The sequence below is a fragment of the Phalacrocorax carbo genome, chromosome 23 (genome assembly GCF_963921805.1).
Source record: "Phalacrocorax carbo chromosome 23, bPhaCar2.1, whole genome shotgun sequence".
NCBI classification, from domain to species: domain Eukaryota; kingdom Metazoa; phylum Chordata; class Aves; order Suliformes; family Phalacrocoracidae; genus Phalacrocorax; species Phalacrocorax carbo.
In genome coordinates this window covers 8,095,248-8,167,336 of record NC_087535.1, presented here as the reverse complement: position 1 = coordinate 8,167,336, position 72,089 = coordinate 8,095,248, and the positions used below count along the sequence as shown (strand labels likewise).

Genomic DNA, 72,089 nt, shown 5'->3' with positions numbered 1-72,089 from the left:
TGTAAAAAGGAATTCAAGAAAACAACCTCTAAAAGAAAACCAAGGGGCAAAATACCCCTTCCTCCTTGATTACACCACTGCCACTGCTTAAAAGACTGTAGAGAACTAACCTTAAAAGTACATTTCCAGCAGTCATTTGTCACCTGTATTAATTATTTGGTTCAAATTATTTAAAATCCCTTGTAAAGGAAGTCATATAAATTAATAGGAGAACAGACTTAACATCTGGGGGAAAAAAAAGAAATACAGCTTGCTATTATTTGTGACATTCATTAAAATAACCTAATGCTGACAAATTTGAAAAGTGATCTTTTGCCTCTCAGTGTTTTGATGACAAAGTACTGCTTTAATACATTTTTTCATTTACTAAATGCTTTAGAGAGCAACATTAAAGTACAATAGAAAATTAAAGATTTATATTTGTGACAACTGTTGCTTTAACCCATGGTTCTTTGAGGAAATAATCTGAATTCTGCTGTTTCAAACTGATGTTCTGTAGTAGCATGATTTGGAAACGATAAGCAGGGTAAGAACCTGCCTCCTTTGTACTAGGTCCCTTTTGACAAGCATCCCAAAGACTGCAGTTTCAGAGCACGAATGAGAGAGACTGAAGCATGTGAGGGACATACCCCATTGCTCCTTAGCGTGTGGAAACAGGAATTTGCCCTTCTCATCTAATCTTTTGCACACAGCATTGCTATTCTGATACGTATAATCAATGCTAAGAGGTTTTGTTTGGAATAAAATCTATTTTTAAAGGAGCACAACTGCTTTCTGCTCTGCATAGCTCCCTGTCAGTAGACTGTTCCTTTCCTGACGCTCTTGGTAGCATAAGGCAGTAACAAACAGGAAAATATAGAACAGAATTGGACAAATTGTTTAACTTCTGACTCACAGGCTCTGGAATTATCTGTATCTTTGCATTCACTGCAAACTCTTGAGTGGTGGACAACGAACAGGAGGAGGACCTTGCACATCTCATACTGATCCACGTTATTTTGAAAAAAACTGGACTGTATTAACCTCTGGCATGAACGGTAATACTTTTATAGAGAATAATACAGTAACAAAACAGTTGAGCTTTTTTCTCTGTTGTGAGCCAAGCTGATTGCGCTCAAGAACATTCACTGTACTACTCTTCCGTGGCCTAACACTTCTTTGTACCGGTTTTTACTTTTACTTTTACCTTTCACAGTACCCTCTGGGAACAGAATACCTATTACACTTCCATTTGCTTGTTTTAATCACCTACCAGACAATTTAGACAGGAGCTTGTATTTCTTGCACTGCAATAATTACAGAAATAATTGCTCCCCACTTTTACCTTCTCTGTGTTCACTGACTTAACCATCTCTGTCTTATAGCTCTGATCATCCTTGTCATTGATCCTGTACAGCTTTCTTAGTTCTGAAATACTATTTTTAAGATGGGCCACCCATTATTATGGCATACAATGTTCAAGACAATGACATACAAGGAACTATAAATATCTAAAACCTGAAGTTTAGAAAAGGACCAATGTTACTCAGTAGCTCAGCTTCCTTGAGGGACACTGGCTGGTCAATGAGTCCTTTGATAGAATCAAAGAATGGTTGCGGTTGGAAGGGACCTTTGGGGGTCACCTTGTCCAACCCCCTGCTCAAGCAGGGCCATCTACAGCAGGCTGCCCAGGACTGCGTCCAGATGGCTTTTGAATATCTCCAAGGATAGAGACTCTGCAACATCCTTGGGCAACCTGTGCCAGTGCTCAGTCGTCCTCACAGTGAAAAAGTGTTTCCTGATGTTCAGACATCTAACTTACTGACAACTGTGTTTCAGTCTGTGTCCATCACCTATGGTCCCATCACTGGGCACCACTGAAGAGCCTAGCTGGGTCTTCTTTACTGCCTCCTTTTGGATATCTGTACACATTGATGAGATGCCCCTTGAGCCGTCCCTTCTCTACACGGTCCCAGTTGTCTCTGCCTCTCCTCACAGGAGAGATGCTCCAGTCCCTTAATCACCTCAGTGGTCCCTTGCTGGTCTCTCTCCATCTCTCTCTCAGAGGGAAACCTGAGAGTGCTCTCCACTAGCACAGCCCAATCCTGCAACAACCCACTTCTGGTTTAGCTGGACTGCATCAGGAGTAAAAGCACAGCTGCGTGACTTTTGCAATAAGTAACAGATGAAGCATCAGCTCCTGCAGGTTGCTTCCCAACAACACTGCAGGACTGCATAAGCATCCGTGTCAGTTTATCCTGTGGACACTACATACTTTTGCCATGTATCATTGCCTTGCTCTCATTCTGATATGGAAAAAAAAATACCAGTGGCATTTGTTATATTTTTATATCATTTTAACAGTGCCACCTGTGAATCCCAGATGATTCTATACTGAAAAAGCCACAGACTCCCAAAAGGAAACAGGAATGTGCTCCGGCGAGAGCCTATATGTCTTATGCCAAATGGAATGCTGAAAGATAATTTCATATTAATGGATGTTTATTACAGTAGAACAGTGTCCTATTAGCAAATATATTTCCTAGTTGCCATAAGAATTTGTTACTACAGCCCCGAGGATCAACACTGATCCCCTATACCCCTTGAGTTTTGACAATAAAACTAGGAAAGAAAAAAGTTTACTACATATTGTATAATTATTGTATACATTTTTCTTTAATAGAGAACCTGTCAGACCATGTTTTAGAAAGTTGCAACACAGATTCTTAAGGGTGGAGAAAATGTTACATCTTGTTATATTGATTTGATCATAGCCAACATCAGTTCTAATAACAGAGCTCAAAGAATCTTTTTTCTCTACTTGTACATGCCTGATAATCTAGTCCCTTGATATGGAAGTGAGAGATATTAGTTAATTATGTAATGCTAGCTTGATTCTAGAAAGCGACCCCATCCATGTGAGAATGTCCACTTAGAAGGTAATTTTTCACCATAACTTTCTGAAGTATCGGAGCCCTAAGTAAATTAAACATTACATAGTATTATAATTCCTCTGACAGACAAAACAAGCAAGCAAGCAAAAACCCTGAAATCTAACAGGAAGGTTCTAACTACCTCCAGCTCTACTCTGAAAGCACTCCTTGTCCCCACCCCCTCAAGATTTAGAGTTTGGATTAGTCAGTTTAAACATGCAGCTAGAAGAATACTGATTTTCTTAATGGGAATAAAATAAGACCGTAAGCCTAAGAAGTAGGGAAAAAAAGAATCTTCATATAAGGGTACAGAGATGGATGCTAAACGCATGTTTATGTATCATGTCAATTTCTGAAGAACATAAATACTGCTTTACCACATACTAGTCCTATTGCTTAACCTAAGTTATTTGCTTTCCATCTCCAGAGGTTGAGCTGTATATTCTAGAACATGAGTTACTCTATTGTATGGTTTCAGCAGGCCGATTCCCTGCTGGAAATCAGTGGATGACTCAAAGCAAAGACAAAAGCCAGCCTTGTGTGAAAGTCTCGAGAATACTCTGTAACACCCTGCTGCCCAAGGCACTCACACACATTACAGCATCAATTTAAGTTAACTTGAAAGAGTGCAAAGGATATTTTCCTCTTTATTTTGCCCTATAGGAGCAAGGGGCACTATGTATGTTTAAATAATGCATTTATTCTTTCAAAAAGAAGTTCAACATCCACGCAGATATATTAAAGTGACCTTAGCCAGGCAGACAGAATTGCATGCTCCTCCCCTTGGATGCTGCTTTTGCAAACAGACGTAAAGAATAACTTATGTACAATCAGCCCTAGGAAACTCCTTTGTTGCTGGGGTATCTGCCTCTTTCTGGGAGAGACGGGCTTCTTTGTGTACTCCTCTCCCCTGAAAATAACACACACTGCGATTAGACAAGCTCACAGAGGATGAAAATATTTCACTGCTTTGTTTACTTTCATTTGTGACAAATACACTTCAGAACACACGTCAATACATTTTTGCCTCAGCAAGGTGGTATCTCCTGCTGGCTATCACAGTAAATCCACTTACAAGAGCAATGAGTTTACTCTTTTTATTTCAAAGACCTTTACGTATGTAACATTATATTCAAAACTATTCAGGAAAAAGTGATTGAAAGGGAATGACTTTTTGTTTCTTCTTCCGAGTGTCAGACAGAAAGACAACATGATAATTTTCTTCTCTCAGTGCTAACTAGGATGAACATTTGTGAGATATGTATCCTAAAATATTTATATATGTGAAAATGCGTTTGTCACCTGGGAATTAGCTATGCCTATCTGTCACACTGACCAACCAGACAGTGACCAGATTTTAAGTCACTGAAAACCTTGCACTGTGCTCTATGTAAATTAAAGTGCTACTAAAGCTTGCAAAAGCAGGAACTAACCTGTCCAATAGGACACTGAGTGACAGTGCAAGAAACTTCAATTCTTACTCCCAACCTGTTTTCAAATACACATATGTGCATGCATAATGAGTAGATGTAACCTCATTGCTAAGCCTTGCAATAAACGTTGCTACATTTTATATGAGATATACCAAGAAACTTCCCTTACAAAGTAAGTACAATAAGTAAACTTCCTGTTGGTTTCTATTTTCAAATCCAATATGTTTATAGGAGCTATTTAAATTCCCCCATCATCTTCTCAGTAGTAACTCCATACAGTTTTTGTAGCTGTTGCATAAAAAACAAACAAAACCAAACCACTTGTCTCTTCCTGTAGTTCATGACATTATGCTAAACTGGCACTGATGAAAAACAGGGCCACAGGTGCTCGATACCTTTGGTGCATGAGAGTTGGCTCCGACCTTTTTTAGGAAGCACTGCAACTAAGGACCGCTTCATACAGATAGTCCAGTCAGTGTTAGGGTTACAGAAAGCAACAGGGCTTCGGGAGTTTGGGGTGTGCTACTGGGAGTATGTACTGGTAAACTACTCTGTGTCCTTTCTTAACTGCACCTATAAGCGTGTATTTATTCAGAATTTCTTATACGGGATGATGACAAAGGAGCAATGTCACTGGCAGAATAAAGCTTGAGCACCATAATGAAGACACTGCTCTTTTCATTGCAAGGTTTGTTGAAAGTCTATCAGAGAGATACGTTTAACTTGTACATAGCTCAGAACATGAAGATCAGCATGCTGGTTAATCCAAAATTACTGATTACATTTAAAGAAACTGGGAGGTTTTTCCGGAAGTCAACTTGACTGCGGCATACCAGATCAGCTTTGGCAGACAGCAAATACAAGGCTAAATTGCTTTTTCCAATCAACTGATCTGAACATAGGCCACTGCTCCAGCAAGCGCACAGTTTCTTAAAAAGTGTGTGTGTTTAAACTAGCAGCCACAAACAACCAGGCCGCTCAGGTAGGGTAGTACGTAAAGGCATAGTAAAAAGACACTTAATTTGTCCTAAATTACAATGAGCTTACGGTCTATTAATTCACACAACCAACACAGAATACCACAATAGCATTAGCACAGCCTCTGGAAAAACTTGTCTCGTATGCACCACGGTGACCTGCTTTGATAGTTGTTTTTGGCAAGTTGTATCTAATCCATAGTCTGACATTACTAAATTGACTCATAGCTTATAAGCAAAGAATGGGGTTTGGTTACAGTTCTGCGTAAGCATGCTTTCATTTTTAAAGGTTGGCAAAGACTTACTTAATATCAACATGTTTAACCAAGACACTTGCCAGATTCTTCTAGGATCCATACTTGCATTATGATAAGGGAAGTTCCCAGATTTTATTTCTAGCCCTTACACTGAAACTAGCCCGTGGCACAATCTGTCACAGCATAGAAATCAATACAAACTCATGCTCCTGTCTATCAATTCCATTTGGCAGTACAGCGTGGACCATCCAGGGACAAAGTAATGGAAATGCACTCGAGAGTCTGGAACAAGAGCACCTGCAGGATTGCTGTCAGAGGTGCACCACTGACAAGAAACATACAGAGCCAGAGAAGCAATCTGCTAACTGGTACACACCTACTGTATACCCCTTTAATCCAGACAGACCTTATGCATATTGCAGATAACTCCTCTTTCATTAAATAGCCTTCTCATTTGACCACAGTGCCACAAAAGCCTGCTCTTGCCATGCTCCTTATTGTCTAGACTTAGAGCTAGTGCTCAACCAGTTTCTCCCAAGCCCAGAAGTCTTCTTACCATATCTTTGTCATAATTCACCTGCCGCCTCCTCTAAGTATTGATAGAGCTCTTACAGCTGTTTTCTACAATTTAACCTTCCAGGCATGCATTCCAGCAGGAAGGCTAACTGTCTCCCACAAAGCTAGTTTTCTAGGCCAAAACCACCATGGCTTTGGGATAACAGCAGCACTGTTTTAAGAATACACTTCAACTAAACCCAAGTTCCAGAGTCCTTCCCCTCCAGAGGAGCATGAGAGCTATGGGCCACAGTTTATACCCAGGTATTCTAGTTGTTAATAAGGTCAGAATTAAATCCAAGAAGTTGTGATACTAAAAAAGCTTGCCCTTGCCACCAATGCCCTTTCAAGGTCTCTCTACCTGGAACTAATGCCTCTCTGAAGGCTGTCTAGATGCAAATCTGCCACCCACAGCTACCTTCCATTCTGAACATGCATTAAATGAGTTTTCCAGCTCCCTTTTCAAGAGCAGAGCTAGTCATCTTCAGGTATGCCTGTTCCTTCCAGGTGCAGCCGAAAGGGGCAACGAGAGCCACTCAGTACTCATTGGCAAGGTTTTTTAAGCATATGGCTTGAACATTACCTCATTCGGTAGGTCAAGTGAAAATACCGGCATGGCATTCCTCAGCCTTAGGGCCTTCAAAAACCTGCTAATAGATGTAACAGACCTTAGAACACACAGACACAGAACAGAGGTGTAAAAATACTCATAAAAGAAACACTGCTGAAAGCCGGGTCAGAGAAGCACAAAAGGAAGGACAGTTACTTCTCTGTTTTAAGGAGCCTTTTTCTTTAAGTGCTGGTCTATTGCCAAGTCTATGTCAGCATGGGAGAATTCTATGCGCCTTATAAGGTTTGTTCTGAAATGGAAGGTTCTTTTAATGACTTCACAGGTTTTTTTCATTCTATAATCACATAAAAACGTTTTCATATAATTGTCTTCATTAACCGAAATAATCAGTGCACGAGAAATGTCTTTGGCCCAACTTTGCTGTGAAAATCTTCACATGGAATTATAACTAAGTGTCTTTTTGTTTTATTTTAATTTCCAGTATATATCCTAGCCTGTTTTAGAAGACAGAATGCCTTGCTTAGCACCTCATGTTGTTCTGTTGCCTTGTCCTTGAATAAAATGAGTCCCAATTATTAGACTGCTGTTTTGATGCTGGTTTTACACCCTTTCTGGAGAAACTCAGAGAGGGTTAAAACAAGCCTGGTAAGGGAACCAGACCCTGATAGGGTAGGCAGAATCCCACCCCCTGCCCCCCCGCCCCCGCCCCTTCTATAATTCCAAATGGTGAAAAGAAACTCAGAAAGCCTTTCGCTTGTTTGGCAACTAACAGAAAAATATTTCTGTTTGCACTTAGCAACACTCTGAACCAGAATTTTTAGTACAAAATCAGTTTATGGAGCCTATCCTGTTATTCCAAGCTCTTTGCAACACTTTCACTCAGGCTTCTTGCCTTTTAGAGATCTTCAGGACTGAGAAATTTTTCAGGAGACTCAACTCAAGGAAAGACCTCCACAGCTTCCCTTCAGGATACTGCTCTTTCACAGTATCTTGCTTGTTTTTTCAAAAAATAAATTCAGAGGAAAGAAAGATAGCAATACAAATACCTCCACAATTAACATGGGAACATGGAAATACCCCACTTATTTAAAATGACTGTAGTACGTTGGGGTTTTTTGCTTTGTAATAGAAAACAGAGCTGTACTATCTGCGCACCAAAATGAGAAAATTACTATTTTCAATCTCTAATATTACATGATACAGGAAGGATTTGTAAATTATGAGCTTAATTCATACTGTTATTAAAAAGCATAAAGGAAATTATTAATGTAGAAATGGGTAAAGTTTATACCTTCTCAGAAACATGGTTGCCCTCTAAACTGCCATCTGAATTCACAGCCTCTCATCTAGTGTGGCTTAGAATTGAAGTAAGGAAGTTCTGATGTTGCTTCAGTTCAATAGAAAGACATTAGTTATGGATCCTGATCCTGATTATATTCTGTAACTGTCTGAAAACTTCTTGCCTTATTAAAAAACAAAGAATGGTAAAAGGAAATAGCTGGTAAAAGACTTTCAAGATAGCTGCCTAGAATTTTTCATGGTCATTAGTTCAGTTCATAGACTTCAAAAATATAAACAAGATTCATTAAATAAAGAAGAATGAAATTTTCTACATTCATAAAACTGTAGATCAGCATTTGTAAGCCCTCATGAAGGCATATATCCCTCATCCAAATTAGATATGGTAGCTTAAAAGCTGAAAAGGGGGGGGGGGACGACGACAGATATCTATTGTTGATTTATCAATTATGGCATTTTCTATTAGACTAAGATGATGCACATAGGCTTTGAAATACATAATCCCAGTAGTTATGAAAAAAGGGCCATGCTAACAACAAAGTCAGTTTCATGTTCTGGTATTCCACTTGACTCTCTGTCTCCTCAGTTTAAGGGATGTGGCCTGAGGCCACAGTCATGACAGTGAGCTATATATAACACTGGCAATAAAACAAGTATAGCATTCTCGTAGGAACTGGGGGAAAAAACAAATCCCATATGCATACATGCATTAAATTGGAATGGTAAGTCTACCTCATGAGCCTCATGCTGTACCTTTTCTACGATCTTTAGCAGATAACTGAAACCTTAAGCAAAAGTTCACATATGGTTTATCAAAACATGCATAAAAACAATTGTCTGCTTACCTACAAGAAACATTTCTGATTGCCCTTCAGTCACGAGAATGATCCTCTATGGGCCACGTGAATCTCAGGCTGAGTCTTGGTTGATTACAAGAAGCTGCACATGTGCATAATGAGACCTGCTGTTCAACAGCAGCTTCCCACTGGAGAACAAAGTGCTGTGCTCACAGGCATTTTGTACTTTGGCAAGCTCAGTCATCAGTGAAATGACATTTAATTTTTTTTTTTTTTTGTATCTAGAAGAGTAATTGGGTGAGCAGGACCCATCAGACTGGAAGCTTCCCATCTCTATAACACAGAAATATACTTAGCAGCCATCCAGAGAGGAAACTGGAGATAACTTGGCACCGTGCTGCAGTAGCAACACATCACTGCTTTTGAATTGCAGAACCGAGTTCAAAGAGACAAACTGCTTTCCCCTACTACTGGAGGGCAGAGAGCACAAACTTAGAAGACAATTACACAGTATTTGTCATTTAAAAAAAACCAAAGAATGACTGCAGTGGAAGCACTGGGAGGTCCAATGCTAAAAAGATTAGAAGCTGAATATCTTTTGAGCAAAATGGTTATCCTTTGACTAAGTCACCTAACGTACTGCAGAAATCTCCAACATAGCACAGAACAGGTGTGGTCATATCGGTGTGTTATTCAGCAGGAGTTTGTCACAGCTGAGCTGCTCTTAAATCCTGTGCTCTGATTAAGATACTGTGTGGGTACATATTGTCACAGGTGTAGAAAGCTCAGGCACCCATAACTCAAGCCTGCACTTGTACAGACAATTCTTGTAGTTTGGCTAAACTGGAGCAAAAGGAGTGGAAAGACAGAATAATTGTTTACAAATAAAAATTTATACAAGGGGAAACTGTAAACAGTTAAACAACTGAAGAGGTATTGAAGAGAAATCAGTGAGGCAACTGAACATGGACGAACTTTCAAAGGAAGTGATGGACATGTATAGTTGACAAAACATTCAACACCATTACATACAGATCATTTCAATATTGGTATTTGATTTGAAAGGTTGACCAGGCAGGTCTAAATTCTCTATGTACTAATTCCCATCTAATTTCTACCTCTCCTCTTTCTAATTTGTATTGGGATGACATTTCAAATATCAGCGCTCTGCATGAATTCCAGAAGCAACTTGTGCCAGGCCAGTGGGAAGGGAGACATACGGCGTCTGAATGAAAGCAAGGGAGCTTGATCAAAATTTCAGCCTCATGTTTTTTTCTGAATGCTTGCTGTTTTGCTTTCAGATCTGGTAAGTTGCAGATTGACATATCTTTGGATTTTTAATGTTGTGATTCTTTTCTCCTAGGATCTATGCCCTACTGGTTCTGGGAAACTTGTGACCTCTGCATTTTTAATTAGAACTCGTAACTTTTTCCATAGCAACATATTTTGATGTCACAAATACGGAATCTGTCAAATCAAACAACGTCTGGTCAGATGAAGTCCAAACACATATAAATGTTGAGCAGCAATGGGGTGTATGATACGACACAGTTAAGAAAAAAATGAAAATAGCAAAAGAGGGATGGAAGTCTTGGCTTTGGACAATTCATAAGTTTCATCTTAGTAATTAATGAGTCAATACAAACATAGAAGAACTACATTGCATGCTGAACTGCTTTAGACAGAATTCTTAAAACTAATTTTCCTGCTGTTGAGAACAGATAAAATTCATCTGTCTGACTGGTGTGCCGGTACCCACATGGTACAAAGGAAATGAACTATTCTCAGGAAACATTCTGGATGTGGAAAAAGCCTTACTCACAAGGATGAAATGTATAAGCAGGCAGTAAAAGAAAAAGAAATCCACTGCAACAAAACCTGGGCTCCAATATTAACAGACCCAGGAATAATGCAATTCAATAGGATGGATTAAGAAAAATAATTTAGTATAATACAGCAGTTATACATGTATTTTTTTAAAAAAACATTTATTTATGATACATACCTTACATGTGCCAAAAAATATTTCCTTCATAAGAAAAACTAGGTATTTTTGTCATTCAGATACACTGTTTATGTGTTGTTATAATTAATTCACTGATTCTTGATTACAGACGTTTTTGGTATTACTGTTCTTGACATCTATGTGAGCTCTTTTAATATATTTCAGTGACAGTAGAAACTTCTGCAGCATAGTGCTTCCTGTCACCTTTTCCTTGTAACTACCAAGAAAGGTAATTTCCTCTCCAATACATAAAAGTCTTGGACAAAATAATATTATTTTCTGATTAACCATGTGTAATTCATTGTCAGGCCAGCAGCCAAGAGATATGAATGTGCTCATTAAGTTTTTTAGAACAAATGTTGAACTGCATGAACATCTTCAAGAAGAAAAGGCAAACGCCAATGTGGGAATAGCTGCTTTGTTTTTTTTCTCCCTCTGGTTAGCGTTAGATACACGATTACCATCCCTTTGTCTATTCCATCTGTTTCCACTTGCCACAAAAAACAGTGGAATATTAAGTGAAACTTGGTGTGTTTTAACCTTGCACTGCAAATAAGGCCTTCCTGGGGTTCCTGGATCCTCCACCATCACAGGCACCATTGCCTGAGTGTGTGTTGGGGGAGAGGGGCACGAGGCCACAAAGAGATCTCCTAGCAGAGATCCAGTATTTCCCCTCATCTGTCTCTGGTATAAAAGAAAACTGACTAAGTTCAACATTCCAGAAAATGTACTTTGGTAGCCTGCAAGACTGTACACAGTATGAAAATCGATGACATTACTTACACAATTTAGATTTTCTACTTTAAAATTAAATGCTCTGTTCATATAAACTCTCCTACAATTGTCAGAAGAGGTAATTTTTCAAGTTAAATGCTCCATCTCACCAATTTAAGAGAACAAAAAAAACCCCAACCTGCTGTGAAAGTTTTGATTTCCAAAAAACTGCATTTTAAAATTTATTTAAAAACAAGTTGGAACAATTTAATAAATCTACTGCTACACAGAACATTCATTTAAGCAATCTGACAGCTAGTTTGCTGATATTATATATGAGATACAGAAGGAGCATCACTATATTTATCTATGTCTCAAAAAGGACTATATGTTGATAAAACCAAAGAGCAAACCTAGAATGATTTGGAGTTAGAGAAATGAAATTTCCAGGATTTTGCCTTCCAAGTATAGATTGTTCAAGCTTATGCCTGCAGCAAACAGGTGTGCCTTCTGCCAAAGTGGCTTGGTGAGAGAAGTTGAGACCGATGTTACTTTCATTCATTTTTTTATGTTCACAGTTTTCCCAGCTATTTCCATAGATCCTGGCTGCCTCATGGGTCCTAAGGATGCCATAACCTTAAACAGTCTTATAAATCTAGAGGGGGAAATGATCTGTCTCTTGTCTTAAGCGGAGAGCCTAGGAGAATGTCTATGGGACTTCACCAGCAAAGTTTCTGAAACAAGAGCCAAGATTCAGGGGTCCCTGACCTTTCCCAGCCCTCCTCCACCAGTATCAGTCTGCAGCCTGCTCTGTAAAAGTTCTGCTCACCCAGGGAGCAAAATTAGAAATCTTCTCCAGGGACACGCTCTCTTTCTTCCACAAAGCCACACATCAGTCCAATGAGGCATGGAACCCAGAAAGAAAAAAGTGAATTAAAAAAATATATGTCACTCACTAAGGGTTTCCCACAGCAGAGCGTAAATGCCCAGACATGCAGAGAGTCTAACACTGCCCCGTCAGCAGGGCCCTAGCCTTCATGCTTAGACCTTCGGTGTTCGGAGTGATCCCTGGTGATCCACGCATCTGTGAAGCACATGTGTGTAAACCTGTTTAAACTGAGTAACATCAGCACTTGACAAGTGTTCTGATCCTCTCATTCCCACCATTCATACCAATGTCCATGGCATTTCATTAATGGTGTATTTTCGTCAAAAATTTTTGGATTTATGACTATTATGTAAGGCTTTTTGAAGGCTAATGATAACCGTATTGTTTCTTGGAAAAAAACTCCTGGTTAGTATCGTGAGTCACCACAGACCAAGGTAAAACTGATAAATATGGAGAATTTTTCAATAAACTAAAAATCAGATATTAACAATAACCAACTGCAGTACCCTATTTTTTTTGTTCATTTCACTAGTTGTTGGGTTATGATTAACCTTTTTTCAGTGAAACCTACAAAACAGTTTGCCTATCCAATTTTTGTGACCGCTTCTAATTTCTCTCACAGGTTCTGCACAGGGAGGATGTGAGGTTTAGAGATTTTGCACCACCTAGTGAGCCACTGATGCCTGCATCAGCAAGAGGGGAAGCAGCTGCTAGCAGGGAGCTCCAGGTGTGTTTTGAATGGGTAAAATGCACTCTTGGCACAAAATTCACGGAAGGTTTGGAACGGCTGTCCTAGAAACACAGGTAGGCTAACGTTCCTTCAGCAGCACAGCTCCAGCCTCCGCAACGCGAGCATCTCCTCCGCTTGTTTTAAAACTACTTCCTGCTGGTGCTGCTAGACCTACCCAGTGCTTGTATTGGAAGAGGCCTTAACAAGCCACTATCCCATGAGCTCCTGGGGGCAGCTGCGTTATGTGCATGGAGGTCTGAAATTATAATAGACTTCACTGCATGAATGTGTGAAGAAACATGACAAAATCCATAGTCTGCATGCTCTGCTCAGTGGGCTCTCACCCCAGGAGGGAAAAGCCTGGTCTCAAAATGCCTGATAAGAGTACAGCACAAGCCATAACACAAGCCTGCTCTGGGCTGGGACTGCATACAAGTCACAATATTTTTCCTTAAATAATCACAGAATATCTCAGATTGGAAGGGACCCATACAGATCATCAAGTCCAACTCCCTGCTCCACGCACAACTATATAAAACTAAATCATATGACTAACAGCATCACCCAGAAATACAATTATATATATGTAGTATATATTTAATGTATAATATGATATGTGATATGTGTTGAGATATGTTATATATTATATATTACATATATGTAATCACAATAAATATAACAGGATGTATATACTATCTCACTCTTCAAAATCCTCACTACAGTCAGGATCTGCTATTTTCCTGTAGCCTTTTACTCTTCTTTGTGCTTACACTGAGAGCCATAGGTATCTCAGGTAGCCAACTGCTCTCTGCTTACAGCTTTAAGTGCTGGTACAGTTTGTCCAGAACTGAACAGTATAAAAGCCGCATGTAAATACACAACACGAAAGCAGGGTTTCCTTTCTCCACTCAACCCCCTGCGGAGGCAAAAAGGCAAAAAACTCGAATGGAAAGAAAATGTCCACTTCCAACTGTTTTGTTCAATGTAAAAGCCACAAAATTTATAACTGGACTTCCTTTTTCAAAAAATTCCATACTACACTGTGGCAAGTAAATGTAAGAAATATTTAACTTCCCTCCAACACAAAGTGCTTTCATGCAAGTAGTGAATCAGACCAAACATCTGTTTAGCTAAATATGTTGCTTCCTACAATAATGTCTAAAGGGTAATCATGGAAGAATATAAGATTATGACATACATGTATTAAAGCCTCCAGAATATTCTCTCACCCTCCAGAAACTTGCATCTTAGGGGTTTCTTAAACCAGAAGGCAGCATTGGTCCTCCCTGGGTTTCCTCTTCAGGGATGTGTTTGTTTTCCCTTGAACCCGTACAAATTTCCCATGTTCAGAACATTCTGTGGCAGTGGGAAGAACAGCAAGAGAAGAAATCTTCTCTTTACTCTGAGAGTGGCTTTTGTTGCCCCCTACTTCTCATGTTGTAGAAAGCACACTAGCATTACCTTTGCTATGTTTCTCATGACTTAACAGAATTCTATCAAATCTCTCCCTTTTCACCCGTTATTTTACTCTTTTCCAGACTAAAGTGTTCAATTTACTAGGCTGCTTCTGCATGAAACTTAATTGCATACTCTTCATTGTCCTTCACACCCTTCTATAAACCTTTTCCAGTTCAACTACCTTCCTTCCGGAGCAGTGGAATGAAAACTGCATATGTGTGCATGGGGAATTTTTACAGTGACAGAATTTATTCTGCAAGTCACCTTGCTTTTTTTTACCATTCCAGACTAACTAAAAGCAAAAACCTCCGATGACTACTACAGGTATTTTTCCTGACTGTTAATAGTCCGCTCAGAGCCAAGTACTATAAATGCAAAATTAGGTTTTCAAGCGTTTGGGTTTTTTTTAAAATCCTCGTCCATCACTTCACATTACCTGCATAGACCTTTATCCTTCATTTCATTTGACACATAATGTAAAAACATTCTCCTGTAATTCCTCGGAGAGACTGAAGGCTAGAGCCCACCACAAAATGTAGTCTACTCATTATTTCCCCATTCCCAATCACTTATGAATGCTGATGATCCTGGGATCAAGAGCCCTGCAGGATTTCCTGGACATTGACTATTTCATCATGTCTTGTTGGCTACCTTCTAAACCATTCATTGCAATGCATAAGGACTCTACTCTCATAGACTGTGACAGCCTCGCAGTTTCATGACTGAAATGCAGTTTCTGAAATATCATTATGATTTTGATATAATTTCAGCCTAGAAAAAATTATAATGTTCTTATTAAAAATATTTATTTTATTTAGTTCATTTCCCATTACCAGGCTTTAGCATAAACAGGATTTTGCACATCAGTTGTTCAGCAGTAACTACATGACTTTTCCTCCAAACAAGCAAGGTAACAAGGTAGCTTATTCCCTTCTCTCTAGTTCTGTCTTCAATGCTAAAGGCTTCTATTGAAGGATAGCCTCAGCATGCTGCAAATGCAGAATTCAAGTACACTGAAGAGAAATATAACTAGGGAATGTTCACCCAACCAAATTTGTTGTAGTTTCAATTTATACAGATATGTTACAGAACTAACCTAACTAAACACATCAGCAAGAGGCAGGCATGTACCACTGTATGTAGTTATAGTTTATACAGCAAAATTAAATATTTATAGCTATGCAGTTACAGTTTACCTGTCACCAGAATAGGTTTGGTTCATGGAGACATCACACTAAGGACAAGTGAAATTTTTATTGAAAGTTCCCTAAAACAAGAAGAAGAAAACAAGCTTTAGCAGTAGATTGCTTTTGTCACTAACTAAAACAAATAGTAAATTTCTTGTTTCTAGTCAGAGAGACTGAGGGATAATTTCTACTGAAGATAAATGGTTTTACAGCTGATTCATAAATCTGCACATTGCACAAAGTCTCTGAACTACGCTTTGTCAGTAAGTGGAAGCTAATGGTGTCTCCTCAGAGGAAGACACTTGTATTCCTCCACAGTCTACAGCTGTAGTTCATATACTGTGGCAGAAAGAAAGGGGAAGGGAAAGGGCAAGGGGAAGGGCAAGGGGAACAGAGGAGAAAAACAGGAGAGGAAAATGAAGAGGAATTGTGGAGCTCCTTTGCTTTCTCTGCTCTTACATTGTGTGAGGAAAACAGATTACATAAAGATTACGAACTTCAAGTCTATGCTATGAATTTACACATATTTTTGAGAGGAAGTTAAATCATGAAACAACTAAATTAATAAAAAATAATGATATCAAAATTTACCAGCGTTGCAAATAATTTCCAGGGATGTTCCTCTCTCAGCTGATGTAAATAATCACAGTTCTGCTGAATTCTATGTCTTCACGTCATATCTTTCCAGACAATTTAAAATCAATGATTGAAACACTTAGGTTTTGCATGGTTGATCTCAACTGTGGAATTCAGAACCTAAGATTAAATGTACCACAATACGCAGGGAACAAGGCACTCCAGAGCAAGGATCACGCCACGTGGAGGGAAGTTTAACTGGGTCAGTCTAACCAGCAAAGACTGCCTGAAGTGACAATGAGGCTAGAGCATATCTGAAATATTACTGCTCACTGGGAATTGGGTATTTTCTTCAAGTCTGTAAGGAACCATGTAGGATATACAGCCTGGAACCACTCTCTCAATAGCAGGCACCCGCAACTTCATTTCAAAATTTCTCTGTAGCCCCTATTCATTGGAATTGTGGCAATGAATGCAACTGCACTACAGCATACTGCACTCATTCCCTACACTGCCTCAGTTTTTATTGCACCTATCCTGGAAGCAAGAGGAACAAGGTGAATTTCTTCTTTCTGTAAAAATGTTACAACCCGCATCACCCATTTTCTGAGAGAGTGTTCTCACTGCCAACCTGTCGTGTTAGGGCTGGGCATTAGTGCAGAGCAGAGCAAAGCAAAGCCCACCCCATTGTTTCTACGGACCTCCAACCTACAGGCCAGCATCAACCGTATTCTGAGAACATTTGCTGGATGCAATCCCTCTGGGATCGCGGAAGGTGATCACCACATTTCTAGAATCTGATCCAGTCTACCTATGGAGAAGCTCAGGGAAGGCAACCACTTCATTTCAGAGCCTCACAGCTCTATGTACTAAACAGCTACGTCTTTCCAAGATTGCTGCATCTCTAGGGACTTAATTAACTTTAAGAGTAAGATGACAGTTGATAGTACTGCAGTAGATATGCAGAGGTTTCTCCACATTCTTATTTTAAAATTAGGTGACCAAGTGTAGCCCTCTGACTATTCTGAACTTTAAATCTGGTTCTTTATGTGTATATTTATATATTTATATGTACACACACACACATATATATATGTGTATGTGTGTATATCTTTTGAATATGAAAGCCCACAAACAAATGTAACCTGCTATCTGGGCTGGATGGGACGTGGTATTTTTGGCAGCATTGTATTTTTATAGAACTTCTTTATGTCCAAGATTCCTTAGCATTTATTTTGTAGTTATGTGTCCGTGCCCTCTGGGAGTTTTGGTTTGAGAACTTTCTGCCGTGGTTTTGTTCGGTATTTGAATTAATATGCAGTTTCTTTTTTGTGACATGGAGTAATGCCCCACCCCAAGGCTGAAGCTTGGTTTTCTTTACCCCTCTTCAGAGAACTTAGTAATCCCCTGAGCCTACAGGTCAACCGTCCTGGCATAGTTAAAGCCTAAAATTTGAAAACAATCATATGAGCAATAAAGGTGAAACATGCCACTGTCTGAGAGTAAATGTTACTTTGACGGATCAGCGGGCAACATTTCAGGAGCTACACGGAATTTCTTCTCATCTCCTAGTGGCAGTCAGAAAACCTTGTTTTTCTTCTCAAGGGAATGACTATACGGAATTATTTGCTAATGCTAGATGGTTAAAATATACCAGTCTATCAAAAGTTGAACCTGGTGATCTACTACACTGCAGTTTAATTTTGTAAAAGGAAAGCCACTGTTCCTCAGGATATCAACTCCTCAGGAATGCCCCTCCCCTACTTCGTTTTTTCTTGCCTGTAAGGACAAGTGCAGACTTTAAACAGAAGCAATCACCCTTTGTTTTTGTAAGTGGAAGACACCACAGAATTCCCTTCATTAAACAGAATTTTCAAATAAGAAGCATAACTTCACAGTATCCAAGAAAAGGAACAAAAATCCACAGCTGCTGTGTCTGGAGAGCTGCAGACCACAGAGCCACTTCACTTACAATAAAAAGACGAAAGAGACTCAAGCAACCTGTGATACATAAGCAGATATTTACATTTCAGTCTAATAATTTTTGAAGAGCCACAGGTATACTCTAGACAACAGACTTTACCAGAAACAGCATCCAAAGAAAACCAGAGAATGCTGTACCTCAGGTTTACTATCCTTAACTTCCTTAATTGCTCTGACTGATCTGAAATTACTCCATGTTTTACACTGCTTACTGTTCTTACTCTTAAGAATTTCAAGAGACAGTCGAATATTGTGAAATGTGATTGCAATTGTGAAATAAAATAAAAGCAATACCTTCAAAGCATCGTCTTAAACATCTATGTAACAGGTGCTGATACTTTGCTTTAAGATTAAAATGGATGCATTCGGCACCTGTTATTGAGTCACCATTACAGAGATAAAACGTATGTTTGTGTTTAGAATATATGCAATAAATGCATCTGGGTGACTGTCCTGGGATTAATTTGATGAAGTCTAACATTTGTGTACCATAACCTTATTGTTATCTGGCCCTCACAGGGTTTGTTGGCAATTCTGTAACTACCTCCCCCATTCAACTAAAGGAAGGGAAATAAGACATTGGAAAAGGTCAGACTCCCGAAGTAATCTTCAGCATGTGGTTAACATCTACACCACAAAAATTAATGGAATAACTGTAACTGCAGGCACACAAGATAAAGGACAGAAACTCTTTTTCCTCTGTAGTGCAACCACCTTCTCACACAGAATTTGTCACTGATTCTTTTCCCAACTGCATGAGATTTATTTCCTATTCTCTTCCAAGATGCCAGCAACCCAGCTTCTAGCTAAAGTTTGCTAAGACAGCTATCTTTGACTTCCCTGGATGAAGCTGTGCATCACATTCTAAGCACTTGCTCTTTCCACCATGATAAATCATAGCATCATAGAATCATAGAAAGGTTTGGGTTGGAAACCCAAATGTTTTGAACATCTGTACAGGTTATTGTAGCTTAATGGAGTTTGCCTTCTAGCGAACTGGAAGCTCACCTGCCTGCCATGAAGTCCACAGTCAGTCATGCCATCTATTTCTCTGAGGTAGAATTGGACCCTGAAGTGTGAAAACTGCAATATTTTTTGTGGTCAGCTTTCAAAATTCACTTTGCAACAGGAGATCTTCGAACAGGCACTCAGTTCTGTGTCAAACAGTCCATGTTACATTCAAAGCCTTTTTACCATTGTGTAACGGTGACATTTTAATGTGAGCGAATAAAACATCTCATAAAATCATAGAATGGTTTGGGTTGGAAGGGACCTTTAGAGGTCATCGAGTGCAACCCCCCTGCAGTGACCAGTGACATCTTCAACTAGATCAGGCTGCTCAGAGCCCCGTCCGGCCTGGCCTTGAGTGTCTCTAGTGATGGGGCCTCCACAACCTCTCTGTGCAACCCGTTCCAGCGCTTCACCACCCTCATTGTGAAAAATTTCTTCCTTATATCCAGTCTAAATCTACCCTCCTTTAGTGTAAAACCATCACCCCTTGTCCTGTCACGACAGGCCGTGCCAAAGAGATTGCCCTCATCCATCCTACAGTCCCCCTTTAAAAGGCGGCAATAAGGTCTCCCCGCAGCCTTCTCTTCTCCAGCTGAACAACCCCAGCTCCCCCAGCCTGGCCTCGCAGCAGGGGGGCTCCAGCCCCCGGAGCGTTTCTGTGCCCCCTCTGGCCCCGCTCCAACAGGTCCACGTCCTTGTGCTGAGGAGCCCCGAGCTGGAGGCGGCGCTGCGGGGGGGGTCTCACAGAGCGGGGCAGAGGGGCAGCACCCCCTCCCTCACCCCACGCTGCTGGGGATGCAGCCCAGGGCACGGTTGGCTTCCTGGGCTGCCAGCGCACATTGCTAGATCTGGAAGGATTGAAGGATCTGGATCCTGTTTTGTTATTCACATCCACAAACCAAAAACTGCAGCATAGCATTGTATGCCTTTAACAGAGAGGGGTGGGGATAACTTGTGGCTATTTTAATTACACCAATTTAATATGGAACTTTTTTTATATGTATCAATTTATGTCAACAAGTTGCAAAGTAATTGCAAGGGACAGCCTGAAAATGTGGTACATGATCACCTAGATCCAAAAGCACAGTCACCTTCCTGCATGAAAGGACTGAAAAGAAAAAGGTCAAACCTTTAAAGGAAGTTGAATTCCAATGAATAAGCAGTGCTGCTTCATGGAGATCTTCCAACAAAGTAGCGACAACATCCAGTGCTTGAAGGCTGACAGACCTCTACGACTTTGACAGAAATCACAACATAATGGAGAAATCAGACCAAAACCGCCTTCATAATGGCAGAAGGTTATCAGTAGTAGCCCCAAAAAAGACATCAAACCTGATAGGGTACTAAATGCAATCTTATTCATGTGGCGTATTTTAGTCAACACCTACGGTTGTTTAGGCAACAGAAGTTGAGGCTTACATCCTAGGATCAAGATAAAATTTAAGTAAGAAGAGACAGCTTGCTTGCTTTTTTGTTAGCTGGGAGCTAATGTGAAGGTACTAATTTAGTTTTCAAACATCCTCTCTGAAACACACTCAATGCTAAATTGAGAAGTGTCCTTGAAAACCTCAGAAGTGAGGAAATGAGCAGGAGTAAATACTGCATCTTTTTTGATATCGAGGCTCATGGAAGCTTTTCTGAAATTATGACAAGACGCAACCACTTACAAGGTGTTACCTATTGTGAGGGAACACTATGGAAAGCCACATCTCACTTTAAAAAGTACTCTATTCTACTAATTTTCCAGAGATGGCAGCTTGAAAGAACATGGTCTTCTGAAAGTGCCTTCTACAGAGCACAGACTGAGAAGTACAGGCAGAGCTCTAATTTTTAATATAAATGCATTTTAATCTAAAGCTGTTTCAAAAGTTATGCAAATGCTTCCATTTAGCACATTCTATCTCAGTACAAAAGAACGCTGAATGTTAGAAAGTGCTCAGAAGATATTACAGGAGCCTCCTCTTCTCAGAGAAACTGGAGAAAGTCACACCTGGCAACTCTCGCAGAGAACTGTTGGAAGCCCTCTTTGCAGCAGGTAAAGGAAAACGCTAGTTTAGGTGAGGAATCTGTCACAGATCTGACACAAGGTCCAGCATGATAAAAGAAGGCATGAGCCAAGTTGCCTGTGAAAGTGTTTCTAATGTCAGCCAAATCCATTCTTCACATTGCACGAGCTACAACAGAAAACGGGCACGGTCCAGTTTTGCCAAGCAATGCATTTTGCCTGTGACGGTGCCACAGTAAACATTTCACTTTAGTGTCATTTTTGTAAAACTTAAAATCTGAATTAGCTGTCTTTATTTTTCTTTTCTATAATAGTTTCCAGTGTGGCCTACTGGCTTTAACAATCAACATAAACTGCCACTTTCTATGGACATTAATTATCACTTCCTTCTGCAGTTTTACAATGCAAAAAAAAATCTGAGGAAAAAAATAGTTTATGAAGTCCACAACAAGTTTGAATAAAATGCATTAATTTATTCTCGTTTGATTCTAGTGAGGATAATATGATTCCAGGAACGTGTTTGCTCCAAAGTTTCATGTCACTCACATCCTAGTCTTTAGGAAACGCTGGAAGATGAACTTTGACTGTATAGACCTTTAAATAAAAATAGCATTTTTACTAATGTATTCTTCCCAAGTGCCTGCTTCTTCCTAGTATGTTTCCCATCCTAATACCGTATGTTTTTGCAGCTGGCAACTGACACTGCCAAGGAGCCTTTATGTTCAATGTTATTTAATATATTCCCATCAGAGAGCTATTTTTACTATTCAATTTCAGTATCTTCTTGAAGTGTCTTGCATATAATGTTCATATTTTAATTTGCATTTTTTTCCCATAGGATAAGTAAATAAAGATTCAAACAACAATATTGAAAGAATTTAGGGTTGTTTGCTGAGAGAAAGAATTTTATAGAATGGAAAACAGTTTTGTTTTACCAAAAATAAAGGCAAAAATGCAACTCTATGTTTCAGAAGCCTATACTGGAGATAACTGATACAGCACCATCATAATGGGACATTTGCATTTAATTGTATAGGTATGGGAAAATAACATGCTCAGTCATCATTATAAATGGTAGGATGAAAAGTTCTTAAAATATTGTCCCGTTCTCTAGAACAATCTCTTTAATGGCTACAACTGACCCTTCAAGAGGCTGTCTGTGTAGATCTGTGTGCACGTGCCATTTTTCCATGAAACTGGCATCTCCTGGCCTAGCATTATTGTGGCTAAACCCACGCCACCCAATTTTCCCGCAATGTTTCAGCAGCATGCTTGCGAGGGATCACACATCACATAGTCCTGTGTTCTGCTGTCGCAGTTGCAGGGTGATGCAGTGGGAACATTCAGGCTCACATCTGGAAGAAACACCAGCCTGTTCCAGGGCTCAGGACCATTCTTCATGCCAAGGGCATTTGAGTTCAGTGCTCTCACAATCTGTTCTAGATCTTCATACCTACAAAACTCAAACACCTAGCAAGATGGAATCCATTCCACCTGAGAGTACAGCAGTGGCATAGTCTGTGCCACAGACAGACAAATGGTTCTTTCATTTACACTTCAAGTACACTTTGCTTACAAAATTGTAATTGGCATTTTGTCCCTACTGCTCACAAAGCTCACAACAGCATGGGCTGATTTTCAGTGTCTGAGGAGTAGATATGTTTGCTCAGGACATATCTGCCATTGCTGCGTTACAGCAAGATGTAAATTTCCCTGCTGCTACAGTCTATTCAATAAGCATACATGGTCCCTTCCCTGGACTGAGAAAATTTTTATTCACACACAACCAGTATAAAAATACTGTGACCTCTTTAACAATCTTTAAGCCAATACTTTCTGCTGAATTGGAAAAATAATCTTATGTGGCTACAGAAATAATGTTTGTGTTTTATCAGTGTTGTTCCCGCCAAAGGCTGGATTATCTGTTTCACATCCATTTAAACACAGGAAGGTTATAACAGGGCAGACAGCGATCTGCACTTTATTGGCTGGGAAAACTGACCTCATAAATCTGATTTGATACATCTGTCCTTTCGGCTGTCGGCATATATGCCCATGCATCCAGTTGGCCATGTGCCTGCTCAGTGGAAGATCAGCTTCTGTGGCTACTGCACAGAGGATTTTCCATCTCTCCCCTTCTGTTACAAAAATAAATATATTGAAAGTGCGGAAAGGAAAACATGTTTATGGTTGCTTGTAGGTGCTTAAGAGAGACAATGTACTATTATGATGAACAGTCAGGAAGCCATTCAAACTACCTACAGCAATGTTGATTATGTCTATCCATTTATTTCTGTAAGCAGACAGTGAGATTACTTTCACTGGCATGCTTCCTGAGTACACAGGGGAGTCTGTGGATGGAGTACATCACTACGCAATGTCGCAGGCAATCTCACATCCCAAATACCTTACAGCTCCCACTTCAACAGCAAAAGACTGGTATCTACCCCTTGAACCCAGTTAAAAATATCAAACTTTCAGAGAGACCAAGTTTCAAGTACGGAGTGAAGGATCAGAACTAGCACTGTATAACTACAACATAGGTATTGTGATGTAACGATTATTCCAGGTACGTGAAGTTGCTGAATTGCATTTCTGAGAGTGAAATGTTTCAGTTTGTTTATCACCAAAGACACATGAAGTCTGCTGCTCTGCGGCACAGTGCAGATACATAATAGCAAGGTTTTCAAGGGAGTCATAGGCAATCCATTTTTCCTCCAGTGATCTGGCCATTCCATAATTTAGGACTATCCATACACGCTTACACCATTTGTTTTCTACCAGTAAACCAATTCAATATAATCAGTGAATACAAAAGAAAGAGAAAAAAAAAGAGCACATTTGGCTCATTGCCTTTTCAAAATGAAGACTGTCAATCTATTTAAATGAAAATCCCTATACCAACAGGCAGTTTTTAAAACAGCTCATACAGAACATGTTCTGTTTCTGTTAACTTCCACTGGTTTCTAGGAGCCTTGATGTGAAACTTTAGAAGTGCTGCTATTATACTCTATATGGAAAAGTGACACTATATGATAGAAGTAGGAACAAGAAAAAAAATAAATATTGTAAATATTGCAAATTTAGAACATTTAGAACATTTCCCTCCTGCCTGAGATTCTTTTTTGACAGACACATAGGTCATTTCGTGATTGACAAACATTTCTGTTCCAAATGTCTGACTTAGTTGCTAGATGCATGTAACAGCAGTAAAACGTACACCTAAGAAGCCTGGCACCTGTACTGATTTATGCTTATCTCAGGCACTGTTGTTTAACTTCATAGTGGGAGAGCAGAGGATTAAAAAAGAGATTAGCCTCCATACTACGGAGGGATTTGGCAGTCCAGCTGCTTAGAAGAAAAGCAAAGAATAGGCTCATGCTATTGATCCAATCTTCTGCTACGTGCTGAGAGGGCACAGCAGTTTGATCTGATTTTACAATGACTCCACTTCCCAACAGCTTTTCTAGTAGTGCAGGATAAGATAAGAAGATCATGGGAACAGCAGCTGATAGAATAATCCACCCATTGATTTCTTCTCCCTGCTTACTCCCTGTGTTTTAATTGAATTTTGTGGTTCAGCATTGGTTTCAGCCTGTGCTTTCTGAGTCAACTAGAGTACAAAGTAAAGCAATGGGAAAAATCAAATTCTTGAATTTTGTCCAAATGGAATTGGACAAAAATAGACTCAAAGATTCTCATTGCAAATTTGACTCTGGAATGAAGGTTGCGTTGGGGTTTTTTTGTTCTGGTTTGGGTTTTTCTCCTTTTCACTCAGCTCTTCCTTGCAATAAGGGCAATGTGAAAAGGAGAATGCTGGGAAAGAGGAATTTTCTTGTTCCCAGCAAGCAGGTTAAAAAATTAAGGGAGCTGGAGGTTTTGAAGAACTCACTTTTGACACAGAAGTCACAGAAGAAACTTAGCAGAGTGGGACAAATTGCTGTCAGTCACCTCTTACATAAATACTTTCTTTGCCAGGCATGCTAGAATTTGGTTTGCAGTCCCTCATCAATGCACTATGTAAATGCTAATAATTTAAATGCTGGACATCTAAAGGCAGTACAATGTTAAATATAATTCTAAAAGAACAGGAGACATTTAAAAATAGAGGTGAGCAGTTTGCTTCCACTCCAGCACTGGGCAGAGTCTTTACATGCCCTGCCTCCCCTGTGCTTAACTAAAGCTTCAGTCAAGTAATAGTGTTTTCCACTACCTTGAGAACATGGACCTGCACCACTCTTTCTCTGCTTTACCTGGAGAAAGCCTTTAAGAATCTAGGAGTTCACATTTACAAACAGGGATGGTTATTTGTTTGACAATTTACTAACAACCAAAACTATGGATTATAAGATCCAACCCTCCCTATTCTCCAGCATTGCATGCAAACTGCAGGTAACTAATGCCCTTTCCTCTTTAGCAGAGCCATCACAAAAGCATGGTTTCATTCCAAAAGGACAGTGTGTGAACAGTGCTGTATACTTTTGAAGAAGTTCAAGTGCCTAAGGAACTGATAGACCATATGTACACAGAAAATATATAATGAACAAAACAAACAAACAAAAAAAACCACCCAGGCATGCCCACAACTTTCCACACCGACCACAAGGTTGCACAGTGACTAAGAGCCCACTAAAGTGCTGCATGCATAAAATCAAGATTAGAGCTGAAGAATAAGGAAGGCACTCTCTGAATATCCTGTAAGTTACCCTGAACCTCCAGAACTCCTTAATAGCTGTTCTTTATAGGGAAACATTAAGAATATGTGTTACATGAGATTTGTAAGTTTGAGTTCTCCTCTTAATGTAGTAACAATTCCTAGGTTAATTTCCAAGCAGAATTACTTCACCCATCTGACAGCTTGTATTTGGAATGATACAAATTTTGGAAAGGCCTATCGAACGACAAATGAAACATAAAATTGTAGTTGCATGTCCTGAGGAGAACAGTAAGAAGAGGAAAACCCAAAATACCAATTCTCTCTTCTTGTATAATGAAGAATAGTTTTAAGACATAATGCGGTTCAGGATTTCAAAAGAATCACAGCATAGCAAGGAGAATGGTGCCAAGACACATAGCAGAATTGCAGGAACTCATGCAGCGCCAAGCCTTTAACACTACAGATCTTGGATATTCATGCAGAAGCCAGGCATGATGCTACCTACAAGGCAGCTACACATCCATGTCCAGTCACCAACTACACTGTATGGTTTTTCAGATTACAAGAATGAAGACAAAATGAGGCAAGAGTCTTCAGCAATAGTCATTATCTGCATGTTTCTAAACAGCAATCATAGCAGGGACAATCAACCCCCCTTTTTATGGCAATGACTGCTCTAGCCTTACCCTCTTCATGTTTGGAAAGAGGATATGACATGTGCATTGCATTAAGGAAAGGAGGAATAAGGTCGATACCCAGGTTAGAACCAGTAACTATCTCTCATTTGGGGATTGTCTGGTCTAGTGGGGTTCTTCCTGCCATCCAAAGAGGCCCCACGTGAGTTTCGTTACCCAGGCTCAAGATGAGCTAGCCAAAACACGTGCCTTCTACCACTGCTCCCAGAACAGCATTCTAATTGAAACACTCTGTACTTCACCAGACACGAGGTAGTGCTGGCAAGGTAATTAACCCATTGATTCCAGGTATAAAATACTGTGCAGATCTCATAGTGGTAATATATCCACTTCATCTGTAGTTTCCAATTTCTCCAACAGCACGCAAAGTAAGTTTTTGTTTGCTGAGCACTACATGACTGCATCATATAAAGCTGCTGCTAGCAATATCAAAACATATTAAAAGTTTAACTAAGACAATGTGTTTCAGAAGAATTTGCTTTCTTTGGAGCTGGAATGTCCCCATAAAAAGGCATGATCTGTACTAGACTGAGCTGTCCAATGATCTGCAAACACTGCACATTGTGTCCTGGAGTAAACCCTGCTTTCTTCAAACCCAAATTGGTTTGGATTCCTCCTGTGCATGCAGAGCGCGTTTTCAAATAATGCTACAGCTGCATGTCTTTAACCTGCATTTTGGTTTTGTATGGTTGACTTTCACAGATGTACTTTCACTTTACAGTATTGCAAGTCTACTGACAATGCCACAGAGCCTCTTCATGGTGCCCCTAGGAGGGGGTGTGTGTGAAAGTGTCCCTGAAAAGCATAGCTGTTCCTGTTTTCAAGGCTTGATCCACTACCTTGATTGGCAAAAAAAAAAGGGGGTTTCCCCAAGATTCTCCTTCTTCCTGCCAACCCACTGAATGTACTGTTATTTATGTATATCTGTGCAGCATGCAAAAATATAATTCAGCACACGCACATTTTTAATTTCTCCCTGTGCCAACATAGACTTGTGGTTACTAGCAGCCTTCTGCTTCCCCCGAGTGCCTCTCTCCCCATCTCACCTGGCCGCTCGCTACTACTTCACCTCATCCTCTGCTGCGTCCCACATCTCTACTACAGCTCTTTCGCTATTTCTCCTTAAAGCTTTGTATTCCCCAGTCTCCCCACCTCCCTGTTAATACTTGTGGTCCCACATTAGCGCACAAGGCAAGAAAGTCCAGGATACATAAAAGTGAGTCAGTTGAGAACTTCACTGCTGATAAAGGCTGAGGGATTTTAATTTTGCAGACTCTGAGAAGATTTACCCAGCAATACAGAGGTAAAAATCATGGTGAAGATGAGACTATGTCTGTATTATTGAAAGAAAAACCCGGTGCATGAATATTACAGTCCTAACAGGGGTTGACTCCATGCACGGTTTTCCTCACAGCAAAACTGAAAAGCTGTGCCTTCAATCAGTTTTCAGAATACTTTTCAGTTTTTAGAATACTTCTCACACACAGAACTATGCCTTTTACTGCAGAACAACTTAACACACATAAGCACTCCCACACTGGCTCAGTCCAAAGGTCATTCTGGCCTGCAGTTCTGTCTCCAACAGTATCCAGAAGATGCATAGAGAACAACTGCAAGAAACAGGGCAAGTGCAGAGCAATTCACTCTTTGATATACCCTCCCATTTTACTGCCTTTTTTAGTAGTAAAGACAAGTTGTAACATTGGCAGGGAGTCCCAGCTTTTTACACTTCCACCAGTTCCATTGTTGTTACACAATACAGAGCTCAGGTCCTGGAAGACAAGTATGATATGAAATACTTGTAGAGCAGTGCTTTAAATGCAATCATTTGCACTTCTTTCCAGCCTTCCCCCAAAGACTCTTTAAGATTTATCACTAAAGTCAAGAAGATACTGGACACAGAGATGATGAAGAGCAAGTCCATCCTTTGAGTATTTTGGTGTCAGGACAGGGTCCCTCCAACTAAGCACATTCTTTAGGCTATTTTAAAATATGTCCCACCCTCAAGAGTCAAATGCATCTCACTCCAAGTTTGATGTTAAGCCTATGCTCCTAACTGCATAGCAGGACTTCCTACTACATCCTTTGTACCTCCCCCAGATAGTACTGAAGGGACTACAACTGAGTGCAGAAGCTAGGGTCAGTCATAGCTAAACACTGAAATTTTTCCTTTGTGTGTGTACACAAACACATAGTGAGAGAATACTCATAAATGCAGGGGATAACCCTCATGCTTTAAGATAATATTCATATTCTGATATCTAGTAAGAGAAAGACAGTTTAAAAAATTATTAGTGACGACTGCCTTAAAAAAATGGCCTCCTTCCAAAAGAGACAGAACTAGCTTCTCTCAGCAATGTGGCGTGGTGTTCGGTAGGGTGGCCTGGTGTCCAGTCTGAGACATAATTCACATGCCTGAAGGAGAACTGCAGTCAAGGTCTGATCTTAGTACTGTGAAAGAAGAAAGGCCTTGTCAATATCTACAGAATTTGAGCCAGCAGAAAAACTAGGAATCAGCCTGACAAAGCGATAGGACTGCTTTTTTCAGTGAATAAAAGCCACTGCAGAAAAGAGACATTTTACACTTCATTGTTGTGAATCCGGTCTCTAGGTTTGGACAGTTTCTCTCCATCAGGTTATGCAAGCCCATGTGTCCCCAGAAAATGGCAGTCTCTTCAGGCACATTTTCCTTTTTAATTAAAGTAACATTTTGATAATAAAATCGCCCTGTGACATGAATGACAGGACAGCACCTGCAACGATTAGCTTGTAAGGTCTTGCATAAAACAATACTAATGAGCTGAAATACACTCTTGCAGAATATCAAAATTATTTCTCCACATGAGCGAAGGGGTTCCTTGGGGTTTTTATGAACATTTAGTGCAACAGATGGCTTGGCTACTGTGGACATAAAAATCGTTTTATCAGATGTCACCGCTGCTTGCAAATGTCAGACACCTCAGAAAATACGTATGCCTCAAATCACCTGCACAAGCCTTGGGGCACCTCTCTGCATCCACATGCTGAGTCTGTGTACAGTTCTAGTCTCAGGAACGGCAGAGTGGAGTTAGAAGAAGTTCATAGAAGGGCATGTAAAGAGACTAAGATTAGACCTGCCTTATGAAAAGAGACTAGAAAGACTGTGACTCCTTGGTTTGGGGAGGAAGAAGGTGGGGCAGGATGAAGGTTTAGAAAATGAAGTTGGTGGACAAGGTGAATATGGAACTGCTGTTCACAAAACCTGACGTTACTGAAACTTGTGGACATCCATTGAAACTCATGAAACTTCTGGTTCAGAACACGTACAAAAAAGTACTATAAAGAGATGGTAGGGAACTTCTGGATACTATTGCTGCAAAAGGTTGTAGAAGCAAAGAGTGCCTGTCAGCTGAAAAAAAGAACCAGACAGGTTCACAGACAAAAGGTTCAACCAGATGTAAATGGAATTAGGGTAGGGGTGTGCTTTCAACATCCCTACTTCGATGACTGTGAGTAAATCTTACCTCCTGCTGCCACTTCTGGGAACAAAATGCAGTTTTTATTAATCTAATTCTGCTGCAGCCATTAAACACTCTTCTGTTCCTAAAGCTTCAATGGAAAAAAAAAAAACCCAAAACACCAAAACCAGTACATTTACCATAGAATACAGACTAAAAAATCTAATGCTTTCAGGTGTTGATATATAAAGGGTGAACAACAATACTGGTTTTAATTACTGCCATGTTAGGAACAGAGAACCATGTCCTACAGCAACTCCTAAGTGTGCTCCTCCTCAGACACACAGAGAAGCACTGGTCAGGGAGAATCCTGCAGATGGGATTTTTTTTTCAAAGACTGAATTCAGCCTAAGGAAATCAGATCTTGAATGACTGGGAGGCAATCTGTGGTTCTGCCCAAAGTAAGGCCTCTAGCACGGTACGTGATTTATGGTAAAGCACAGGTAGCTTGAAAACTTTTGCAGTGCATAAGTGTTTGAATAAATTCGCTGATACTGTAAAGCCTGTCCTGGTACCAGAGCCTGGACAAATCCCAGATGAACTTTAAAGCAGCCATGTAAAACCTGTTATCACAGAGTAATTGCTAACTCTACCAAATTACTTTTTTCACCTCAACTCCACAGCTTGGCAAAATTTTGCTAGTTAGTACTTCAGCCTCCTCTGTGGCAGCACAAATATTCTCTTAAAAACTCCCAGCAAAACTGGTGCCCCTGACAAAGAGATTTTAGGCAGCATGTTTATAGAAAAAGAGGTGGGCCAAGCAAGCTGGACCTCTCATGACCGTGTTCAGACCAAAGAGCAGGAAAAGATATTTAATTAAAAGCCTAATTTTACACTTAGAAAAAAAATTATACACCAGCAACTTAAACGCCAAATTGTTTGTCCCACCTTCTTCACAAGATTTAAGCAACAAGGCAACCTTCCCTGATTACATCGAGTTCTCCTCTTGTGGTCTACTTTATGACAGAAGGTCAAGGGGCACCCTGAAACGTTTTAGGGCACACTGAAAAAAGAAGATACTTCTGTGGAAGAATCTTTGGCACAGTTCTCATAGTTCCTGTGATGTTCCGAAGCTGCTTGCTATTCAGGGCTACTGAAGCCTCCCTTAAGAACAAGTACCATACGCTGCCTTGTAGAGATTGCCTGGAGGTCAGACTCTGATACACGTTGTGTTCAATGCACCTGTGCCTCTGGTGAGACCTGCTGCCATGTATGAAAATTCAGTACAGCAAGCCTGAAAGAAGGAAAAATTCTGATACGATCGTATGTCATTTGCCCATGAAGATGGGAAAAAGGATCAAATTATAATACTCATCCCCCGTGGATACAAAATTTCTTAAGCGGCTGCCAACTCCCAAAGTTCATGAGCAAAGTATGGCCGTACTGGCGGATTATTATCTCAGCATGTATTATGCACATGTGATGAAGCCAGACTTTGACAAGGAGACACAGTTTCTATTAGAGCATGGCAGAAGAGCGGCAGATAGCAAGAAGAGAAAACATGAGGCCCATTACATAGATCAGTCCAGAGAGGGGTCATTCTACGTCTGAGTCGATATTCCTCTCTGATCCCAAATCCGCTGCAGCAAGCAGAGCAGCAGCGCTGGAAGCCATGGTTTCTCAGGGAATCTGCAAATGATAGCTTCGCTATCCAGCAACAGGTGTCATGTCCAGGCGTCCTGAAGAATGGTCTCATTTCGTGCTGACATTGGGTGAGTAAGACTTTAAGCAGCTATGAACTTTACTGACAATGCTAATACCCCCAAAAAAGGATACCCTGTCAGACTCTGTGGATCTGAGAAAGATTAATGCTAGCACAGTGTTAGTAGCATATAACTGGTAAAAAAAACCCAACCCAAAACAGGGGAAGCATGCATTTTACTAGCTCTTGAAATGCTCCTGTCACAGAGATGAATATGAAAGGTACACCAGACCATGTGTGCTCCTTATAAAACCATATCAAAGGAGCTTTTGTCCACAGAAAGCGACCTCATACAAAAGTCCACAACTAGTGAACTCTGACTGACGAACTCTTCAGACTTTAACTCAGATTTGGTTCAGCCATGTGCAAAAAGCTACATTGGCGAAAAAACTTTGCAGCTAAAGCAGAGCATCTTAGAACTTTTTATCCTCTCACAGAAGAGCATGGAATAAAAATCTGGGTGCTGATCTTCAAAATCCATAGCTCCTTTAATATTTTAAATAGCATATACACTCTCGTCTGACCTTCACTGTCAACCAATAGCTGAGCATTAATAAAAAAGGCATTCTGACAGAAGTGCAGGCCTCGTGTATTCCAGAAATATTTGTATTACTGTATATTTCCCAACAACTATGAGGCAAAATCTCTGCTGAGTCTGGAGTAATGTAAAGTTTTTCTCATAGCTCCGCTCTGTCTATATGTTACTGCCATTAGAATTATATTCTTTGTAACAGCACTTGAACAATCAACAGACATTTTGCTTTCAGTAAGCTCAGGCTTTTGAGATGTGAAATTGTTTCTTTCTACTGTGCACTACATAACTAACCAAAAGAGAAAGAAAAGATTAGTGCAATCACTTCCATAATTCACCATAAATGAATGCTTCTAATCACTGCTTGGTTTGAATTGCAGTCTATTGGAAATGCATCATGTACAGATCAATTTTCCAACGCACCCAAGCTACAATCTGTATGTGTTATCGACTCAACTGTGGAGCCATGTGGCAGAAACAGTTAAGAAAATATTTACAGGAGACTGAATCCTACAGTAAATCAGTAACGAACTTGTTTGTCTGACCTATTTATTCATGACCCATAAGTGAGATTCTGCTTTTTTCTAGTAACTTCCACCATACACATAATACTAAAAAGTAACGCTATATACATTAACAAAGACAAAATAGACCACTTAATTCGTGTATCAACTTTTTCATTTTTTGTAACTAACGCAAGAAGAGAATTTGCATTGTGGTAATTCCTTTCAACCTCTTAATTAACTTCTACCTAGACACACATGGGTCAGCTTCCCCAAGCTGAGCGTTACAGGAAAAATTTAATATCTCTTTACATTCAATTTAGCCTTAGGACAAGAGCTTTCAGACAAGTTTACACAAGATAACTATGTTTTATTTTCTGGAAATTTTTAAATCTGGAAATGATAAATATTCTTCTAGGTAAAACAGACACTGTCTTACACCTTGAATGCCTCATTTGAGATGCGTAGAAGTGTTCCTGCATTCACATCAAAGCACCTCCAGGACAGCTAGGGGAGGTGGATTATTTGTGATACATCTTTTTTTCGTGTAGAGACTTAGTATTACAAGGATGTATTGAATATAACTGTTTGCACACACATGTGTAAATAAGTGTCTCTGAAGAAAACAAAACTTGTTAACCTCATTCCATCCCCCTGTACTTTTACGGGATCTCTGAAAACTGTTTGATGCTCTGTGGGCCCCTTTCTCAGTGACCCAACACCTCTCAAAGTGCCAAGATTTTACGAAGAGCAGCTGTACTCACCTGTGTTACTTCCAAACACACAATGATTTCAGAAATAAATTAAGACTTTTATAATTTTGGGCAGCTTTTTTCCTGCTGTTCAGGAGCGTTGCTTCTTCTCAAACACCTTCCCTGAGACTTTCGGCAGCACAAAAGACACTAACTCCAGGAGGAATCCACCTACAGTCCTCAAGCCCTCTTACATTCCTAAACATACCACATAAGCATAAGGCACTTTTTTCATACATTGTGCCTCCTCCAGCCTCCAGCTTTCTTGGACAGAAGTGCTGATGGGGAAGGAAGAGGCTGTGACAATCCACAGTTGCTGCTGTGGAGCTTTGGGCAACAATGAACTCGGCCTAAGAGTCAGAACAGGCAGCCTTACAGTCAGGAGAGCACAAAACATTTCACCTGTAGTCATCACTCTCAACAGTGCTGCTCCTCGTTTTGGTCTGAGAACTTTTGTTTTCCTGAAATGAAATGTATTAGTGCACTACATGGCAGTACTCAGACACACACTGGATTGATTTACTCTTAGGGGGAACTGGAAATATTGTTTAAGGAAGCTCATACAAGAGATCATGGGAGACTTGAAAGTACTGTAGTAGAGGCAGAGAAATAACTGGATGCAAATCTGTAGGAAACCAGGATTCATTAGTTCTGTGCTACCAGAACTTCTCTTTATGCAGCTGCTCCTCTGATTCCATAGTACATCTTTTCCTTACTCAGCCTAACATTACCAGACCCTCACCTTGCATGCAGTGACCTGCCAAAGCAAGAAGATCCTGAGCTCATGGAGGATAAAAGTTAAGCAACCATGCACGTAGTAAGACATTTCTCTTTAAATCTGTGGTTCGGATTCTCTGCTAAAAGAGAAAGATATGTGACCTCTGTGCAACACTTTCAGCCACTCAGCTCAGGGTGTAGTAGTCCACCCGGGATTAGGCATTCTTCTGTGCATTGCTAGTGTGCCTGTAGGGCCACACCTACTCCAAAAGCTAGAAACAGTGTTTGCTTGGGTCAGGTGGGAACACAAGAAAACAGAATACAAGCTAGTGCTTTTTTCCCAGGGACTGTGGCAGCTATCTTACATGCTCGCTTCTGTCAGCCTGCTGGTGTTAAAAACTCAAGAAGTACAAGAATAAGGTAGAAGAGGAGAATTTCTTCATGAAAGAAATAAGTGCTTCTGTCCAAATGACCTTTTGTGACTACCGTTTTAAGCAAAAACAGGCAGTTCTTGCAGAGAAATCAATTGTAGAGATGCTAAGCAGAAGTGGGCACTAACTTCCAAGTAAAGAAAAAAAAGCTTATCTTTTTATATCTATTTTGATGCTGCTTGCTATAGTCACAATGGGCTATAATGGTCTTTCAAATTTTCCAGCACAAAGTTCTAATCTGAGGATATTCTAATGAAGCGAGACAAATGCTCAACACAATAGCCAGGCATTTCTGCAATGAAATATGAAGCTAAGGCCAAAACCGGAGGTCAAGTTTTACAGGCAAAACTTTCAGAAATTCTGATGGCTGGCTGTGTAAATGAAGACATCACACTTTGGCCTGCGACCGCTATCGTGTGTTGAAAGCATTTTTGTTTTAGAAAAACAAAGCGATCTGCAAAATCCTGGCACATTGGGAAGGTAATTTTAGCATCTGCATCAAGCATTTTGTGCTGCAATTTCCTTAAGGATATTTCAGGCAAATTTTAAATGCACACCACCTCCAAGAAGCTGTCTAGCATTGAAGCCACTGTTATCTTTGGCACTGTGGGAAAGAAATTTAACGTTTCTCTACTCGTTTTAATAAAACATGAAGATATGCTTGCTTCAGGTTCAGAAAGCAGCATATCCATGTGGCAAATAAGAAACATTATTACCTCAAAGCTGCTTTGCGTTCTTGCTCTACGCCTTTACATAGTACCTTCAACACATCCTTCCCTTCCCCAAAGGATTTTAAGGACAAGTCTCTCCAGATGGCTGCCCTCTTCTGGATGGAATCAAAAACTGTTTGATTATTTCCACATAGATGAAATGCAGTGGTCTGCTTTTCAATGGAGGACGATTTAAATTTTTTCCTTGTGTCTGTGTAATCACAAAGGTTACGCTATGCCAGAATGAGAACTAAGAAATTCTATGGGGCTGCTTTATAATTCTCTACAGTTAGCCAACTTTTTTTGGAGTATTTAGCCAACTTGCACTTTTTTTTTTTTTTTTTTTGCTACCTTACAAAATTTTTCACGTTTGCATTTCTTTCCTATATTTATCAGTGCTTAAAACACACTGTTGTTTCTTTGTAAAGTATTTAATCCTCCTCCACAAACATAATGGAAAAAATTTCCATAGCTCTTTGATGCTTAAGGTAAGCATATTAAACACAAAATATTATGTCTGGAAGGGTTCTTATATAATCTATTCCTCTGCCCCAAGTCAGGGTCATATATTTCTTTGCTACTCTAGATCAGTGTTTGGCTGACCCCTGATAAAGACAGCTGATAATGGGGAATGCACAATTTTTGCAGGGAACGCAGTCCACTGCTTCACCAGTTAACTATTAGTGTTCCTACAGGTTTGTTTATAGACTCGTGAAATGAGTAAAGGGCTCTAGAGATGATTTTCAAAAGGACCCATTCATCGGGGAGCTTGGAGTTTCTTTCTGTGAGCTCTCATCTTTAAATTGAGTACAAGGATTATGATGGAAAGTAGAAAGGCTGAAGACAAAACATCCCTTAAAGAGGGTTTCAGTTCTTGACAGTGGAACCAGGAAGTTGGAGGTTTTTCTCTGTATTATGTATGCACAGTCATACAACCAGTGCACGCTTTGAAACTTTCACTGCACATCTGTGCATCACTGCATGGACTAGGCACCAAGCCAAAAGCTGAATTCCTACGAGTCCGTGCAGCTCCCACACATTTACAGCACTAGGACCCAGAGGGAGCTTAATTTCTGTGAGTCAGTGCAGCTAGCTGAGCCCTGAGAGCAGTGAATGAGGCTGGAAAGGCAGAGGGAATGTGAATGGCTCTTCTGGCTTGGGAAAGTGTCCACGGACTGGGGTGCTGCGGACTACAAAACAGCTTGGACAACTGTGTGGATTCCCTGTACCCCTGGTGTCCAGTGATACTGCTCTGAGGTGAGTAACCCCACTACAGTCAGTTTTCACAAAGCAAGTAACGCGGCTGTTGCACCAGTTGTGGAAGTTTGATATCTTCAAAATTAGCCAGTGTGTTTTTGCTGTGCAGTGATTTTTGCTCTCTTGAGGAGGAACAGATAGATGCCTTTGAAATATGGAGTACTTGTTCCTTAAAAATAACATGAAAATTGCAAGAAAAGTGTGGTCTATTGAAACTGAAAATTGCATCTATTAATGCAGGTTAAACTGCACACACATCTGGAAGGTGTTCATAAAGGATTCCTGTTTAAGCTTAAAGCTTGAAAACATCTTTAGTAAGAACAACTTAATCTTAGAGAAACATAAGTATTATTCTCATTCTTTTTATCCAGGTATATGAGAACTTAGTTTTATTCGCATTGTACAGCAGTTACACCTATATGAAAATTCTTTACTGCCTTTGTTCTGAATATTAAGGCTTACTTAACAATTATTTTTTTCTGTGATAATTTTACTCCAGATAAGAACTCCTTTTTTTCTTTACTAATATAAATAAATAGGAATTCTAGTAAATCAAAACATGACTGGCCCAAGGCAGAAACCTTTTAGCTACAGGCAGAGCAGTAGCTCAGTAGAGACTTTGTACCCTCTAGGATGTCCACTTGGAATAGCTTACAAACTCCCTGCTGCCTGCCTGTTAGCGACACGATGAAACTAACAATGCTTATTGATTTATACCGGGTGATACACTGTTTTATCTGATACACTAGTCAGAGACAAAAAAAAGGGACCCCAGTAAGGGAGACAGAAAGAATTTGTGTGCTGAGGACAAAAAGTGTTTGCGCTTCAGTTGCTTTCTTCACTTTAAATTCTCCTTATATGCTCAAGAAGTTTTAGAAAAACAGCGAAAGTGAGCGTGCTTGTCAGGCTGGTTTTTCCAAGTTGTCACAACTTCGAAGTTGCATTGTAACTGTTAGACAGATAATTTATGGGTGTTTTCATGCATTAGAGTATCACAATGAAGTCTTTTGGGCACTTTTTTGCTAACCCAAAATGAGATGTGACAATTATTTGCAAAAAGAGAGAGGAAGCTAACTTGCCTGTACGTTCATACTCTTTGCACTTCTGAGCTGTTCCAGATATTATGGAAAACAGACTTTAAAAATAACTCTGGCGACTACCATTTCAGACATCTGTCTCAAACTCACAAGGTTACAATATTTTCCACACTTTCACAAGGAGATTACAGTGATGGAAGAACGAAATAAACTGGAGCATCCACATGAGTACAATAAAAAAGATTTGGCCTCTAAATACATTAATAATTATATATATGAATCATTGTCTAACAAATCTCAGCAAGGTCGGGAGAGGAGCCCTCCTGACGAATCTGTGCAGCACAGTAACAGTGACTTCACATCTTCATCGATCCCAGCCATTCACCCTAAAGGGGTCTGTCAGTCTCACGATAAGGTAGTAAAGAAAGTAACTGTGCCTTTCTTTTTCTCATCCTCGTAGCTAAGTAGTGTCTATTTTCTCAACCAAAAGCTTAAATTATTTTTTCAGATGTCTTCATTTAAGTTCAGTGGAGAATTACAATGAGCACAACGAATCATTCTAACCCATATGCTAAGTAAACAATTGCTACGTAGAATAACTAGACAGTCTATGTAATCACCGTAAGATGTTAATTTTAAAAATCAGGTTAGAAAAATACCTAAAAAATGTATCCAGATTTAGCATTTGCAAGTATAAAATGTCTTTCTTCAATGGGATACCTAGAACAAAGGTCAGATAGAACACATTTAAATACTACATTATTTCAATCACTAGAATAAGTTCCATGAGTTCCCCAAGTGCTCCATGGCTTTGGCCATGTAAAAATGTTCCTTTAAATACAAATTCTATTAATCGCTTTTCTGTTTCTTTACAAAATGCTTTCAGGACTAACAGAATATTAAATACATATTAATTAGCATTAATTGACTTAAAGGCATGTGGAAAAAACATTGGTAATTTTAAGAAGTTAACGTAATTCTGCCCTTTTTTTAGTCTATACTTTAAGAACAAACTCTGCCGATAAAAAATAGAGGGCTAATAAAATTAAGGTTTTCATTCCAAAAGATTCAGTATTCTAACACCAAAAGCCATGTTGGATTGGTGGGTTTAGAAATACTTGTCTATCCTTCAAATCGAAGTCCAATAAAAGCTAGTGAAACTCAACTCCTTTGAAACTGGCTACAGCAATGGTGACCTCTGCTGGCACCTGCCCTCTCATGGAAAGAAGGTTTAAGGGCTTACTCAGAAAGTGACCCTGAACTACATTTATTAGATCAGCTGATACACTTAGAGAAATGTAAATTAACACCTCTTCCCACAAAACTTGGCGCACGGTAAAGAAAGTGAAAGGCACACATAACAGTGCTACTACAACTGCATTTCTTTCACAGTAAGAAGGAAATTGCTGAATTTGACTTGAACCCGTTCACAGAGGCAAATGTATTTAAGAGCATTTCTATGACAGAAGCATCTCCTGCTCTGGGATAGATGTCCTAAGGGATGAGTGTGGCTTGTTCTCCTGACGCAACACCCTTTGTGCAGATCTGCCAAATTCATTAAATATTTGCATGTGTATTTATACCAAAAATTACGTGGCCAAGCAAAGCAAGATCGGTTTTGCTCTTGCCAAGAGATCATAGTATCTATGAATGTGAGTTACGTGCACTCTTACCTGCCCAGCCCCGCTAATACTAAAGCTGTATAACTTCATTGGTGAGAAGAAAATCTCAGGCGCCTGATATAAACCTATACTGTCCCCACATCCTGAATATTGCATGTAGTTCTGGTCATCGTTTACACCTCAGAAAAAGAATAAAGTAAAACAAGAAAAGGTGCAGATTGATGAAAGGCCTGGAACATTTTCCTTATTTAGAGAAACTATATAGATTATGATTTCTAGGTCTGGAAAAGAGATGTCCGAGGGGGGTTATAACAAAGATACTTAGAGTCATAATTGTCCCCGACATATTAAAAAGGAAATGGCTGCTGTCTCATCTCCCAGTTCAAAAGCTGAGGAGCGAGAAATAAAGCTAGCAGGTGGCGAGTGCAAGGCCAACAAAAGAAGGCGGTTGCTCTCTCCATGCATAACTGAGCTACGGAATTCGCAGGGGTTCAGGAAGTAATCAGACATTCTAAAAGCAAAGACACTACCTGTGGTTCAGGAAATCTGTGATTCAAAAATGACTGCTGAGTGGGAGAAAACACCAAGGAGATGATCACCATATGGTTGCCCTATTCATACATCACTCCCTAAACATTAGTAGCTACTGCAGGAGGCAGAATACTGGCCTGGATGAACTTCTGTTCAGACACCCCAACCTTCTCCTCAGTGTTTTAGCCTGGCAAATACTTGACTAATCCTAGCAAGAAGAAACGTGAATGTGTAATATTTACTATGGGTTGCTAGTTTGCTGATGAAAGAATGGCGTTCTGGCAAAACGAAAAGGTAAAGACAGCATTCTTTATTTTCATTTTTGTTGAAGAATTAGGTGTAGGCATGTGTTCATGTAAGTTTCCACTACAGAAAGACATTAATGCTGAGATTTACAGCTATTCAGGTAAATCAATGACTAAAGAGATTATGACTGAGATATTGGAGAAAGGCCTATGAAAATACACAACTGGTTGATCTTGTGAAATTCACTGCGATATACTGCAAATGGGAAAAGACAATTTTATCTCATATCCTTGTGGCCTGTTTATTTGTGGAGCTGATACCTTATTTGGAACTCATTACTGAACTCATACTTTTCTAACTGCTTTCACTAAAAATATACATACATCTAAGTAAAAAGTAGCATGGAAATGTTACCTTATTAATTACACTGACAATATATCTTTAACTCTGAGAACTGCATCACCCTGCAAAATGCAACAGTCCAGAGAATGGCAACGCAATCAGTGAAACCTGAATGCCAAGAACCGCTGGCATATTGTGAGGTTGAAAGGCAGAGAAGTGAGAGATCAACCTGACTTTGCCAACCTATCCCCAGGTTAGCTGACTTGCTGTTGATGCACTAAATGTGTTTTTCAGCCTGTAGCATGCATAAAGAAACACTGCAATTATACAGGACTTCCTGTGTGTAAAAGTGGGATTTTGTGCCCACAAATTTTGATCCTCTGAGAGTATGAAGTGTTTGCAAATGAGTTACAATGTACTGGAACATTAACACCTGGCATTTGTAAACCATTACAGAGATAGAGGAGAAGGGATGAAATAAAATTTAATGGATACACACATGAAGCTGTAAGATGCCGAATGCATTGGCAGAGAGTTGGGAAGTCACCAAAGATATACAGAGTTGGCTACAGGAATTCACTAGTCGGCACGTCTCTGAATGCATTACCTCCAGATGAAGCACACCCAAGTACACCACACGGCACGGTTACTTTCATGTGTTTAGAAGAATGAGACAGAATGATACAGTACTCGACCACCTTCAGGCATAATGTCTGTGCGACCAGATTCATGTGAAAGACATTTAGATTACACCATTACTGTACATCAATAGAAAATATGCGAAGCGCTGCTCAATATTTTAGCCTGCATACAGCTATTAAGATGAAAATTGCTGTATGCCTGTAGCAATCAGGCCCTATATACACATGTACATGAATGACACTTCTCTGGCATTTTATCTAATCCAAAATTAAAACGACTGCACAACTTAGTTTGAAATAACATGCTTGATGGCTTTACTGCCAGGCTTCTGTAGCATCATTTGAATTTTCTGTGCCATTGTTCAATGAATGAAACACTTTTGACTTTTCCTTATTTTGGAAGTAATGTTTATTTCCCAGTAAAGAGCCTTTCTTCTTTTTTACCTAGGCTCTTGCATTCACAACAATACTTTGAGATTTTATGGCATAGCAGTTGGCACTATCAGATGACCCAAATCAAGATCTATCAGGCTCTCATTCTCTGTTGCTGGGATCAGTTTTATCACATGCACATGGCTTCCTCATTTCATAGTGGTACTCCCTGGAAGAAACTGTTAGATGGTGACAATGCATAAGAAAAACCCTGAGGAATTCCCTGGCCTGGACTTTACAACCCAAACCCTAACAGTCTCCCCTCAGTCTGACAGTCCCTACCAATATTTTCTGAACACAACTCTGATCACTGTCAGAAATCATACCTGCAGTAACCAGGCCACTTGATGTAGTTCAAGACTTCCTTTGTTCAGGGATTTTGTAAAGCTGAACACGGAACAGAGATCATTAAACTGAATCAAAAAAATCTTTCCCTAATTTACATTCCTGGCTCCAAAATCAAATTTCTTGTTCCCATAGGGTCCATAACAATGTGCTAATAAAACATCAGATTCTGCTCCCATTGACTTGTTATGTATCAAAACTCTCACTGATTTCACTGGAAAAAAGATTCAAGCACAAAGAAAAAAATCAAATAAAAGGTAAGACAATTCTTTGTTTTGGGCCTTAGTTTACATATTATCGACAAAATCATAATGACCATTTATGTTATGTAAATATGAAGCTCCTTCCAGGAATAAAATGAAAGAAATGAATGAATAATTGATAAAATTAATCTGCTTCTTACACTCAGGGCTGGTCATTTAATTTGAACTGCCATATTGGTGAGAAATGTTGTGCATGAAAACAGTATGCAACAAAAATTAATTTACCTCAGTTAGTTGTTAACTGCTCAGAAATCTAATAAAAGATTAGGCTGTTTCTGACAGTACTGACTTAAAAATGAGTAAATTAGCCCAGTATAAATACTGCTGGGAAGCAGGTTATTTCTTTGACAGCTTTCTATTTGTTAAGTATGGCTTTGCTAGTCTAAAAACTACTATTTTGATTTTCTTCGTTTCATATTTTTCCCTCTGCATTGTGTGTGTATAAAGGTGACAAAGATTTTTTTTTGTGGTCTGGTTCACTGATTTACTTTGATTGTCTTTATTTTGTTCTTTACACAACCATATGTGATCTAGGCTTTTAAAAAAAAAACAACAAAACACTTCTTCAGAAATTTTTGTAATGGAGATCTGCCAGCCACCTCACTGCTATATATTACTTTGTTTATGATATGTTTAGCAGCTCTGGCTCACGGAATAGCTGTTTTTCTATTTTGAAACATATCTTTAAATTTTCTGAAGCCTTTATGCGCTGGATGACTCAGGTATGAAAAAAGACCTGTGCTTGTTCACAAAGAGATTTGCCCTGTGGTGGATGACACAGCCTGCATTTTCCAAAATGCATCATTTCCTGCCGATTATTTCGCGATCCTTTTGAGAGGCTCTATGTACCAGCCTCAGAGCAGCGAGGTGTTTAAGCCGCGTGCATTACCACAGCCATAAAAAATCGTTCATTTGAACTATTCACCGCTTAACACGTTTCAAGAACAACTCACAATTCTGATGAACGTAACTATAAATTCAGCCCTACTTAGGAACTGTACTTTCACTAATCACGGAAATGATTACACTGTGGCCTTCAGGGACCGTCAGCAGGGCACATCAGCTGCAGTGGGTCAGTAGGCAAGAATTAACTGCCAAGCTGTGTAAGAACGGATGTCTTTTGTCACTGCAGCTGTACATATCCTTAATTTTATGGTGCTTTCATATTTCAGACTGAAAATTAACACTTCTAGACAGCAGCCTTTCAACAATGGCATTTTCCCTATTAATAACAGGCGAGGGGGCATAGAATAGCCATCTCTGAAAATTTACAGATTTTTCATTGTATTTAGATATATGAAGCAAACTAACTGCAATTGATGGACTGCTACATTGCACAGTCTGCAGGCAGCAGGTGCTCAGAGATTTGTGACTTCATAGGACAATTTGCTTCAGGGCAGGATGGTCTACAAAAGAAAGGGCTGGTTTTTTTTTCCAAAGCACTTACTAATTTCCAGTTGCACTGTGTTTGTGTGTCATATTTAGAACCCACTTAGCAGGTTCTGAAGCATCTGAAAATCAATATGGAATCTGAGAGCACAACAGCTTTGGAAATTTGATCCCAGGAACTGAAAACTGGGCATCTAAAAACTGAGATACCCACAAATAATGTGTTCTGTAGGGCACTTGCTAAGAGAAGTACGCTAACTTACACTGCATTCCGTATCAGCTTCTGCTTGCATTTCTGGAGGTCCCTAGGAAACAAACTGTACACGCTGCTTCTGTGTTTAATTTGTATCCATTTGTTCCTAAGGTTTTAGTAAGTTAGAAACAAAAGAAATGCTTTATAATAATTCACATTTAGTAGTTTCATACTCCATTCAAATTTTACTGCTGGTTTATTCTACAGATCTCAAGGAATCAAGTACACTATGAGTGTGGATTGCTCAAAACTTAAGAGACAAACATGCATGTAATCTTAGGGGGATTTAAATGTTTTGAATTACATTAACACATTAATTCTTTTGAACTAAATATGCACGTGGATATAGGGATTGTTGCTTTTACTTTGTATAGCTACATTTCATTAAATTTGAGTGATTTTTCGATTCTCTAGAAAGGCAATGGATTCCCAACTAACCACTGACTTTATTCGGGTTTGTGCTAATAGATCAAGCTTCCATAGGTTTGCTTGGTTATAACTTCAGTAACCCAAGTACAGGCTTATTTCGCTTCCATTTTCTACCAGACGCCTTCCTGGAGAATGATGTTGCCACATGCCCCACAGCAATGAAGGGAGTACTCCCTCCTGCCTACCTTGCCCACTGACAGTGGTAACGCTTTGAAATTGTAGAAGTTACAGCCTTCTGTGCGAATTAAGAAAATCTCATAAGAGTCTTTTGTGGTCAATGGATATATGCTCTTTGTGTACCAGTAAGAGAACAGGAAATCCGCATCCAAAATTAATAACGTAGAGGGTAACTTAAGTTTTCCATGACTTCCTGTATTTTTGTGTGTGTGTGCTAGCACTTCATGAACACAAGTAGAATTATGGACACCACCTACAGCATCATGTTTGACAAGTTTGTTCAGACTGCTGATCACCAGAAAATGTCACGCTTGTACACTTCTCTGTTTGTTTCTGATCGTGTTTGTTTCTGATTCTTAAGTAACATGAGAAAAAAATGCACAGTCACAGCTTCCTTTTTTTTTTTAAGCTATTGCTACCATCTTCACACATCTAGAAAAGGACTAAGGTTTGTGTTGGGCCTCCAACGCGGAAAATACTTCAAGTGACAACATAACTAAAGCTTTGTTTAAAAAAACAGTATCCAGAACACATTAACCAAGTCAGTTATACAGGGTTCACTGAGAGGAAGATGGCCTTCAAATATTGACAAGTGTAGAATCAAAGAATAAATCAAATGGGAAGGGACCTCAGGAGGTCACCTGTCCAATTTCCTACTCAAAGGAGGATCTACATACCATTTACCAGAAGACAAGGACTGGGCAGACAATAGCAAGCAGCAAACATTCTGCAATATTATTTCCTTGGATAGATGTGATCAGTGCAGAATTCTGGGGATGAGCAGCGTACAGCCATACAGCAGCTCTTTAAGGAACTCAGAACCAAGGAACAGCGTTATGGGGGACATTCAGTCTCCTAGATGAGATTCAGATTGGCTCCACTGATGAAGGACGGTGTCTGTGTGATAATGTTGTGTATTTATTACTGTTTTGACACCCACAAGTTTTTCCATATGAGAAGCCAACCATTCTTTCTCTCAGTCAGTTTGGGGGGGTTTGGTTTTGGTTTAGGGGTTTCCCTTTTGCTTTTCCTTTCCAGCTTGCTGCAGTTTGCAGTCATCAGCTTAGGTATCTTCTCTTTTATCTTATATTGCCTTTGACCAAGAGTTCGAGTTAAGGCCTTCCTTCACCTATAACAAAGATATCCTTCCACAGGCTCAGATGCTTGGTGCCTCTTCCACTCCAAAAGCTAAGTGCATCAAAGGGAACCACCTGATGACATGTTCAATAACAACAGAAAGCACTTGTTTGCACACCATGTAGTTAAGCTGCAGAACTCCTAGTCACGAAGTATTTTGCTCCTAAAAATGTAAATGGATTCAAGGAATAGCTAGACAGGTACACACAAGGGAAATATACTGAAGATTTTAAATGCACAGAAAACTCCTCTGGCACAGAAAGCTGCTCATCCAAACGCTGCAGAAAGATAGGAGAGTGGTTGGGAAAGTACCACTATATGCTTACCTTGCTCTTAGACACTTCCTTAAGGATCTTCCATTTGCCTCTGTCAGAGACCGAACGACAAGATGTGCCTTTCATCTGGTCCAACACGGTCATTCATATGTATTGATAGTATGTTAAAGGGGTTGTCTTTAATAAGGACAAGTTCATTTTTCTTTCTTCTGATCACAGTGTTCGCAATTCTTTTCATTTCCCTCAGCAAAACTGATCGTACTAACTGCACTTCTTACCAGGAAGGAAAAAGTACACAAAGTGTGTCAAGAGAAATAAATAAGTACTGAGAGATAACTGCCTCTTCATCCTGTTTTAACTTTTTTTTACTGTGGGTACAGCATGGAGCCAGTTATTTTTCAATTAATTATCTAACATTCATTCAGGGTTGTTTTATACTCACTTCTTCCCATAATAAAGACTCCAGTCCTGTAAACAAGGCTAGTATTCTTTGTTCATCTGTGGATGACATTCCTCTATATTCCTACCACATACTGGCTGTTTCATAACGTGTGTTTGCTCGTGCTCAGTTTACCAAGTGATCCATAATGCTCTATGAAAAGCTTTTTCCTCTTCTTTGTTTGTCATACTTTTCTATTAATTGCAAATATCATTTCTTGCTGCAGGTCACAGACACACATGTTCAATAGCTCAGGGTCTACCCTTATCTGTTCCTCTGGGTTTGTATTTTTACTTCAGTCCCTTCACCACATTAAAACAAGCAGTGAAACAAGCAGGTTCAATACTGAAATCTTGTCCTCTGTGGTGGTCAGAGATTCTGGTGTCTACTAAATTTGCAAGCACCTCTGAGGTTTGAATAACTAGGACATACAGGTACATGTTTGCCCTAACATAAATTCCCTAATCAAATGGACCTCTTAACACCTCAGCTTTCATTGTAGTCAGGATCTCTACTTACCTACATTTTCATCAAACCTGTAGAAACATATTAGCTTTAACATATTATCTTTATGTAGAAACTTATTAGCTATAAAACCCCTAACCTTCTGTCAGATGTGATCAACACTCAACAATTTCAAGCGTCATTGGGTCAAGGGTTCACCAGATAGTGTCATTTCACAAGTGTCCTTCCTGTATTAAAACAGACTAAAACCAGGTGATGCTCTTTGCTGAACCCAGTTTGAAGTCTTTGCGGCAACGGCAACCAAGAACTGTGTACTCAGTTATGCACTGCATTTGTGCAGTAGTTCATGTTTTATTTACAGAACTGTCAAGCCACAGAAACTAGGCAGCTTTTATTTTCCATGTCAAGAACCCTTTCCATTCCTCTCCTATTGGTGGGTTTTATCAATGCTAAAAATATTCAACATCTCTGTTGCTGTTCTGCCTAGATCCAAATCCTCCCTGCCCCAGTCATTCTTGCCAAACCTTCCTCTCATCATTTTCTCAGGCGCATGCTGTAAACAGAAGAGTGCAAAGGTTCACTGCTCAGCCTCACGTTCCAGGACACGTTATATACGCCAAAAGTGTGAGTTCCTGGCTTCGCCAAAGCATGAAGAATCACATGCACTAGAGGGACTTTGATCCATGAGCTCTCCCTAGATGCACATTCCTGCACTGTAAACTGGCTTTGTAAAAGAGACGAGTGTTGTGAAGGACTGTACTTAAAGGCCACTTTTTTCTCTGTGTGTTTTGAGAGAGAAAAGCGCACGGCCCTTTCCTTCTCATTTCTCCCACTCCTCCTTTTCTATTTGAAAGCAAAGAAATTAGAAAACTATTTAATAAACAGTGGAATTTCTTGCCTTTCTTCAATATTTCCAATTTTTAAAAGAATTCAAGTAATTTGAATTCAGTCTTCAGCACTTGACCCACGATCATGCCACCACTTGAAAGGAAGCACTTTCTAAGAAAATAACACGCTTCCAATACCACAGACAAACTGACATAATACCGTTGCCCAGATTTAAAATCCATCTCTCTGCTTCTGAAATAATTGCAAAAGCTCATTTCCAAGTGACGTATATTTAAAATCTGATGTTGTGCACAGAAACTAGGTACTTCCCTCTGGCTTTGATTTTAAGCAGGCAGAAAATGATCTTGTAAGGTGTACAACTTGATTATCTGCTTTTAACCTAATATTCATCCCAAAAATCCCCACAGAAAACTGGAAATATGCTAAACGCAAACACAGTAGGCCTCTTTAAAAAGATTTTTAAGTCGGAAACCTGCTAGGCATATGTTATTTTTAAAAAAGCTTAGTTTTCTTGTGTTAGTCTAAAATTGTCATGTATTCATCATCTGACGAAAACTATAGTAAAAATAGGCAAATACCAAAGAAAAATCTATTCCTAATGCCATGATTATGACAACAGTCTGGGGAGTCCCACTCTTCAACAGCATTTAGGATTTTCATACTATAGATCCCATCTGGCTACAAGTGTCATCTTCTGTCTACTTCCACTATATGGTCATGCAGACTACCTTCCTCCCAGTTCAGAATAAAATTGCTTCTTTGTAGCTGTTATGATTGCTCCCGACAACCGATTCAACAGACAAAAGCATTAACACAATATGATGAGGTGCACATCAAATATCCAAAGGAAATATGTGGTTACATACAGTGTTAAGTGATTTAATGACAGTGAATATCAAACCTGTCAGGTTATTTGAACTAGTTAATATCGGCACACAAAACATGGAAATACACATTTGAAATCCAACTTTTCTTAATGCTTTTTGTGGAGCTAGGGAGTGTGTTGAGTCCAGACATGTTTGTTGCCCTGCCTGCAGAGGGGTGCCAAAGACTTTGTGAATGTGTAGAGTGGCTCTTCATCGACTGTGCAAATGCACACATTTCATAAAGGAAGCAATTTCTATTTTTCACTATGGGAAAATACTTCTACATATTCTGTTCAGGCAGTTATTCTCATTCTGTTCTGCACACTACTGAGGGATCTGCACTAAACTGAAACAAACTAGAGTCGTAATTATGTGGAGAAAGGATTATGGATTTTATTATGTGTTATTATTGTGACTATTATTGTGACTAATGACTAGACAACAAAGACCAAAACCCTATCAGATAGCTCTTGTGTATCACCGGCACGATCCCAGCTGACCACAAGTTGTAGGTGCACTATATAAAATTTGGAGTAAATGTCCCTAAATTCTTTATGAAATACAAATACTGTTCGTTGCAGGGTTGAACATAAAAGTAGAAAAAGAAACAATTTTTGGTTTACATTACCCAGCACAGAAAACCAGGATCGAAAATTAGTATTAAAAACTCTGAGTGAGTGAGTTAGTAACAAGTTTTACTTGTTAGTAAAAGGTCCAGTGTGAATCTGGAATGAGAATTTATATCCCTTTCTACCTTCCCCACTCATACGGGAGAGCTCCAAATTACCTGTTCTAGAAGCAATGCAGCATGGACTCATGGTAAGGCACAAAGGGGAAGTAACAGAACTGAACTCCCAAGAGCTCTGACAAAACCCCTTAACCTCCTCCTCCTGTTTCCTATAGCTTTATTCAGTCTCTCCCAGCAATGCCATCACTCAACAAATCAAATAAAAAGAAAAAGGAAGAATCTTCCATTTCCAGCATTTGTGCTGAGTGAAGCCGTATCAGCGTGAGATAAACCTATAATCTTGATCCACTGAAGAAAAGCAAAAAAGAAAAAAAGAGAGAGAGAAAGAAAAGCAATTGCTTACTTGGCAATAATGGATCTTACCTAAGGTTCTACCACCTGCTTTGCACAGTCTGTGCCACACACTATAGTACAGCCAGATGAGAAAATGTTTAATCCAGGCACATGATTTGCAGCCAGATGTCTGTGTTGTAACTTTTATCTCCATATGATTGGTAATTAAAGAAGACTACTGAGTCGTATTGGGTCACAAAATTATTATGAATACATTAACTGTGACTTCGTATTAAGGTATTAAGTGTGCTTGGAATTTCCGATATTAAAATGCGACGGAATAGCTTCACATGACAAACATCAAATATTCATCAAAGCAAGCAGTCAGTAAAATTGTGCAACCATGTGGTACAGGAAAAAGATGATTCATTTACAGACCTGATGATGATAAATATTTCCTTGTTGCACAGAACCTGGGGCACATAAGGAACCAGACAAGTATTTAAACAATCACCGTTATTTTAAACTGGACAAACTCTTGCAAAAAATTTGACATAACCTGTCTTCAGCTCCTATTTGAAACCATTTTTGCTAGATGCAAGGAACAAAACCCATAGAAATATCCTTTTGGGATTAATTCTCCAACAATAGTAACTGAAAAACCTAATGACTTAACTCTAAAATACCCCATTTCCCTTCCAGGTGTGATTTTTGCTGCTAGGAGTAGTATCTGCAAGAGGTTGGGTAGGTTGGTGTTATTTATCTTTTTAAAAGCTTCTGTCCCAGAAACAAGGCAGCATTGCAGCATCGCAGCATCATTCAAAAAGAAGAATGTGGGAGGGCAGGTGCCACGTTCAGTCTGTTAATCTGTATATTACAGTGCAATCTAATGTAAACCTATAAAATGGAAATAAAGTTCTACTTGGAGGGAACCCTAGTGAAAATCTTCAAATTATTGCAAAGAACAGTATAAGTTTTCAGGAAGCAATTAACTGCTTGACTGAGAATATCCCTACTTTTTATTTTATCTAAAACTCACAGGTGGTATTTTGAAACATTTGGTTGAACTCGGCCACTCACTCTTGATTACGATTTGGAATTCCCCTCTGTGTAGGCTGATCCATAGGGAATGCCATTCATACTGACACTGCAGTAGAGCAGGATGACTCAGCTGATTAATCAGTTTGGGTTTTTTTCTTATTAAGAAGCAAGTATTTTGCTTCCCCAACTGCTAAAGTGATCATTGTCATGCTCATGTTATAACTCACATTCTTAGAGCAGGAACGTAGCCTGTAATCCACGAGCTGTTACACAGCTATATGACCGATAAACACAACTAGCAATACTGCACCCAGTGCTTTCTATTCACCATAAAGTCCTTGCCACTTGGGGGAGAAATGTTTCCATTCCTGTTGCTTTCTGATCAAGATTTGTCCCTAATCTGGAATCACCATAAACCCAGGGTTTATGGGTTCTGACAGTGGTATCGATTGCTATCTAGACAAGTAGCTACTCAAAACAGAGCACCTGTAATTTTCTAAATAAACCTAGCTGCTTCCTTAGCTAGAACATAGCACAGAATCTGCAGGTGAGCCATGTTTCTAATTTCCAATCCAAAAATCTTCTGAATTCATTAACCACTTAATGGAAGGGGAAAAAAAAAAGCTACTTGTAAAAACTCTTAAGTAAACATTAAGCTTTTTTTTTCTTTAATTAATAGGTAAATCACAAGAGAAACGCTGGCAGTGTAGAAGTGAAGCATGTGATCATTGTCATGAAATGCTTACAACGTAAATGGACTTAATGACAAAGTTAAAAAAATCTCGATTAAAGGCACCATGATTCCAGACAGACAAAAAACATCACTCTCCCAGCCTCCCACTAAGTAGGTCTCCAGGCATGGAAAGGTTGCCAGCTACGGGGAACACTTTAGAAAGTTAATGACAGTAAAAATGGGATTCACTGGAGACTGTAATCCTAACTCCAGTAAGTATTGCCAGAGGCTTGACATGAAGAAACAAGTACTACTTCAAGCAGACTGCAAATCCAAGGGGAAGATTAACATCCGTCAGAATCAGCTACAGATGAGATTCTTATTGATCCTTGAATGTCACAAGAATTTAGAACGCCTAAAAGGAAATTTAAAGAAAATAATCATATATCTGTGGATTTGGTTTGTAAATTTAAAATACTTTTCCCTACATTTCAGCTATACATTTTCAAATATCCATGTGTGATGTAGCTAAACGTTACAAGGCAGAAGAGGTATTTTATCCAAATTATTCACTGTCAAGCTTTGTCTTGTATGAAAAGTAGGGACAGGGAGCAGTTTTGTTGCTGTAGCATTGCTGTTACTAGGTCTAAGCCATTGTTTTTCATGTTTAGGCTATGCTGCTGTGGATTTTGTCTCTGCCTTATCAGTGTCTATCCCTATTAACAAGATTAAGACTTTGTTCGCATTCTTCTAATTAAAATGCTGTAATTCCGGGAAGAGATGGCAATCTTTTAGAAAGGTAATCAGTATATCTGTGAGTTCTAGTTACCATTTTTTAACATGAAAGTTTGCACAAAGATAGTACTCTTCCATGGAGGCCATAACTCTTTATCCACACTGGTTTGAATAACACGCTCCACTTTGTAGTAGTGGTATCAACAGCATTTGCATACTATAGCTGCAGCACTACCTCAAGCTGATGACTTTACAGGTTTTGGAATTGCCATCCTTCTCAGTAGTTCAAGCAACCAAAGGCTCTTCACATCCTGTCATGCTAGGAACATACGTGCTTTTGTCTGCAACATTTTTCCCTTATTAAATTGGAAGAAGCATGATCTGAACTACAAGCTGTACTGCACTTACCAGCTGTAGCCTTCAATTATTATTTCTATAGCTTCTCACTCCTATAGCAAGTTGCCATTCCACAACTTTCAGAAGTACCTCCTCCCACTCTGGCTCCTTCCTCCGTATCTTCCATGAGGTATGCGCTACAGTACTAAAATAAGCTCTTGTTTAATCAGCTTCTGCAAGATTGTTATGATGGATGTAGGGTGAGAAAGCTTGTTACAGCAATTTAGTCATCCCCAGTTCCAAGAGTTCACACATTCAATCACAATTCAATTGATTGCTCTCACTATGGAAACGGAAAAAAGGCTCATACCTAATACAGTAAAAGACAGCAAGGAAAATAATATGCCGGTAAACGCAGTGACAGTAATCTTCTAATCCTGGCCTACTTTTATTACAATTCCCACATTTCTAACTCTGCATACCAGGGAAGTCAGTGAACCCCAGAGAAAGCTGAAGTGTGAACAGCATAAAGACATGCAATGACATCAGTTATTAGCATCGCTTTGCCATTTAGGCATTCAGATTTATTCAGACTTAGAACAAGGCCAAAGAGAGTTCTAGAAAAAGCAGTAGAAGCATGCAAGTGCACAATTAAAAGGAGAGGGAGACATCTTCCCCATTGTACTTTTTGACTGTAGTAAAAAAACTGCATTCAGCAACCCAATGATGCCAGGAAACAAAAACGAACATGTTAAGAACCCTACAAATGTTCCTAATACAAGTGTGTTGCCAAGTGCAGATTTATAAGAATTGTTGAGGTTGACAGGTTAGTCCAACTCCCTGTTTCCTGTTCTTAAGCAGAGGTTGCTGAAGCCTGAACTTCATTTAAACTTCTCTGCACTTTGTTCTTTGCTTAAAGGATTCCCACGTATAAGGGAGTGAACAGTACGAGAAACGATCCCATCTTTTCTTTACAAACACTTCTCTGTTTAACTGACCTTTTGCACTGAATAACTGTATGACCAGAAGTGTTCAAAGACACAGACATTTATTTCAGAGGCAGCTGTGGACTCCCAGCAAGGGAGGACATCTTGCACACTGCATCATCATGCAATTCTCTGCATACTACACTGATCGTTGTTGAAGCTTTGTGCGAGGTAAGGATGTTGCAGAGCGGTTAGGCTCCAGAGGCTGCTGGTTCGAGATCCCGACAAACCCCTTCCCACATTTAAATTTCATCTTAAGTTTCATTTCACCTTAAATGTCTGGGTGGGGAGGAAAAACCTCCTATGTTAAAACATTCACGGCAGCTGCCTCCCCTCAAACTCTGACATAATACAAAGACAGAAAACTCCTACTCGCCCACTGCTCACTGGGTCTGTGCCCAGAAGCCCACACCATACAGCTAAAATATGAACCCAGTTCAAACTATCTTTGCTCTCTGGGAGCATTAGTCAGATTTTTTGTGCAGCAGCTGCCTGACACACTCAGGATGCTGGGAGCTTTGGACAGAGCATTAGTTTGGACTTTATTTTTCTGGCCTCATAGGTTTAGTGTCATGGTCTCAACTAAAGCAGGGCTGAGACTCTCAGGGCATAGGAATGAAGTAACCTCCGAAATCAAGTCACTGTACTTACTTATTCAGTACAAGGAAATGCAGTTTGAATTAGTTTTTCTGAACATATATTTTGTTGCTAATGGACAGAATCCACTCCATTTTGTTACTACATCTCTTTATGGTTGTCAGCAGTTGTCTAGCATTGCAACTCCACAAGTCACTGTGCAGTGAGTGGGTTAATACAGTAATGAGTAAATACCTTCCACAGAAGATGAAAGCCAGGATGCTTAAGACGACAAGAGGTCCAATGTGCACTGCAGTGAAGACTGGTTAAGGCAGCAACCCTGAAGCAGCTGGCCTCAATGTGTGGAAGTAGAAGGCAGGGAGACTTGCAAATAAAGGAGTGGACACAGTCAGAAAGCATGTGGAGCAGACAGCACTTGGAGCTGGAGAGAAAACAAAAAAGAATATGTCAAGGCACAGGCATGACCAGGGGCAGGACTGAGTTCCAGAAAACATGAGATTTTACCAGCAGGAATTTATTGCGTGATCCTTGAGTGTGCTGCCCAGCAAATCATTATCAAATCAGCACAACTGCTGCACAGAACAGCTGTTCTGTTTAGACGGAATGCATGGGTCTGCCTGGCCCTGACGGAGTGCTTTAGCACAAGTGCATATCCTCTGTGTTTGCTGCTGTACCACTTAGTCATAGTAGCAGACACAGGCTGGACTTGGAGACAGCAATCCCATTCTTCTACTGCTTTTTAATCCACTCATTCCAGAAAGAAAGGTGCAGAAAAGGATTACGGTAAAGAGAGAAAGAACTGGTACTCATAGGGATTACAAACACTGACAAACACACACTTGTTTTTCTACTACTTGAGGCACACACACACACAAATACAATGAACAAATAAGGACAATAAGGCAAATAAAAGAGTGGGAAGAAATAGGATTTGTTTCCCAAACATCCTGAACACTTATGCAGATCAGCTTTGCAATGGTTTACTCTGCTGCCAATTAAACAAGACAATCTTCTAGGCTGAAAACAGTTCAGAACAGAAAACATACAGGAAAAAAAAAATGTTGGTGTGGAGCATTTTGCATAATGTCAACACATTTACACAGACACCATACTTTAATCCTAAGTACCGAGTACAAACATATGAAGTACAAAAGCACATGGGTAAAAATTCCAGCAGCACCACAGGTTACAAAACAGTACCGTCTCTTCATAGAAAATGATGGAGCATCATTGCTTTTAAGTGCTAGAACTCAAAGATTAAATCCTATTTGCTTCTTTCCTTTTTCTGATCATGTCTAGATGAGCCAAAACATTAGAACAAATGGCTTAAAGGTCTAAGCAATAGTAAGAACCTCATGTTTTTCTTGGTAAACTACCCTAGATGTCAGGAGATTCTTACCCCTCCTGTAGGAACTACTTGTGCTTCTGGAGAACATTACACCAGTTGCACAGATGATACTGCAATCTGATAACTCCTTCAGTGTTTCTGTGCTTTACTTTGTCTTATTTGGCAGTGTTTTCAGATATTTCTGTGGACAGCTCTACTACAGTCCCTGTTCTTAGGAGATTTTACCCTCACATTTCAAAACTGCACCAGATTTGAAAGGGTCTTGCTGTGCAGCAAATGAAACCCCTTTTTTCCACCTCTTCAGTAACTTTCAATTTTTAAGTCACCAGAAAGTACTAAAAAGCCTTTAAAGGCGAAAGTTTTTCTTGCACCCAGCTAAACTATTTGCTTATTTTAGATGGCAAAACCCACCGTATTCCACACCTCTGTAGTAGAGTACTTGGATTTCTAAGGAAATTGTTTTGAATGCAAATTAAACGGGAGAGCAGGTGGAATACAGGAGTTTGAGCATTACTACATCCTTACAATCTTCAGAACAAGCTCAGGCTTTGCAGTGAAAAGCTATACAAATACCTGCCCAAATACCTGCCCACGTATAGCAGGACACAGCTCGCTGCTCTCCATTGCTTATGTCCAGTGGTCACCTAGAAATGATACACTTCTCAAATTTACAGGATATGTCAAAGAATACAGAAGTCAAACCACTACTGCGCAACTGCCCAATTATTTAGTTTTTTATATATTCAATTGAATTTGGGGCATGTTGATTTAAAGCAAAATATTAACATTTTAAGTTAATTAAAAGTATTACTCCCACACCTTATGTGGCATTTCAACAAAATGAGGTAAATGTAGTTACAATGAGGCAGGCACAGAATGAATGTGACTGCCGTGGAGTCAATACCCATTTTCAACTGTAACAAAAAGATGGAAGTAAATTTCTAAAGCTCTCATTTGAGTTTTCTTGTCACAATATCCATATTGTCACATAAAGTAAATCATTAGAAATGGAATTCAATCACTAAGAAGGTAATTGAATTCCATAGGTCTCATGAAGGCGAAACAGATTTAGAAATAGGAAAGAATATCCTAGAAGTTTAAAAAAAAAAAAAAAAACAACAAGGGAGAAAAGGAACATAACTACTGCTTGGCAAGAATCCTGCTATTCTTCAGGTTCTTCACTTACTACAGAAGTAACTTCTACTGATAGACCATAAGCGAGTGGCGAGGCCCTTTTGATTAAGTGCTCGCAAAATGACATTTTTGGATGGAAAATCCTACAAATGCAAAGTAATATTCTGTTTCAGTATTGACTACTTCTCTGCTATCTCAGAAATGTCTGAATGAACACACAAACATCTCCATTTCGTAAGGTGGGAGTTTTATTTTGCAATCCTTAGTCTATATTCTTAAGGGGTTTTTAATGGAAAAAAATCCAACACATCATTTTGAACTCTTCCAGCTACAAAATTTTTTATCAAGTGCAGCCAGATCCTCAGCTTCAGTAAAACACACATTTCAAAGTTCTCTCAACTCTAGCCTTCTTTGCTGCATCCTTCCTGTATTTTGACTTGCCGAGTACCGACACACTTCAACTCCCCTTTTGTGTTTTCAGAATCCTTGCCCAATTAAAATACTGTTCAGGCTTTTAAAATAGTTGTAAAAGCACTCAAAGATTTGAAGAAGATAAAATTCCTGTTGGATGTGAAGAATGAGTAGAACAGGAAAGCCTGAAATACACAGGCATCAAGTATCAAATGTCATGAGGACCTTGGCCGTAATTTCTGGATGCTCTTTGTACTTACATAATGTTGTTTTCCAAATTCAAGGTCTACAGAAACATTACAGATGATGGAATCTATCTCTGGGAATCTGATCATGACATATCAGCTCATTTTATTTTCTACATCATTTTTGGAGTCACTGCTTTTTATGCATTACACTACAATACCTGTCCAATAGATAAAAATCTCATTTGTTTCAGAATTCTTCGCACAGTGGTAGATAAGTGAAAAATTAGAACAAAAATGAAAATTATTATCTTGAATAAAAATTAAATGCTAGCATTGCTGTTAGGATTCAGCTGGTTGTTATTAATCAGGGCTTGGACAAGAATCAGGATTTATATTCCCTTCTGAATAGCTGGAATAAGATCACTAGTTGGAAAAGTTTACTGGCCCTTAAAGATAGTGTATTTTTCTGTCTTAGCTACTTTTGGCTGTAAGATGGGATAGTAACGTTGTAGTCTGATTGCCCTCATACTTTCTTTTCCCAGATGTATTCCAGTTTCATTTTTGTAGTTTCATAAAGTCTGAAATTCCACTTCTTTCATTTCTGGTCATTTCATATTGGAAAATTCAGGACCAAATACAGCAAGCTAGACACTTTGCAGAACCAGCTCAAGATCAATTTGGGAAAGGTGTAGAGGGAGAGAAGGACAGGCCACGCGCCCACCCTCATGCAGTTCTTTCAGACTTCCTGTTTTAAGTGGCAACTAGGGAACGACTCCTCATGTTTGGACAGGAACTGCAGGTGAGCAGCAATCTTTCAGGTTGGCTGGTAGTTGGGGAGGATGGAGGAATCTTTCCCCAGACCTCAAGGCATCCAGCTGTATACGGATGGGATGGATTTATCCTATTTATGCTGCAGTAGTCCTCCTGTCAGTTAGTGCCTGAGATCTTTAGTCACTCCTTTGTGCCAGTGAGTTAGGATTTATGAAACCCTGGAGTCCTATCAAATATATATATGGTTTGAAAGTTCCAAAGTAATCATCATGTCAATCATTAATTTTAAGATTTGCTTTATACATTATAATATAGGGATGATATACAACTGTAGTATGCTCAGATAACTTATTTCTAGCCAGCATTCTTTATTTCTAGCTCACTTGATTTTACCAGCTTTATGCCACTGAGGCCATCGACTTCAGGAGAATCAGATTCACATGCTCCTTCAAGGCTGTTTTCTGTCATTTATTTTCAGAGAGATTTCTCACTAGTTTTGATAAGTTACCTTTAACTCCTTTTTTCCTTCACTGTATTTAAAGAGATTTTTATCCTGACAGAGACAGTTTCTGTATCTTTTATTTAATGTTTGTCTTTGCTATCTTCTGTCAGGGTGGCTCTGTGCATGTTCAGTACTGTGCTAACAACCAATCTGTCACAGTAAGAGCTGCATCCCATTGCAGGTTTTTACTGGTATGGCCATCACGACCTGAATATCATGTTTTCCAAAGGAAGCCACATTTTAGATGACTGTTGATGACTAAATTCCCATGAGTGTATTCTACATGTGAGAGTATCATGATGCCAAACATTACATTCTTAGAAATAGAAGTCTCAATTACGTTTTACAACTCAGTAGTTACAAAGTGAGCCTTTTAAAGCTGAGCTCTCTCTGTCCTATGTCACAAGTCTCCATCACCTACTGCAAGAAATCACCACCTGTTGCTGCAGGCTGGACCTGTCCCATCAGGTAGCTTCACCTGGCACCCTGTGCCCTGAGGGAATGGAGTGTCAATGAAGATGGTGGGAGATAGACTTGTTTTCCTCTTTTTGGGCTTCTCTGCAGAGGCACTAGGAATTGAAATATTTATGTAGCGGATCAGGAGGATAGAAGTGATAAAATTAGGCTCCTGCAAATAAGCCATTCTTACTTACACATACATTACTTATATATATACGTATGTACAATATAGCAATAAGTATATATTTATATACTAGAAGTATAAAATGTAATAAATGTATATTACGTATATATACTTATTACATTCATACTTATGCCCAATAAGCATAAAATAAACCCTAAGAAGTGTTTTCTAAAGCCTTATTGATTTCTGATTTGGTGAATCCCTACCCTGCAGGTCAAGACTCATAGTGCTATTTCCCCTTAAGTAACCAAAATGGACAGATGCATCACAGGCTATCAAGCATTACCATTGCCTAGACTAAACTTGAGTCAGAAATCTAGAGGTAGATATTTGTTGCACATCCTGTGATGGTGATGATCATGGTGACATGATGCGTGCTCATTGCTGCAGGGCAGCATTCTTCTCAGTCTACTGCTCTCCCTAGAAATACTCAAAGGAACAGTTCAGTACTGGAGGCATTTGGAACAAAGGAAGTGTATGAGACACAGGTAGCTTCCCACTGGCTCTTTGGCATACATAAAGCTCTTATTTACAGGATGACTCACTGTAGATATAATAGAGGAATGAAAACTTGAGTCCATTAGAAATTCCCATTTTCTTGCTCATCAGCTAAGATCAAGGGAAAGCTGAAACGCAATGCCTCTGACACTGTGCTTAGTCATAATGGCTTAAGGATTCCCTTCAAGGCCTCGCAGGCCTCAGAAATTTTTTCCCTGCATTGCTATTGCTAAATTTTAATTCATATACCTGTTCAAATGTTTCAGTGAGGAAGATGTGCCAGCAGACAGCTTCTCTTTAACAGCAACTTCAGCAGCAACTGCCTCCCTCATTTCATTTCTTACTACCAGAGGCAGCAAAATAAAACTATTATGCTACTTGTTGCTTATTTTGGTGACCTCCATGATCCCATTTGCTGCAGAGACAGCCAAGCATATCATCCATCATTGCAAATAATACCAGAAAACAAGCAGCAGTTTACTGGCTGCAAACCGTCTGCTACCAGGAGTCCTAGCACAGCACACATGCTCCATGCTGTGTCACTGGAAAGAAATGCACAAACTTCACTGCTGGGTCAAACCCTATATACTCTGAACTTCTTTTTTTGTCATTATTGAATAAAGCAACCACTTCTCACCTCTGAAATGGAGAAGTCTAATCAAATACTTTGGGGACTCTATTAGCTCACTCAATACTCTGAAAAATATTATTTCCTACTACTATGATGTTGGTTTTCTTCTATCTCCTGTAATCTGAATTACAAAACTGGTAAATCAGATGTGTGTTCTCACAAGCCTAATCCCTTGTTCTTCCAGACCTTCTGCATGAACTGCATGAGACTTGAGAGTAACTCGGTTTTTTGCACTATGGAGCTCACTTCTGAAATATGTGTCATTTCATAAATTCAAGATATATCGGTATTTCTGTAATCACAAAGACAAAAAGATTCAAATATCCTTTCTGTTTATTTTTTGCACATCTCTAAAATATTCCAACAACCTCACAAATGACAGAAAGCAACATTCCAAATTGTATCATGCTTTGGATTACAACATTCTATGCCTATGTTTATTTTTATTTAGAAAATAATTTACTTGCTGTATTTGATTGAGCCAAACTGAGCATTAATTTATCTTTTCTCTCGTAGCGTAGGAGCTACTTTAATGGAATCTGGTGAATGTGCAATTTCTTCTCTATTAAAACGAGGCACTAAAAATAGTCTGCATTACAGACAAACATGCTTCATTTTTACTAACATTTACAGATAGCAATACCACATTGATAGCCCAATTCAATGCTAGTGCTTCACTTTACCTAGTCAGGCATTACTGGGAGCAGCAGGACACCCAAGAACCTCAAGACCTACAAGACAGACAGGTCTTATGTATTATCATCGGTTTCTGTGCTCTGTGTGCTGTATATAGTAGGTATCCAGAATAAAAAATGAGACATAATTAAAGCTTTACTGGTGCATTATGGACAACAAACAACAAAAAGAATTGCCAAAGCATTTTGGAAAATTTTGTTCCTTCAATTCAAGCAGGAGCACACTTCACACAAGATGAGGGTTCTCCCACCTGTGTAGTACTCTGACAGTAATTGCGTGAGGTGTCAGAGGTATCCTGGTATAAAATCAAGGCTTGGTCTAAGTTTCCACTTCACGCTGATAGAACTGTACCACAGCGATACGGCTTTAATTCCTGATTGCTCCACCAGGTTTTTATTTATTTTCCTGGTCTTCTAAGTCTCACATAATGAGATTTCACAAAGTAATACACTCACCATATTTACAGAACTGTATAATGCTAAACAAAAACTTCAAAGGAAAAAAAAGGGCATTCTTCAAGGAAAGCAAGAATACATTCCAACCAGATATGATGGAATTACACACTTTTAATACACAGAGCGTATATTAATCTCTACCAAACTAATTTTTTTTTAACCTGTAAAGTTTGGTGGCTGGATCTAAATCACTTGCAACTTCAAAAAAAAAAAAGTAAAAGTGAAAATGATCACTCCTATTTGTCTCAAGAAAATCTGTTAAATTCTGCCCTAGAGCAGTCTGACTATTAATGACTGAATCCTTTTTTTTAACTTACGGCATCTGGGGACTCTGCCAATATACCAACACCAGGAAAGGGATAAATCATATTTGTAGAAGTGTAAGAGACACTGCGAGGTAGGGATTTGCCCTAAAGGACAAGTCTGTGATCTGACAGTAGGAGTCCTTCATCGTATTAGTGCAATATTTGTAAACTAGACTTTAGAGGTTATCACTACTGAAGTGCTGGCTGACTGTCAGCTGGCCTAGCAGGGAAGCTTTGTATACGCTTGTGGCTAAAGCTTCTGTTGTGCTTGGTCATAACAAAAAGGAGTATGTTCAGCCTGGAGGAGAGAAGACTGAGGGGGGATCTCATCAATGATTATAAATATCTGAAGGGTGGGTGTCAAGAGGATGAGACTGGACTTTCCAGCGGTGCCCAACGCCAGGCCAAGGGGCCACGGGCACAAGCTGGAACACGGGAAGCTCCACCTGAACATGAGGACAAACCCCTTCCCTGTGCGGGTGCCAGAGCAGGGGCACAGGCTGCCCAGAGAGGCTGTGGGGTCCCTTCCCTGGAGACATTCACCCCCCGCCTGGACGCGGCCCTGTGCCCCTGCTCTGGGGGTGCCTGCTCACGCAGGGGTGGGACGGGGTGAGCTCCAGAGGGCCCTTCCAGCCCCCGCCAGTCTGGGATTCTGTGATTTTGCTTCACCTCACAATGACTGTTCTAGAGGTACCACACTGTATAAAAGAACAGCATTATTGTTGATCCTACAAAAAAACCTGGATGACCGGTTTCTGAGTTCGGTTTCTAGTAGAAACAAGGCAGTGCAGTGAGACTACAATTTCTGCAGGAAACTTAATTATTAGAAATCATGTTCCTTTAAGATGTAAATATATCTTAACTGCACTACAAAGAAGAAAGCAGCTGCTTCTCTTCGTTCTATAGGTATAAGAAAAAAGAAAACTGTTCTTAACCTCAAGCATGATTCTTCTCAGTGATCTGAATGCCCTGGGACTAATGGATACTGGGAAGCTCTTATAAGCCCCAAAGCAAACTTCCCTACCAGAAAGCTGTCCATGGTTCATGACATCATGGTCAAGTGTAACCAGAAATAAGAAACATTAGAAGACCATGAACCTTCTGCAATGTAATTATATGTTTTTCAAGTAAATTTGAAGTAGCAGATTTTCTTCTGTCTCCCCCAGCCTTTCCTACTGAGTCAATGAAAGAGCAAAGTCAATCCATTTTAAACACAAACATAAAAATACCCCTGAAATAGAGCAAAACATGGTGTTGATGTTTTGCCAGTTACCATCAAGTATATATAATATTATTCTGAGAAAACAGCTGATTTTAGAAGAATACATAACTGGAAGGGAACCTCCAGGGTTGGTTAAGTCCTGTCACTTCTGTTTAAAATATACCCCCCAGAAAAGCTATTTAAAACATTAGGATTGTGACAGATGTGCAAAAGAAGTATTTCTGATTTGTCCTGACAGAGCTGAATACCTGTGGGAGGAGTCTATGCTGGTTAGACATCACCACTACTGGTCTGCTGGAGCTGCACTAAATCAAGCTTCCATTTCCTCTCCTCCAGAAAGTTTAAAATAAGACATTAACATTCTTGAATGAGAAGAAGCTGCACTATTCAGTGTCCTGGGGAGAAAGAGTGGTGATGTCCTGGGGTCCAATCTTCTATGCTGTATTTCCAGTTATACAAGTGGCAGTCATGAAATGGAACTACTTCAACATAGTACACCATTTTTTCTCCCCACCGTAATGATAACGTTATCAATGCTTCCAGGTTTAAAAGAACTATATTTCTGTACCCTAGCAAAAACACAGAGGCCAGAATTCAACCCCAGTTTTCACAGAGAAGTGTCAAATCTATAAATTGCTCTTAGAATTCTAAAAGTCTTGCATATATCTTTACATGCAATATAAGCCAGTTGTTAACTGTCCAAGTACTGCAGTCTGAATTGAAATTCATCTGCAGGGGAATCAAGATTTAGAAGTTTGTGCACTTTACATGGAACAGAGATCTACACAGAGATTTGGCAATAATTTTAAGCACTGCTATTATTGGAAGCAATTAATTTAGTAAATCTACTAAATTTTCAGTTCTAAATAAGTTTCCAGGCAACATACCCTTCTTGTCCATTCTTCCTCAGATTCTGTGGCATAACTGTTTAAAAAATGGGAATTCCCTATATATACTTGTTTTGTTTGGCACTTGTTTCACTTAGAGGTGCCCGCAAGCAAAAATTTTTTCAAAACACAGAACCACTTGCTTTTTGATGTGATCCATTTCTCCACTCTTACATTATGCCCCTTGTAACATTGCTTTAGACTGTTCAGGTTTTACTAGTGGTCTTTATTGCGTGATTGCCAAACAAGCAAAGAAATAAGGAGACTGATCATTTATATTTCAATTATTTCCTTTTTCAGACAGCACTTAGATCAGTTGGTAAATACCGCATGCTTTACTGTAAACCCCTATGAAGCATTCACGTGCAATTAGCATTTTATATATTTATAATGTGCCACCACTCCTACAGTATGTGCCAAGACTAAGAAATAAAAATGAAGTGGGGGTTTTTTACCCCCCCAGGTCTGTAATCCTGAATGCATGTAAATTCTGAAGAAATACTCCGGTAGGGTATTTTATTAATCCCTGGGAACAGTAGGTAGAAAGGAATAGTATATAGATGCTGTCTTCAGCATCATTTAAATAACACTGCATCATTTACTGGATTCTACCACAACCGGGAATCCGGGAAGAAGACAGTAAAAGAACTTTAAAAAAAAAAAACAACCCTGCTGAAAATAAATTCTTTTGTGGTTAAAAACTAGCCAGTTGGAACTGAAGCAGTGTTTTCTTAGGGTGGCAGAACAGTCGGAAAAGTTGTTGGATTATTTTTGGCAGCGACCAGCATATTGTAGCTCTATCATTACAGTTACTAAACTGACAAGAGTCCACTGAAAGGGTTATTACTTTACTAGTACATTCTTGCAAAAATATAGCATACTCAGTCTGGTAGCATGAAGCGCTGGGTTTTAGAACTTTGTTCGACCTTTCTGACACATTCATACCACTGTGACTAGCCTAGCCCCCAAATACTTCAACCACACAGGTACAGTAGAACATGAGCCCCGATCTACAGACAGCAGCAAATCCAAAGAGTGCCCAAATCATTGCAGAAGCATTGCACAGCACCATACAATGAGCACATAACAGATCGACGCCTGTGCCCTGCACTGCTTGAAAATGGGGTTGGAAGATTTCAGTTAGATTTTTTAAAATTAAGTAGCTTGTGTTTGGATCTTGGTAGGAGCCAAACCCAGTAGCTATAGTTACTGGCAGCCAGGTCTCCTGTGGACAGAAATTGTGCAGGTGTAAAATGAATCCAGTTCATGCTTTGTCATTAGCAGCATGTTCTCCTTAGTAAATGCACTTCAATCTCCACATGGAATCCAGCAGGATCTTTTGCAGTACAGAAATACATTATACAACCCTTATTTACCTTATTAAATGGAACAGATAAGCTATCTAAATATTTAAGATTAATAAAGTACTATTTCTATCACTTTCAATGGCACTCATGAATTTACAATCAGAAATGTTCTCTGCTGAGAAGGTGTCAGCATGCTGGACTTAACTGGTGAAAAAACCCAATGGTTTTCCTTTGATTTGGGGTCTATATGACCATTCATAGTGTAGTAATTAAGACTGGAGTTATTTCTGCCTTTACAGTAGCCAGAGGACAAGCATTTAAGTATGTGCTTTCATGTGCCTCCAAGTTTTGTATCATCACTTCTCAAATATCAACTATGATCAGATAATTCTCTGCCAACAAATGGTGATCTGTGATTGTCCTGATTCTCTGCTGAACTGACAAAGAGATTTCCCTGTTATTGTAGCTGTTGCTTTCAGCCCATTGCTCTCCGCTTCTTCGCTAGGCTTCAACAGTTACCCCCATCTTCTGGCCAATTTCTCCTAAATCTGGGAGCAGCTCTACAGTTTATAGTGCCTCAATGAAAAGAGTATCCCAGCCAAACAGCTCATTTGGACCCACTTTGAGTTACATACCAAAAAAAAAAAAAACCAACCCAAAGTTTAAGGCCTTTGACCTGTGAAAGGTCTTCAGATTCTCTCCTAAGCCAGGAAGACTCAAGTATGTTTCTGGCCCTCACCTGATTCCTGCCTGAATACTAGCAAAAAAAAGGAAGCCTGCCTAGAACAGAAAGAGTGTAAGTCATTGTCTTTTCACCTCACCAGTCCTAGTTTGCCAAAGGTCTTAAGAGATTCCATCAGGTAGATAAGGACACACTTGGTTCACCCCCTAAAATGTCATCCCAAGCCTGCCTTCCAGTTTCATTTCGTACAGCACACTGATGTTCTGTTTTTCTCCTAAAATTGCAGACATTCGGCGCTGAGACATACCAATTTGCTAGCTTCTAGTACAGTGCCTTTTTGTTCTGGTAGTATAAGAGCCTTAGAATTAATTTTTTTCTTTCCTTTTTCCATGCATGAATGAAACATCTCAGGCATCATCTCTTCACTGAAAAGACCCTCAGCTGTCTCTTATGAAATTGCTCAAGTGGAACTCATGTTCCAAATGATCAGCAGAGCCCAGTCACTGTTGCTGGACAACCTGCGAGATGTTTCATCACTCCAGTCCGCTTTTTAACTCCACTCGCTTTCACTAAATGTGACACTAGTACAAAACAGCCCAGCCAACGCTGCAACCACACATCTTCACACCTAGCTCAAACAGTGCTGGGGGGATGGGGGAGGCTAGGACTGTCCTGCAGGTAACTGGTATTCCATGTAGAACATTACAGTCGCTGGCAATGTTACTGTACGCGTTGACAAAAAACAAAAAAGAGGAACAAAAGTCACCTTCCACTGGCTGCTCAGAATGTACAGCAGTATGCATGTCGGCAACCCTCCTTCAGGGTCTCTAAAGGACTTCCAGCGTTTGGGGCATGAACTGCACTAAGATGCGTCTCTGGTTTTGAATGTTTGAGTAGTGCTAATAGGTGCACTCCATTCTGAAGTACTGTGACAGAAAAAGGACACGGGGCTGGTGATGGTGCTATTTAGACCAGCCTGGACAAGCAAGCAGAGTAGCCGCTGAGTTTTACATCGGCTGCATTTGCTGGCACACACCTTGCGGTGCCTTTACTTGTAACCAGACTTGCTGTCCAAAGATGATGTGAGGTCTGAGCCCTGATTTGTCTATCACTACTGAGCAAACTGAGCTCAGATAGTGACAGCAGCAGGTATTGCTTCCCTATGCCGCATCACTCCTGTTTCTGGTGAGCCTGGAAGATGCAGAGAGGGATCAGGAGCAGTGGATTGTTAACCACGGTCTGGTAAAGGTGCTGAATAAAGGTAGCTCTGTCTTACAAACGTGCTGCTCTTCAAAGTCGAGAACTGCACTTTAGACAATTTCTACACTGCAACAGTAAAAAAGGCACAGTTCAGAAAGCCAAGCAAGTGGATTTGCCCCTGTACTCCTGCTATCAAGTGGGGAATGGTACTGAAAACATTTATTTGCTGGCTAATTATTGAAACAAATACTTCTACTTCTAGTGGAACGCAGAATAAGCAACTCCCAGACTCAGCTACGCAGTCAAACTGGCCCGATGGCATGCTGCAGCCAACCCCAGCTCCGCGTCTGGATGAAATAAAGACCTTGCTGGGGGAGCAGTTGCTTGTGCAGTATACTCAGAGGTAAGCACAACGTACACGCTCTCCTCAGGGCAGACTGAAATCGTCTAATACCAGTATCACAAAATAGCCTGAACATCTGCACCAGAAGAAGTGTTTAAGTGTCACCTGACCAACATACAAGTGGGGCAGAGTTGTCATCCTGAACAAATCATTGGTCTGTCTTCTAAAGAATGATGAGGGCATTTATTACTTAGTTAAGTAATAAATAAATAAATAAATAAATAAATAGTTTGCATTTAATAAACGTTACATGCAAACATTATTATGCAAACAGAAGTATGCAAACAATAGTTTGCATTTAATACTCTTATTTTTGGAAAAGCTTAGCTCTTTGACTTGTTTAACAAGTTGCTTCACTGATAACCTGCTAGCTAGCTATTGTCTGGCTAAAATGGGAGTTTCCACTTATTCTGTCATCTTTTATTCTGTCTCCAGGCATCGTATCTTTTGTGGGGAATGTTTACTTATAATGAGAGATGGTCCACTTAGAAGACAGAGTTCTCATTAAACACCCTCTGTTTTAGTAGAGTTTTTGTATTTTTGGCGTTGAAATGCCTGTGATAACCTTTGTGGCCAATGTTACAGACACCCATGTACTACCAGCACTAGAATTGGCAGCTGTGCATCTCCCTGGAAGTTCAACTGGCTGCACTTGGCATGCACTGTGAATGCTTCTAGAAAGCGCCATGAAAGGACCTAGTAATTATGTGACAAAGTTTAGAAATAACCCCCAAAATACCCTATAAAATATCTATGCATGTCAGCAAAAAAGTCCACAATCCTCACAGTCTAAGGCATACCTATTCTTTAAATGTTAACTTCTTTTGCTTGTGTTGTCATCAAGCCTAGTCCACTTTCTTAACCTGTTTCTATTCTCCACTCATTTAATAATTGATTAAAAGATTCAATTTTGACTCTTCAGGAAAACTACCAGGTATTCCAAATACATTTTGTCTGTGTTTGGGCCACACTCCCCAGAGAATGCTTTACCACAAGGAGAGGAAATACAAGGCAAGTATTTAAAAAAAAAAAAAAAAAAGCACACAGGTGAGATCTTTCTGATTTTGTGTTAGTGGCCTTCAAGCAATAATCTTAGCATATGCAGCATAAGAAACTCAGAGAAGGGAGATAAATGTAGCTGCATTTTCCAGCAGTGAATCTTGTATAGCACAAAACCAGAAAAAGCTCTTTGCTGACATTGCAATGTCTCTTTCCTATAGAAGGAAATAATAAAAAAAGGGTTGATGTATAAACACAATAGGTTGAGGCTGCTATTGGCATGTCTAAATTGTGCCTGGATTTTGTTCTGCAAACCTTTTCCATTAACATTTCTGTTAGGAAAGCTAACTCTTTAGAGACGTAATGAACCATCTGATTTTAATTTGGTTGTAGAACAAGGGGTTACACAGAATTGTGCATAGCCAAGCTATTGAGCTACACCCAGCTCTGCTTCCTTATACAGATGATGGTGACTGCTCAAGCACGAGCAGCATGTGGGAAAGCAGCAACCCTCAGCCTTGTTTTCAGCAGATTAAAGTAGCTTTAGAACAGTAAGGATTTTCTCTGTGAGAGAGATTTAACTGTCCTCATCATCATTTTGTACACCCCTCTTCCAGTCCAACTGTTGCACAGACAACTGCTAACGTGGCTTTTGGCCTTTCTCTTCTCCCCTTGATGCAGGATTGCAGCATCTTCACCCTCTTCAATCACTACCTTCACTTGGCATATCCTGCTGATTTCTTAAATGCTTCCCCAGCCCTGCACAAACACTGCTGTTTATTTCATTTCAGCTCTTGTCTGAGATAAGACTAGCCACACAAGATCCTATGTGACATGTCAGGGTTCTGCATTTTCTACAAGATTGTGCTCTAGCAAAGCTAAAGCACTCAACGAGGGCTTTAGTGCTGCTGGGGATTCTACTCTGAGAAAGCTGAACAGAGAGGGGGAACTTCAGCAGTAATTGACCCACACCCAGAAAAAAACACGAAGACATGCTGGGAAATCACAGTGGAACTGCAGAGCCTGATTCCTCTTTTACAAAGCCCTGTTTGTCCAGTCTATGTGCGGCTGCCTGCCCGCTGGCTGGACACAGTGTAATTCGGGGCCAGCTGAGACATGTCAGGCAAAACAAGGCAAAGAGACAGGGGAGGAGCCTTGCTTGGTAGTTTTTTTCTGTTTATACCCTGTCTCTGCTTATTAAGTCTTCAGAGAGGAAATACAATGTCTGCCCCTAACTGCAATTTCAGATCATTTCTGAACGTCTCTTATTTCCAGGATGCCTGCTGCTGCTTTGTTAACCCAACATGTGGCTGAGTTAGTCAACATGTGGTAGTTACCTAACAAGGTATTACTGCTGCTGGTCTTCTGGCATAAAATTGTTCTTAGTAAAGTTTTAGACATTCTCCACACCCAAACAGATGTGCATATTGTCCAGATCGAAGGCAGACTGGCACTGGCACTGGATCTGCTATGCAGTGTCAATTGTGGAGCTTCTTGCTCATGGCACACTGAAAAAAAGGAAGGCGTGTCCCTGTACATAATTCCCAGTACTATGGCCACAACAGTTGTATCCCTGCTACACCTAAGATGCCAACCCCAAAGTAGCCCACCACCCACAGAGCTCCTATGTAATACCCATGTTTGTTCTAACAGGAAGCTTGAACATGGAAAAATCCCATCTGTCCTTGTGACATGTGATGCCCGAGCTCTTCTGGGAAGGAGCCTGGGGTTTATCTGCCCCAAATCAGAAATGAGGTGTGTCCCAAAAGGGCAGATGGGATAGATGGAGGCTGCTGGAGGCTGCTGAGACAGCCAGAGTGGTGGGGCCTGTCCACATGGCAGGTAAGCGCGGGTGTTGAGTGTGTGATAACAGCACAATTCAGTGGGGCTCCCCCCCTTCCACAAATACCAGCTTGGTGGTCCCCATCCCAGCCCCAAAGACACCTCTGCAGACATATTAACTGAATGGACAGCTATTTTAGCCAAGCGACTGCTTCTGCTCTCACTACTCTGCAGGGTATATGCAGCCAAGAGACCGGCCCTGGCCAAAAAGATTGCTGCAAAAATCACTAGAGATTTTACTCCTGGGAACATGCTGTCGCCATATGTTCTCCACATTAATAACACCAAACAAGTGCTTCATAAACAGTGCTCTAATAACAAATACCAGAGGAATTAATAATAATCTAGCTATTATTTTCTAATGTTCTCGCTTTATTAAGAACATTTATGCTGTCTGAATGGACTCTTCCGGAAGAATAGCATCTGGCACCCACATGAATACCAGATGAAATCTGTATGATCCTGGGTATCTTATAAATTTATTGTCAGCAACAGCATCCATTTGTGCCAGCACGGCTTACAGTAACATTACATTTTTCTTTTGTTCTAGGTGCATAGCGTAATGTCCATGCTGTACTACACTCTGATTATAGCTTTTTTGATCGGCACACAGGCAGCTCCAAAGTCAGAGGACAATGCTCCACTGGAGTATCCTGCAGAACACTCCCTGCTCAATACCCACCGGAGTAACAGACACCACATTCCCAAGGCAGCTCCACAGACATCCCACAGCCACTCTACTTGGACAATAGGTAGAAGAGAAGCTATAAATATCACCATGGACCCAAAACTTTTTAAGAAGAGGCGTCTCCGGTCTCCTCGGGTGCTGTTCAGCACACAGCCCCCCCCAGTGTCAGGGCAAGGACAGAACATGGGATTTCTCAGCAGCGCAGGTTCTCTCAACAGGACTGCCAGGACGAAGAGGACCACGCATCCCGTATTACACCGGGGAGAGTTCTCAGTGTGTGACAGCGTCAGCATGTGGGTTGGGGACAAAACCACAGCCACTGACATTAAAGGCAAAGAGGTGACAGTGTTGGGAGAAGTCAACATTAACAACAACATTTTTAAGCAGTACTTTTTTGAGACCAAGTGCAGGGACCCTAAGCCAGTCTCCAGTGGGTGCCGAGGGATCGACGCAAAGCACTGGAACTCTTACTGCACCACAACACACACCTTTGTCAAAGCACTGACAATGGAGGGCAAGCAAGCAGCCTGGCGATTTATTCGAATTGACACAGCCTGTGTGTGTGTGCTCAGCAGGAAGTCAGGGAGACCCTGAGATGGATCTAAATCCCATGGCAACATCCTCCTACCCCCCTACCTCAGTCTGTAAATTATTTTAAGTTATAAAGGACTGCATGGTATATTTATAGTTTATACAGTACAGAAAGAACCTCATTATTTATTAAACTCTTTTGGAAACCTTTCGCGTTTTGCAGTTTATTTACTGGCAGAACCCTTCAAAAGATGTTCACCTTAGTCTCTCATTCAGCCCTACAATTCTAAAGTTTTCACAGTGCCATCAAGCAATCTTTGCTTGCCATTCTACAAAAGGAAAACATTTTTCACACAGTTTTTACACATGTTGCTCTCTTCCACAACAAAATAATTTCCCTCACACCTCACACCAGTTTACTGTCAAAATCTTGTAGGTTTCTTTTAAATTGTTTTGTCCAACTACCAAGAAACTGAAAAAGACCTTTCAAAACTTTCTTCCAGTTTTACTAATTATCCATATTGATATTAATCTTATATAATTAATCATCTTCATGAACTCCTGGTAGAAATACTTGTTCTTCATGTTGCTAGATAAATTTCTAAGACCTTTAGTGTGTTTTTAATAATTGCTGAATTATTTTCACTGCAAAAAACAATCTGTTCTGAAGTATTTTGGAACGTTCATCTACACAAGAGTAGAATCTCGATGTATGTATTTTTGCATTAAAATGGTATTTTACAGCTCATTACTTATGAGCTATATTAGAGTGATGGGGTTGCAAATGTCAATATACGTATATAAGTA

At 39.8% G+C, this 72,089-nt stretch overlaps 1 protein-coding gene across 3 annotated transcripts; it reads left to right on the top strand.

Annotated features, from left to right (window-relative positions):
* Positions 1-36,533: 36,533 nt before the first annotated feature.
* NGF (nerve growth factor) lies at positions 36,534-71,493 on the top strand. Of its 3 annotated transcripts, XM_064472087.1 has the most exons (5): positions 36,534-36,812; positions 42,144-42,265; positions 67,082-67,222; positions 68,145-68,237; positions 70,681-71,493. In XM_064472087.1, exons 4-5 carry the CDS (start codon positions 68,204-68,206, stop codon positions 71,343-71,345), a joined length of 699 nt encoding a protein of 232 aa, XP_064328157.1. In that variant the 5' UTR covers positions 36,534-36,812; positions 42,144-42,265; positions 67,082-67,222; positions 68,145-68,203; the 3' UTR covers positions 71,346-71,493. The 3 variants fall into 3 exon arrangements, with proteins under 3 accessions (XP_064328157.1, XP_064328156.1, XP_064328155.1); XM_064472085.1 differs by lacking the exon at positions 68,145-68,237 and having other exon boundaries at positions 36,539-36,812; positions 70,614-71,493; XM_064472086.1 differs by lacking the exon at positions 42,144-42,265 and having other exon boundaries at positions 36,538-36,812; positions 67,082-71,493.
* Positions 71,494-72,089: the final 596 nt, after the last annotated feature.

What these genes read in the sequence shown, in the direction of transcription:
- NGF (XM_064472086.1), top strand. Translation starts at nt 70,626, where the DNA reads ATGTCCATGCTGTACTACACTCTGATTATAGCTTTTTTGATCGGCACA.